Below are 71,669 nucleotides of genomic sequence, written 5' to 3'. Positions count from 1 at the left end.
CATTTTTCCTGGCTTTAGTAGTAAACCACATGCTTGGAGGTTTCCACATCTTGCACTCCCTGTTAGTATTGATGTCTGCGCTAGTCTTAAATGGTTATTTCCTGTTTTGCTTGTTTGTTTGTTGTCTTCTTTACTTTTATATCTTGTGTTAGTTTTGTTTCCTGCTTCCAGCTGATTGTCCTGACTGTCTTCTCCTGTGTGTGGTTGCTGTCTGTTATGTTCCTCATATGCTACCTTTGTGGTTTTTGAGATTATTGTTTGTTTTACTTTACAACAAAGAGAGTTCAGAATACCCAGGGTATCTTTCCATTATCTGGATTCATTTATCCTAATATTGGCAACTGGAATAAATGGTCACACAGAACTGGTTATCAACCATCACCAATGGGCACATGAGTATCAAAACTAGACCATGGAGCAATGGAAGAAGGTGGTATGGTCTGAGGAATCAAGTTTTCTTTAACATCACATGGACGACCCGGTGCGTCACTTACCTGTGCAACACCTGGCATCACAACAGACTGTAGCAAGAAGGCAAGCCAGCGGAAGCAGTGTGATGCTTTGGACAATGTTATGCTGGGAAACTTTGGGTGCTGCCATCCATGTGAATGTTCTATTAAAAAAGGCTACCAAGCATTGTTGCACCCTTTCATTAAAAAAGTATTACTTGATTGCTGTGGTATCTTTCAGCAGGATAACTCACCATGTGACAAAGCAAAACTGGTTCAGAAATGGCATAATGACAAGTTCAAGGTCTTGATTTGACCTCCAGATTCTCCAGATCTTATTCCAATTGAGTATCTGTGCGATGTGCTAGACAAAGAAATCGGATCCCAGGAGGCCCAAACTTGCAACTTCCGGGACTTAAAGGATCTGTTGCTAACATTTTGGCACCTGGTACCACGTGGACTCTAGTGTAGTCCATGCTTCAGTGGTTCAAGGCTGTTTTGGCTGTAAGAGGCAGAACAACACAATATTTAGCAGGTGGCTGTAATGTTAAGCCTAATCAGTGTATATTTATTACTGGTGCTCCTCAGGGAAACACAAAGGAGGGTCCATAACTCTTTAGACCTTCTTCCCTCTGCAGAAGTTCAAGGGATCTTCCAGGAGTGGTGACACTATTATCCAGAGAATTGATTGGTCAGTGCCCACGGTCATTGATTGGTTAGCAGGCGGTGATTTCATACCTGCAAATCTCTAATCTGCAACTTAATCTACTCTGGAGCAGGGTAAGTTCACAGCACAAGTTACCATGGTGATATGTCCCGGTAAGACGTGAATCACCTTCTTAGTAAAAAAAAAAAAATGTATGGGGAGCTGTTATTTACAGAGGACGAAAAAAAAATACAGAAAAATATCAAGTGTGTAAACGCAGCCTGAAAGCAGAACACAGTCGCTCCAAATAAATCCGTTATGTGGGATGAAAATCGCTGTGTGATAGTTGAATATCAACGGCAATGAATAAATGTATACGCACTTCAAGCACTTGGATATTCATCAAATTTAGCCTACTTCTTATTAAACATCAGGCATACACAAAGACTTCAGATTCTGTTAGAAAAATTTAGACCTTCCTTTTTGGAGACTTGATTACTCCTGGGTGATGATTTCATAGCTGATGATCTCATGCATGACCACATGCAAATTGGATGTATGCTAAGCTTGTAAAGCAAATAGGTAATCATTTTGACTGGTGTTATCATTTTCTAGTACTTTGTTAAATCAAGACTAAATAGCTGGAGGTATTCTTAAAGTGCAATGTTTCCAAGTTTTAACATGCTTCTCTAATCTTGTGGAAATCCTAAAGTTTACGTGTTTGTTTCAGTTTGTTTTTAAAATGCTTATCAGATTTGGTTAAAACCCGAGTAAACATTAATAAGATCAGTTACTGTGGCTGAGCCAGTTCCAAGGCAGTGCTGCCGTGTGTGCAGGGCGCATCAGTTTGGTCATTACTGTTACCTGTGCTTCTTCCTGCTCTGACACGTCAAAAGGGCCATTGTAAGAAAGGTCTATTAAACATGAGAACACGTGCAGTATTAAGAGGTACTGACAGAAACAGAGACGGGAAATCCTCCAAGATAATTAAAAGTCACTTCAGAATTTTCGTGCTGAATTATGAGAGGGAAAAATTGATTTGAGTGTCTCATGTGGCTGGCTGACTGTGTACAGCATAATTGATTTCCAATGCCTTTCCTGTATCAGCACGCTGGAGCAGGCTCACTGATATGTTGTATTAGCAACAAATCAATATTAAGCAGCGCATACACCAAAAAGAGGTCCAGGTCAAGGCTTTAAATCCAGATTTAAGTACAGTTTGAATAAATAATCAGTTTAAATAGTGATTCATCAGCATTCGTGTAGCAACAGAGAAATGTGTTTGGGGGCTTTTTGTTTTTTTTAACAAATATGCATCAGTACTACTCAATATAAATCAATGAAAACATTCTCACCTTATATATATTTAAAACTTTAATGGAAAGTAAATTACAGATTTGATCGAGTCCACTTCAACAATTTGCCAAAATGTCTTTCCTCACCTTCTATTTCTGAGGAACTCCACCAGTAACCAAACAAGCAACATTTGGAGCCCTGTGTTCAGTTTCTTCTTGACCCAGCCGTATAAAAACAATAATACTGAAGGCAAAATTTCCCTGCCGCTCATTTTATTTGTGGATTTTGTTTGCTGGGGAAAATAGTAATATTTAGGTCTGCAGAAGCACAAATTGATCCAGTGTGATGTGTAGTTTTTAAAGTATGCTTATGTTTTACCTACCATGGTATAACGTGTAATGCTGGTGCATTTAAATGCCTTGAATTACCACAGCTATCGAAACCAGTTAATTATTTACTCTGTTGTCTGTCTACCAGAAAGTGAGATAAGAGCCTCCTGGCCACAGCCTAGTGTATTAAAGCCCTGATGTTTAATTGACCATCAGGAATCAGGTTTTTAAACTGCGTGTAGTCCCTGTTCAAACAGCCACCCTGATTAAACCTTTGTTTTCTTTGAGACTCTTTTATCTGAGTTTTTTTGTGATGATCAATTTTCTGTAGCGTGCTGATGAATGACCACAGGGCTGTGATTCTGATTTGTAGGAGCTGCAAGACAAAGATTTTCCTGCTTGAGTACCCACTGTCATCATGGAAGACACTCATACCTGAGTACACTTAAGGTACGTCCACGTTACGGAAGAAGAGATAAAAACATTTATATGCAGTAAAAACAAGGAAGGAGAATAGCACGCATATTAAATATGTTCCTTTTTGTAAAGGTGCATAACAGCTGTGTTCTGTTTTTTCATTTATCATTAGGATCATTGGGATGAAAAAAAGAGGCCCAGGTCAGAGCTTTAAATCTATGTTTAAGTCCTTTGAGCTCATCCTTATGAATAATTAAAAAGCCCACAATGGCAAGGTGCCCCAATTCGATCCCAAGCTAATGAATCTATCACTAATGACTCACTTAGCTCCCCAGACTTGACATGAGCAGACCTGACATCTACCCAGCAACACTTTAGCACGACTCTGTTGGATTGAAGTGTTAGTTTTAGGTGTCAAAACTCCTTTTTTTCTTGCCTCGTCTACTGCGACTCGCATTTCTCCAGAGGATGTGACAGGCAAAGCACAGTTATTAGTCTGTTGTTGTAAATGCTTGTGTTATTCAAGGAACTGACTAATAGCAGACCTAGGGTTAGATTGATATGTTTTTACTGCATTTTAATCCCCGCTCTCTTTGGGTGGATTTATCTGATTGTTGTATTTCTCACTCTTAGAGGAGTGTAATTTGACTGGTGGTAATTGCCGGTCTTATCTTAGTGGCTTTTTGTCTGTGTTTTTAAAGTATTTCTTATCAGTGTCTTTGTTTTACCCAGCACGTAATTCATGTGAGTATTGTGAGTCACTGAAATTACTGAAGCAGCAAGTAAGTCTTTTACTTTAAAAATCCCAATAATTTCCAGATTTAAGTGCAGTGTTAGGTCATATGGTTATCTTAGGAACAATAGGTAGTTATGGGAAATATCTGTCTATTTTTAATGAACAAAGACTAATTTGCTTTAAAATGTCAAAGGTGAGGGTGGCACTATAGGGGACCTCATGTCAGACATGGTGGTATTGGAGCTTCGGTAATTGGTCACGCCAGAAGACACTTCCTGTAGTGAAATACAGAGTGAGGTTTCAAGATGGTGTAAAGATGAGTCACACACATGGTTTTTACTTATGTCCAGAAGTGTTTGAGTTTATTCATGCTTGGGGGTTAAAGTGGATACTCCAGAACCTTCATCAAATATGCCTTTAAATCTGATCTGTGGACGATTACATAAAACTGTTGGATGAGTTCATTTTTCATGTGCTGTCACCTAGCGTTGCTTCCAGCTGACAGCATGGAGTAAAAAGGAAATAATGACATCCCACGGTTCTGCTTACACCCTCACCACATATTTCCTTCTTATCCCTGTGATGCACTCATGGTGTAAATAAAACTGTGGTCGTGGAAATTCAGCATCCCGCCAGCGCTTCACAAGAGTAATGAGCAGTTACTCACAAACATCTGCTCAGATCTTGTCAAATTGAGTCGGTGAAATCCACAAAGAGCAGTGAATCTCACAGCAGAAGAAGCACAGATCAACTGATCGCATCCTCACATGAAGAAACATCAAAAACTGGACCTCACAACACAAATTATTCTGACTTATTTCTATGTTTCTCCCCACGCTGCATTGCAGCACTTTATCTCAGGGTTCCCTGACCTGCTAAATCCCAATTTAACCCTAGCTGAAGAAAGACACATTGGCTTCCAAAGTTAGATAAGTTTCAAAGTTCAATCTGTAAACTTATTTTAAGAGTCTACAGAAATTAAAATAACAAAAACAAAGTTAAAAATCTCAAAAAACCAAGGAAAAATGCAAGTTCAGTAAAACCAATGTGTTCACTCCACTCCACATTGAATCGACCGCTCTTACTGAAAATGCCAAGTGTCAGAGGTGTAAGTACCACTAGAGTAAGCTTAAACCATGCACAGAAAATGGGGCATTAATATAAAATCCATTACTATAACATCCTCCTGTCAGATCTGGGATACAATGTTTAAATCAAAATAAAAACATAAAACAACACAGAAATCCAGGCTAGATAATCGGTGCTGATAATTTACTATCAGCACCGATTGTCCTCATTAGATGTGCATGTGATTGTGCTTGTTTGCTCAGATTTAGTATAAATTTCCATGACAAAAAAATAACAGGTGAATCTTAAGGACTTTTATGTTAGAGTACTCTGCTGCCATTGTTTGTGGTCCTCTTGTCCCGTCAGAGGCAGGATTATGCAAATTCATGGATCACATTTATTACTTGATAAAAAAGGCGTCATTATCTCTTCCAACTTTACAATGACCTGAGCCTCTGCGCAAGATCACGTGGAGCAAAATGGCCAAGGCGACCATATCCTAACGCCTTCAGTCAGTAGCTTTTAACCCAATGGAACATCTATGGAGATAGTGCTCTCCACCATCAGCACCAAAACACCAAACTGGGAGGTGGTGGGCCAGTACCTTGGTACCTCGGTTACTTGGAGTTTCTCGTTCTGCTCTTCAATCAGACTGGTTATTGTTTCATTTTCCTTTCTGTTGCACTAATAAACACTAAAATACTACTTTTAACAGAAGAACTTCAAGAATGATAATTTTGTACATTTTCAGTAGTTGAACTTGAACTAATATCATTTTATGTGATTATGAAAATTGCATTTCATAGGAAGTTGCCAGTAATAATGAAATCAGCTGTAAGTATACCGCAGTAATCCAGAAAACCACATTACTTCCTGCTTCAGGCCTACTGAGATTGATTACTATATGTGACAATATTATCAATAATTAACAAAGGCAGAAACCAAATGATACTATTCTAGATCTAGAGACACTCCACCCAGCAAATAACAGTTCTTGTATAAATGTTGGTTTTTAACTGTGGCCTCGAACTCTAGGCCCTCAAGTACATTCAAGATGATTTTCCACTACCTGAGCATAAAGCCGGCATAAATAAATGCTGGGTACAGACATCACAGTGCCGGATCAGGAAAAAACACTCGGATGCTGTTTTTCAGGAGTTGCTCACAAAACTGGAACTACTTGGTCCACAAATACTGACATTACATTTGAAAGAAGAGGTCCATCTCCACTCCTCATTTGAGGCTGCGCAGTTTAAGTTGTTTTGCTCCACCCGCATTGTCTAAGATAATCTGCCATGTAAACATTTCGACGAAGACAATTATATCAGTAATTTGCTTCTAAAGTCTGAAACAGCCTATGTAAGTACAGTTTACACACTTCACCATGTAGATAATTTTATATTCATGGCAATAAGACTCAGGATTTCAGTGTGTGTAACTGTAATTTATGTTACTACATTTATTTGGCATCTTTAGTCACTACTTATTCCTCCATATTATGACTTTGACATGCAAAATGTATTTGGGATATGATGCAATCCTTCTATATTTATATAAAACACATTTTTTTAGAGGAGTGAAACTGTAATGCTTCCAAAAATACCAACGTTATGTAATTTCATTTTGTTTCTTTTAGTATTTTTAATAATTTGTATGTTTGGCCTGTTTGAAAGTTTGTGAAACCATTTGTGCTTTTAATCAAGTCTTGTAAAATCCCATTTCCTGGACTATCTGTGAGCTGCAAAACAGTTACACAAAATGTTAAACAAGCTACTTAGCCAAGGACAGAACTGACCCATTAAGCTGAAGCATGATCTTCCTGAAAGCCCAGAAGGTCACCAGTTGCTTGACAGAGAAATAACCAATCACAGCAGAATAGGGCATCCCTGCAGCTGATCCAATCTAGCACCAACCCTGTAATAAGCTGCTTGGACAAATGACCTATGGGGTCATTCTTTAGCATGGCAACAAAGCTGTCAGTCTACGTTTGCAACACTGGGTGGGTTATGAAAATTGCTTTAATCTTTTCACTGGTATAAAACTATTGCCATTTTGATAATTAATCTCCCTGGCTTTAGAGGGAAAGTCTACGCCTAAACTCACTAATGAATATCTGTCTCTGTTGCCCTCGTTAGGGCTGATCATACACAAGCCTGCAGGGTTTGGACCAAACCTTTAGTAAATATAATTACCTACTCTACAAATATGCAGACACTTGCATCACTGGGAAACTATTGTGGCTTCTATTCTAAAGAATCTGACCATTTAGTTCTTGCACTATCAAAACAGAGCTTAGTTGTCACCCTTTTGTGGCTGGTGGATCGTACGTAGGGTAGCAGATGTTCTTTTTTTTAGCTTATTATCCATTGCTTTCATTTACAAGCTTGTAATAAATCTGCTTTTCAGGGTCAGACTTCTAAGCCAGTCCACCCACTATACCACATAGTCATGCATCACATGTGAAAGAGCTTTGACAAAAAGCTATCAGTTACTACATAAAGGCTCCAGCTGAGAAGACACAAACTGTCACTGTATATTACAGGAAGCTGGCAGCACCCAGGCCATAAGGGAGCTTTCAAGAAAATGAGGCTTTACAGCTAGAGCATACAGTCACTGAACTGATCTCAGCGTTTCCCCTTTTATGGACATCAAACCATAAGGTGAAATGCTGAAAATCTCCTTTTTTCGCCCTTGGTACTCTCAACGGTTTCTTAGAAGGTAATTCTAAAGTGTCACTAATCAACAAAGGTACAAGAGACACGTGCCTCAGACTGTTTTCTGTGTGCTTTTCCAGCCATACGAAAGGACCCCAAGCAGAAACGCTGCGATGATCAAATCCGCCGAGTGCAGCAGCAACAGCAGTGCGGGACATGTGACTAAGAGTCCACCACACAGAGAGCGAGCTATTGATTGATCTGCCCAAACATTGCCTTAATTGAAAACGCTATTCCAGCTAGGCACATTGGCTTGACACAAACATACGCACATGCACAGACTCATATGAATAAAAATAAACACAATACGCGACAAGTCTTACATGCACACAATTTCTTTTTTAATTTCTTTGTTTGTTTCACTGTTGGTCTGCTGTTTTGTTCTTTGGTTGGTTTTTTACATGTTGCCTTCTGAAAAAATCCTTTCTACAGCAACACTAAAAGCCTATCTACAGCATAATCTGACTTTACCATCATATTAATAACATAGGCAGCATAACACGTGGCAAACAGCTGGTACTGCTCCCGGTCCACCCCCGTTCTCCTGGCACCATCCTTCCTCCAGGAGGTCATCCCTGTGCATTTCCCTCGATTCATCTCATTACGCAATTCTGTCTTTTTTATTTATTTTTTTCATTGCTATAAATATACTTTACAGTGATTCTGGGTTTTTACCCAACACAGATGTCACATCTGACGCTTCCGTTTTTTAATGTCTGCCATCAATGCAGCGGGTGCCAAAGAACAAATCTTCTTCAAAAGCCTCTCCATGGATTTTATATGAAGCTGGAATTATATATTAAAATACAAAGGGTTACATTTATTAGTTAAAGATAAAAATATAAACTGATAAACAGACATATATGATGGTTCATGTATGGTCAGAATTATGAATCAGAACACGCACTGCATTCGCAAAGAATCAGAAATCATGTAGCCATTTCATCTTTTATGGAACTTATTGCCTCAGATGTGCAGAACTGTAAATCACTTTAATGATGAATGAGAGATCCTTTGCTGCTACCTATGGGCTCAGCTGTGTCCTCCTTATATGTTAAGGATGTTAATACATGAGGAAACCATTTGTTATAACAGTGCTAACCCATGTCCCGTCAAACCAGCAGAGTGCAGTCTGGGTGTGAAGCGGAGTTGTTCGTGATTCTTCTGGAAAGGTAGTCAGAAGCGCTCGAGTTTACCAGCAACACCTCTTTCTGTCTGCAAACCGGGATGTGTTTACAAGTGCACGCACCGGGCATCTGACACTTTGTGTGTAACACAAGAGCAGTGTGTACAACACTCGCACCAGCACTGTAGGATAAGATTTGATCACAGACACCTCAAGTGCAAAGAGAGGACAATCCACCTGAGCTGAGACTAAATCTCTGGGATTATTTCCACTAACAAACCAGTGCTTTATGCATCATACTTGCATGACTCCCTTATTCACACGTGGTTGGTAATGTGCCTTGAAAAATTTGATTCTCGCACACAGCAAACTAATAAAATCAGTATTTGTTTGTTCTTTATCTCTCTTTATAAAGAAGAATATCTCTGGCACAGAGAGACTTAGTTGTATTTGCAGACTTTAGACTATAGATCAGGCTCAGTTTGTTGCATGATTAATATTGCAGTTTAACCAAGTAGCTGGAGATAAATCACAGGCCCTGCTTAAAATATAATCTTCATGCCTTTGATGTCAGCACAAATGTATACAAAGACTTTTATGTAGGTCAGGTTCATAAACTGTAGCTTCATGAATATGTAACGTACAGTATAAGATCAGAGGAAGGTGGATGATACCTGGAGTGACAACACTGAATTATTTAGCAGCGACTTTTTAAAAAAAAAAAGCTGTCAGCAATCGATCGGAAGGCCACACATGGATGTCATCGGGTCCGTCTAGCAACATCTAGCAATATTCACTGGAGAGCAACAAGTCTCAGCAACCTTCCTCAGCTTGTCATCACGATTAGACTAATAGAGCTTACGCTGGACATTAAGTCACATACGGGACAGTTTTAAAGTTTTATTTAGCTGTTTTCTGGTTAAAGATAGCAGAGATTCATATTTTGGGTGAAATTGGACCTTGCACATCATTGCTTTAGTTACACTTGCATATAAAGGGACAGGACCAACATGTCAAATCAGTGTTTCGTGTGTGTTTTTTGGAGCAGGCAGCATGTTTACAGTGACTGAAGAAGGAAAGCATCTCTGGTGGTGCAGATTTTAAAGGACTATAAATCACAAGAAAGGCTGTCACACAGCTACTTTTGTCTGCGTGATTACCCTGCAGACACTGTCTGGTGGCTGGTGTAGGCTGCCACACAGCCCAGTATATACGCGCACGAATGCATGCCTGTTAGTGTGTGGCATGCTGGCTGTGGGTCTGTGATATATGTGCATTATAGCAGGTGCCACGTTTACACTGTATGATACAGACCTACTTTCTTTGGTATTTTGAGCTCACGGGGAACGTAACTTGGTCCTTTTTGTCCTGTGTCATCATTTTTCTGTCCCAATTCTACAGCATGCAAACATTGTATATACTCCTGTGTGGTTGTGGTGGAGATTTAATGAGGTTATGTTGTCCCAGAAACACATATATATGTGTAATGCCTGGTTTAAAAAATTACAATTGATTTGCAATTAAAACTTCAATTTTGTTAAAGTATCCAGATAACTAAACAAAAGCACAAAAATGGATTACTTGTATTTCATCCCACCGCTTGTACATGTGGAAGTATGTTTACATAAACTTTACAAAAATAGCCCAGCTTAAAGCAGCCTGTACATTTGTATATCTCTTTTTTTTTTTGTCTAATAATCATGGTCAAGCCCTTCCGATAGCAACTTAGCCAGATGGCAAACACCAGATGTTCATGATTACTGAGAATACAAAATGATTCCCGATTTCAACATCATTAGCAAATAAAAGGGAGGGCGAGGGGTTGAAAGAAATTTCTGTTCCTGCAAAGGTCTCTTGCCCAGATGTTGTTGCGTAATAACTCATTGAAAATGAAAGCTCTGTTGTTTAGTATTGGCTTCCAACCTCTGGAAGCAGCCAGCCAGCTTTGGCTGTATGAAGCCAGGCTGATGCCCACAGGAGGTAAAGCCCCAGCCATCGTTGATGAACTGTCTGTGAGCCAAAGGATGGATGGACTCTCCGCTGCGCAATGTTTGTAAGCCAGAGATATTAGACAACTAGCTGCAGCTACACAGACATTTAGCAGAGCTGACGTATCATAACATGGATTTAAATGAAAGAGGATACACTGAGCCTCAGAGGGTATTTTGTGTCAGTTACATGCAGGATCTCCCTTTTGTGATAGGGATGAGGATGTCAAACTGCAGTCACAATGAAATGAGTAAGTTGTGTGGGGGGAGTTTTTTAGGCACCTTTGTGAAAATAAAAAGGTAAATAACTTGATTATTTACACTGCTTAATTCATATAATTCATAGCACTTTATTCAGAAAGACACAACAGGAGGCACTATTCGCAGTTTTATATCCTCTATCCTTTAGTTCTACATCCATAATTGCTCATGTCCTGGTGGTGTTTGGCTTCAGGCAACGCTGTCCTCTAAAATGTTATTTCTATATGAGAAAACTCCATTTTCAATAGGAGGTAAAATTATATTTTAAAAAAGATCAAGTCACTTTTAAAAGCCTGGAGGTAATACTTAATGTATTTGAAATGAGATCTGCTGTCACTGCAGCTGCTGGCCAAAGTGGTGGGGCAGTCTCATTTTCAGATGAGATTATTTGTCTGATGACGCTCATGGGGAAATTAGATTGAAGCCAGCGTAGTGGTACTGAGAAATGTTGAGAGGCTCGCAGTGTAAGAGCAGACGCACTCAAGGTTATTAGGGGAAAAAAATCAAAGGACCGATGGTGGTGAAGATGTGGCGTGCCAGAATCATCGTCTTAGTCGACTATTTCCTCTGTGTCACTAAAGGACGAGATGCAGAAAAGGCTGAAAAAGCCTGAGAACATAAAGTTTCATTGAATTTGCTTTTCAGCATCTGTTAGGCAAGACCAAAGTGCTGGACTGATAGAATGATACTGCTATTCACACCAAACCAGCACTTTAAAAATAGCCATTTAAAATCTACTTAACCCAATGAATTAAACAGCTACACTTGACACCTGTTTTAGAGTCGTATTTTGGTTCATTCCAGAAAGGTTCAGTAGTACGAGGAGATTGTGTTGCCCCTTCAGACACTGTTGAATTATTAATCGGAGCAGTCTCACCAGGTTCCCACCTTGTGTCACTTAAATCCTCCTTAAGTTCCCTGACACACCTTGGCTTGTCACTCCGCAGGCCATTCGAGGGAAACTGCCATAAAAAGGGCGTTTTCATGAGAGCACCAACTCCTCAGTCGACAGCAGTAAATATTAGCTAGTTGATTAGCTGAATTAAGCTAGCAGCCTAGTTGATTCCTACCTGTTAGCCAAAGTGGCTACACCCCAAATAATGTTTCACTCTACTCCTCTATTCCTTAAATTTAAAAGGGTTTTCTATAAAACAAACCCACCACCCTGGATAAATTATCTCTCGAGACCACATATATTTTGCTATCAGACTGTAAAGACTCTAAACCTTTGGTCCACAGTAAATTTGGCAGTTTAGCGTGGATGCTGCCTCAATTGGCTAAATAACTGCAGTTTTTGGGACACAACAAGTTTGAGAAACATTGTTGAGCATGTTATCGCATTTAATGCAAACTTCATAACGTGTCCAATATGTTTACAGACAAATGTTAAAGATGACAAGCTGCAAATTAACCCATGCCGATTCAACGAATGCTACAATTTATCAGGATAAGTGGGTGGGCCCTTAGATCTGGTCTTGTGTCTCCTGCAGGTTCTCAACGGCACTGGGCTTTTGATAAAAGGTCAGCACTTTGGACTGTGTCATGTTGTTGAGTTGTTCTGTTTCTATAAATCAGAGTGTGTATTTGACTGACTTTATATCCCCTAAACTATTTACACACAAGCGCATATCTTTCCATGCTTTTGGTGAAGGTCAGGAACAGCATTATTTGTCTAACTAAGAATGGTCCAGGTAATGGGTGTATTTGCAAAATACACAGCTACTGCACAGATGCAGTATTTATCAAATCATGGGTCTGAAATGACAGATAACACCTTTGTGCATGTGTTCAGTTCCTTCCTGTCACCTATTTCGCACATATCACAACATCCCGACTGTAATTTGGCAACCAGACAAGTACACACACATGACATCACTGATTGAAACCGTACCAGAGTCTTAAGTATCTCAGAGGGACACGGGTCACACCTTGTCTGTCCTGTCCTGTAATGAGAGAAGAGAGGGTGTCAGCCTGTACATTCAAACAAGCCCAGGCACACGTCACATCAGCACATTAACTCAGCGATTCATTGACCCGCACCCAAGTGCCCTTGTTTTCAAAGCAGCCCTCCATTCATTCACTACCGAGATGAAATGGGCTTCTCTGATTTTGGAGGGGAACAGGAGGGGGTGTTAGTGGGTGGAGGATCAGATGACCAGTCACTCCTGTTTTGCTTCAGTGAGACTATATAGGTCACACCAGCCTTTGACTAATTAAAAATTCAGGATGGGTACCTGCTCTGTTCTCCAGAGGCATGATTTTTTTATTATAAATGAAAATAAAATCTATTAAACATCCTTTGCCACCTCAGTCTAACAGAGCAGAAAATATGATGTGTACACATAACTTGGTTAAGCTTCAAAATTACTGTTAACGTGTCTCACACACTTGCACTAAAAACACTGTGAAAAGACACATAAAAAGGTAATGATAAAGTTACCTCCCAGTTTTGGTGGTCCTCTGATGTCTTTTGTACATCAACTATTTTGTAAAAAAGAAAACAAAGAAAAATAATGATTTTAGTATATTAATTTTGTCTTAAGCCACCCACCATGAACGCTGCTAGGCAAGCTTCCTTGTAATTCCTTTGAGTAGACTTCAATAATACTTCTCCAGGCTTCCTGGAGGACATTCAAAGCTCTTCTTTTGATGTTGGCTGCCTCTTGTTCATTCCCTGTAAATATGAACTGCTTCAGTAATGTTGAGGTGCAGACTCTGTCTATCCAAGGTGTGCACACTGGTGAAGTGTTTGGGATCGTGCTGAAAAATGTAGTTGCCAGTTGCCAATCGGGTGCTTTCCAGGTGTTTCACAATGTAATGGTGCTTTTTTGCATTCATAAAATCCACCATATCCCAAACACCACTAGCTAAAATGCAGTCCCAAACCGTGACACAGTCTCTACCGGGTTTTACAGTTGGTTGTAAACACTCACTGTTGTACCTCTCTCTAGATTAGACTGAGAGTGAGTGAAAAAGCAGCCAAAGTCCAAAGAAAAATTCAAAAAGATCTTCAAAAACCCAGGAGAACTATTACTCAAGAACACTTTAAAAATTACAAGGTCTGGTTCCTGGGAAGCAAACAGATAGAAAAACCTCAGTACAGCACTGTAAAATTGCTGAACTGTTTGTTTAAAGTAGTTTAAAGGGTCAAATATCCACACAACAGCTAATCTGTGGTGGTGCACTGGTTTAAGTAAATGGCTTCTATTTTTAAGGCATATGAAGTGCATGGTTGGCGGCAGTGACAGTAAAGGGAGAAATGCAAGACAAATCTCTCTGTTTCCAAATTGCTATTTTCATAATGCAGTTTTTTAAACTGTAGTTTTGCCTCTGTGCACCACCAGTGTGGATTTGAAATCAAACAATCGATTTGTGGATGACAGAGTTGGCAGAGTAAAAGAAAAAAAAAACAGTCTTGGCTTCCCTTTTGTGATTTGCGATGGATGAAAAATGTGGCTAAATTGGGAGATATCCAAGGGTTCCTTTTGAAACTCGGCGTACATGTTTTGTTTGCACCTGGGCGGAAACAAATGTAGGTGACCTAATTAGAGCGGTGACATGCAAGCGGTTCTTTCTTTTTAAATAATTTCATGATGCAGACTAAATCCATCTGCACTTATGGCTAGTAGGGAAAAAAAGGTTTGACCATAACTAGAAGTGCATGAATCCACAGAGCTCTGTGTGCTACTGTTGCTCAGGTTTGAAAAGGTCTGTCACAGGAGTCATTTTAGCTCATCCAGGTTGTCATCTATTTGTACTGATCAAATTAGCAGAAACACAGTGACAGATATTAGCTAACAGTGATAATGCATCATCAGCTATGCAGGATCTGTGTTTGTGTGTGTGTGCATGTGTGTGTGTTAATGATCTCCCCTGATTCTAATTGATTTCTTGAACTTGGTAGATGCAGTGGGAAGTGCAACAATCAGACTGCCCTCCAGTGGTAATAGGCAGTACTGCATGTCTACAATGTTTGATTAAGAACATTTAGAAAAAACACGACAACCACTAAAACCACCTTTCCAATCTTGTGTTGCTCCACCTTATCATACCTAAAAGATATCAGAAGCAGTTTATATGAAGTGGATGGGGGCACACTGTCCTGCATTTGCAAAGTTTAGCCGGGTTATCTAAGCAAAGAACCAGTTTCCAATTATGTCACATCACCTGCCAGTAGTTTTCATGTTTTAGCTTTTTGGTTTATAACATATAGTAAGATAAATTGTTTCTTTCAGCACAGAGTTCAGAGTACCTTTCATATCCAGATAATCCCCTTTTGGCTAAGATTACATTGTTCCAGCTTATAATTCCAGACAGGATATGTTCATTTGTGATTACTTATTGTAGTCTAATGTCCTTTTGGGTTTCCCTAAATGACCCCGGCCTCTACAACCATCTCCAAGAGAATTAAATACAAAATACCTGAAATGACATCTACCTCCACACAGGAATATCCATTAGAGTACTACAACTGCAGCAAATCTGTGAAACAAGTCCTTGGTGCTTTTTTGGTTTTTGGTTTTTTCCTAACCTGCCTTCTCAAATTTGCGGACCTGTTATGTTGATAGATGGCGCTTTTATTTATATCTGGCGAGGCTTCTCATGAGAAACGCTCCCCCTCTCAGCTGCAGGGCTGCTGACTTGAATTGTGCCTTATTGGCCACACAGCACACAGGGAAAACAGATGGGTAATAAGGTCAGAGCAGACGTACCTCACACCAGCACAGACAGATTGCAGACGCACCAGCTGTGCTGACTCAGGACAACATTAGACCCAAGGGAGCCGGATTAAGATCTCTTTTTTTGTACAATCGGGAAGCTGTTGCTTTCTCTGTTATTTTTTTTCTCAAGTAGAGGTTAATGCAAATGAAAATGAAAGAAATGACCATATTTTTTCAATCTGTTTTTTATTCTCGTATGCAGTCCCACATTAACGCATTATTTTCTGCAAAGGTGGAAGAATTCAGATCACGCACATCTGTCAGCTATTTTCTGCTTTTTTACTTTTGAATTCTGAGAGTCATGAAGTCTGCTTCCCCTTGAGTTATTCATCCATCTCCAATCTGACCTATAGTGACTTGTCTCTGTTATGTCTTGCAGTCTAATATCTATCCTGTCTACATCAATCTAATACCTACCTGTCCAAATTTTGGACTTGTTTCAGGGCACTGTGGCCAGTTTGCTTGAAGAAGCAGACTGACTCAGCCTAGTAAACATGCAACAAACAATACCTGGACCTACCATACCTGGGCTGTGGTGTGCTTTGTCCATAAACCTTGCCAACACTTTTAAAAGGTACCATTACACTTTCATTCCCAGCTGTTTGTTTGTTTTTAATTCTTGGACTTTTTAATGAAGCAGCTTTGGTGATGCTGCTCAATCAACCAACTGTCTGTGTTCACAGCCAAGGCTGTGTGCCTGTGATGACCAAATTAGGGATATCTACTCTCACTGACATCATACGGACCAAACATTTAAAAATTGAAAAATAAAGAGGTTCGGGCATGTTGAGCTCAATTGTTTGAAACTGTGGGCGGGTTTAATATGACCATCCGCTAGCGCACCAGTAAATGTGAGAGCAATCAGTAATTTTGTGTTTCTTTTGAGTTACTTGTGTTTTAGCTTGCAATAGAAATGACTGCAGGAAATAGCACACATTTTAGTACTATTCTAGCTCCCCCATTGACATTTATTGTTTACTTCACATCATCTTTACCCCAGAGATTATTCTGTCCTAAGAAAAACTGGTTCATCACGCAGACACAGATGCACCATCCTCTACAGTGGCACTGTTTTTCTCACTATTTATTACAAATGGCCAGAGATCAGCGTGCTTACAGTTAGTATTGTGAGAATCTAGCTGAAAACACAGTTTAAGTCACTAACTTGTCTGGACTCTTGTCTTGTTGTAATGACCGAACCAGTTTGATGCCATTGATATTTGGGCCTTACACAGAAAAAATATTTTCTGTGTGATAAACAGTTAAAGAAGATTTTTATAAAAATATTTTTAGGTGCATCATTTTCAGCAGAAACCCTCACTGGAACTACTTTTTGTTTCTTATTGTACTTTTTTAATGCCCCATAATTCTTCGCAGGATTTGTTTGTTTTAGAGAAAGTTGACTGACTACACTTGAAACTGTGTTTTCAGCTAGATTCTGTTACAAATGTGTAGCTTTATTCAGAGCTTTGGAGTTCTTCTTGTAACGGGCGGTGCAAATTGTTTCTCAATTCTGTTTAAAAAATGAAGTTTGTTATCCTAATCTAATAATCTAATCTGATTAAACACATCGGTCTCAGTGCAGTTTAGCAGAGCTGTCAGTCAGTTACCTTGGAATAGGTTACATAACTCACAATCACAATCATGGATGTATGTATTTGTATCCATTTATTTATTTGTACTTGATTTATATTGCATTGGCATATGTAGATATTTACTGCTACCAAAGAGGTTTGGTTTTTGGTGGCATTCGCGTGCATGCGTAACACTCTGCCTGTAAACAGCTCCAAAGGTTTTGGATGAATTGTGATAAAACGTAAACCTGTAGGGATTTAAAGCTATTAAAATTCGACTTGCATCCACAAACCTTCAACGTCAGTTAAATTATTCATTGATTAAAAATTTACCCAAAAAAGCCTTATAACTTAAAGTTTGGTGGGTATTGTCAACATATAGAAAGTACTGTTTAAAGATTTAAAATATCATCTCACATTTGACCTCTGACCTTTTCTTCAACGTCAATAAATTGATCTGAAGCTCAAAGTGATAATATTCCCATATAGAGCTTTTTACAGGGAATATATGGGGATTCTAAATATCACTTTACTCTGGACCTCTGATTTTCTCTTAAAGATCAAACTTTCAGAAAATGTCTTTTTATCTTTAAAACTATTTTTAAAATTCTATCGCAAATGGTATATGTCAATTCTACACATCACATTATATTTTGCATCTACATTTAACATTTGTACTGATCTCCAAACTTTTTAAAGTGCATTTAAAGACAACAAAGATAAACAAACATAAGACACTAAACCAAACCAGTGGTAACCAGTGTAAACCAGTTTGTTTTCACTTAATTAATACATCATATGTGCATTTCAAAATCTGAATCTGTACATTTGATCTTTTGTTTTTTATTCCTACATTACTTCAACTTGAAAATGTTATTTAGACAACATATTCCTTATTTAAACACTCTTTATTTTACAGTTTTACTGATTACAGTATGTTTCAGAGGTCAATAAATTATTACACATTTTCGAACAACAGGCACCTTAACTCCTTAACTGTGGCTTATTCACGTAGATTTTTAAAAAAATCTTACTGTTTTCCCTGTAGTAGTTTTGATTCAGAATAAGCACTGCAATAATTACAACATCTGTCACAGCTGGAAAAGAAGCTCAAATCTACGCATATCTTTAAATTAACCAACATATAAACATCACAACCGTATAAGTCTGGTGAATAAAAATCTGTGTTCAGTGCATAATGTGCATGGCATCGGAGAAAAACATTCACCACCCCGTTGGAGTCTGGAGCTTTCTGCTTCAGTCCTCGGTGTCAGAGCTGTCTGCTGGGTCGGTGTTGTGAGTCAGCATGTAGTTGTCCATGTCAATGGAGGGGCAGTTGTGAAGGGAGTAACGCAGGCGCTCGGCGAGGATGGCCTGGCTCGTGTAAGGGGGCAGGCGAAGAAGGAAGAAACAGGTCTGAGCGGTTGGAAGTCCGTTGATGGGCTAAATATGAGCAGCAGAGAGAAAAAAAAAGCAAACCTTAATAATCTTACTCTTGGTATTTGTTCATGTAACCAGCTTCGTCACCTGGTTGTGATCTCCTTACCCTATCCACCTTGATGATCTGGAACTTCTGCGGGATATCAGTCAGGTTGGAGGGCAGCCTGGACCTGCCAGAGACGAAGCGTAGGAAAAGCACCCGCTCCTCATTCGTGAACTCCTCCAAGCTCTGCCAGAGCCAGCAAATGAGCTGGTGGCTCTCGGTGATATCGCGGTAACGCACCAGCTTCTTTAGCATCTCGACGGAGACTTCTGGCAGGCCGCAGACCAGCTGCTCGAGCTGCTGTGCCGTCAGCAGGGAGACAAGGGGCAACGGGATGATGGTAGACATGCCCTCTCTCACTGCTGCCACCTGGACATAACAGAACAAGCTCAGCTTTGATACTTCTGAGGGACGAGAACAACAAGAACAACAAACAGGGTGAGCAGCGAGCACTAATGGAAGCTGGCGGGCAGACCGGGGCACAAAAAATGAAGCAGAATTAAACTAAAATGAAACAAGCAAACACAAATAAACTGAACTGAAACAAAAATGTACTAAATAAATGAAATACAAAACTCTACTCAAAAGTTTTTGTAACATGAAACATTTACTCTTAACTATAGGCATAAAATAAGCGACCTGATCAGTATGATTGCAGGCTGCATGCTCAGATACATTTTTTTCATGTTAACACTTGACTACATTTTTGCCAGTCACAGCCAAATCATCCCACAACACTTCAAACCTGGGAATCCATCTCATGCAGTCTGTATTCCAGAGCTCTCTCCACATATTCAGTCCGGTTGCCAAAGGTCAGAGAGATGTTTTGACCTCCGGGAACTACAGGTACCAGCCTTCCATCTGCACTGTGGGCCATGAATGAATCCAGTGGGATCATCTTCAGAGGGAGATAACACAGAGGAATAATAATGGGAATAAGGTGAAGGGTTGAGAAATAAAGGACTTGGAAAAAAAACACAAAGCTCAGGAGGAAGGCGTAAAGGAAACATTAATATTAATTCATTCTGCAATAACCCAGTTCACACAATATCTTACCACATGGAAATTGTCCTCAGTGATTTCACTGTTTTCGAGGTGAAGGATGCCTTGGAGGTTGCGGTAGGTGAGCAGGTCCACCTCCTCCAAGTCAGCTCCCCCGAGTGGCATCGAGCAAAGCTGCTTCCACACCCAAGGAGCCAGATGAAGGTCCAGAGGTTTCTTAGTGCGCATGGCCACTGCCATCAAGATACCCAAGAAGCGAAACTGGACCATGTGATCATCCGAGTGCGCCGCTGGATTAAACAGGAACCTGTGAAGATACTCAGTTAGTACAAGAGGCTGTGTGTTCTGTTACACTTCTAAAACACTCAGAAATGTTTTTATTTTTTTATTTTAAATGTGCACCTGTCAGTGTTACTGCCCACATCTGCAAAGCTATTGGGAGTATGGATCAGAAGATCCACCACACCAGACTCCAGCTCCTGGTGTAAACACATTACCATTTATCAGTTAAAGTAAAGAACGTTCCAGCCTGCATTATTAGCAATCGCTGACGTTAATGTGCGGCTTTCATCCCCACCTGGCACATCTCGGTGATGGTATCATCAAATACTCCGCCAGCATCGTCAGCTCCCTCTCCTACCAGCTTGACCTTCCAGGCTCGTGACGGCAGCCGCAGCTCCAGAGGATTCAGGCTCACCACTTGTTTTGCGATCTGCACGAAGATGGGTTTGCTCGAACGCCCTCTGCAGAGGAGTAAGAGTGAGGGAATATGACGTTTTTAATGGGTACACAGAACAAGTAACAGGTCAAAACAACAAAGGTGCCAAACAAAAGCCCTGAAATTCCATTATTAATCCTGGCCGGCCAATTGGAAACACAGCAAGCTGTTCTGGCCAAGTCCTGTTTTTCCACCAGCTGGCTCCTGAAGACATTCACATGCTGCCAACACGCTGAATGTCATGGTCATTCTTACCTTGTGGAAAGCCGTTTTACAGTGATCTGAGGCCCATATGTTTTGCCCTGGGTCATTGTTCTGCCAATCGAGCGCACAAGAGGCAGAGTGTTGACCTTGGGTGATAGAAGGCCTCTGAGCTCCCCTCGTATAATGGCTGTTGTTCCTGAATTATAGCGTGAAGTGGACACCTGCATATAAGGATGGAAGGGACAATAAAAAGGAACAGATGCACAATTATTGCCAGGAAGTATTTATTACTCTTTTAACACATTAAAAAGAGCAAAAAAGGGGATTACAGGTACCGGATTTTTGGTGTCCAGGTTGAGCAGCCTCCAGGATTTGTACATGAGATCAGAAAAGTGGTAGAGTACCCTGAGGCGCATGCTGAGAACATCAGGGCTACAGTCTTTCAGAGTGGTGTACTGGGGAGGGACTGACTGTGGAAAGCCTAACTGGAAATTTCCAGAGCCACCTGGAGATAAAAGTAAAACATGCAGTACCAGGTGTGTTTCCATTCATCCATCATAGTGTGTGCAATGTAACGCCGTATGTGTCTGTACCTGAGTTCTTCATCGAGGTAGAGGGGGTGGTCCACGCCGAACTGTGGCAGCGGCCAGCAGAGATCTGCCTGATGTTTTTACCCTGGAGGGCTGCGACAAGCGTGGGCTCTTTCACTGAGTTGGTGTGCCCAAGGCCAAGCTGGAACACACGCATTAAAACACAACATGGCAAGATGTTAAAATCTGCAATGTAAGCACAGCCTGTCATTTTCAGAGCACGCTGATTACCTGTCCATTGCTGTTGCAGCCCCAGGCATAGACGTCTCCAGTGGAGGACATGGCGAGCACATGGTCAGAGCCCACAGCAATGTCTTCTATAAACAGTCCTTCCAGGGACGGCACCACCTGGGGGCAGGATTTGTTCTTCAGCATGGAGTCCGGCAGGCCAATCGCACGCTCTGAAAAAAGTAATGCAATTTTTTTTTGTAAGTTTTAGTTTCCTTGGTAGCAGGAAGTTTAAATTTTTTTTGATGTACGCTCAATCATTCAGGTAAGGAAGCATTTTCAGTCTCCCACTGAAAACATCCAGATGCACAGAATCAACTTTTGGGGATTTAGGGAAGCTTGCAAACAATATTTCAACCAATAATGCAAACACTGTTGGGTTTACATAACATGTTTGAATTTGACAGTAAAATGTACCTTGACCAAATGTGTAGACATGTCCATCACAGGCCAAGGCCACAGAGAACTGAGTTCCACAACAGACCTTCTTAATTCTCTTATTGCAAAGTTGCTCAACTTTCTACAAACAGGAAAAAAAATAACACAAACATAAACTTTTTGTCCTTCCAGGATTCCTAAAAGTGAATCTTTGGTAGCGCTGACCTACCTGAGGGTAGTATTTTGCTGTGGAAGAACCAGTTCCCAATTTACCATGATCTCCATCTCCAAATGCCCACACAACCATGCCATCAAGAGACACCACCAAAGTGTGACTGAGACCACATGACACCTGAGAAACGTAACCAAAGTTTGATTTTTTTCAGTATAAAAATTGACATTTAAAGTCTTTTACATTCAAAGCCAATGCTGTCCATGATTTACCTGTCCAACATGATATCCCTCTAGTGCAGCCACCCTTTCAGGTAGCATTTTGTTAGATGTCGACCTTTGACCCAGACGGCCAGATTCACCACTACCGAAGGTGAACAACTTCCCATCTGCTGTAACCACAGCAGAATGCTTGAAGCCACAAGCGAGCTAACAAAGCAAAGCTGTGTTTAATTCATCTATGTCAACAAATATTTGTGTTTAAATTCACTCAGTCAGTGAACTTTGAAAATATTCTTTTTTTTTAAAGCTACAAAGTAAGAAGCACTGCAATCAAACAGTGGCTGCATTTAATAAAATACAATAAACTCATGATTAGTTTTATTGAAAAAAACATTAAAATATCACATGACAAGTTTGGTGCAAAGACTTCCTCGATACCTGAACGACCTCTTCTCCTTGCAGCGCCTCTATCTGTTTGGGTCTCCTCTGTCTTTCACTGCTGCCATGACCCAGTTTTCCAAAATCTCCGTCTCCCCAGCTGAATACCTCCCCAGTCTCAGTCAGGGCCATCGAGTGTCCGTCTGACCCACAAGATGTCGCCAGCTGTGTCACCACGTACCCTGCCCACAGACAAGTGTAAATTAGACTGATACAAATTTACAAATTAGAGGAAATTAACAGTTAAGCCTAATTACAAGCGAATACATCCAACTGCAGTACTACAAGGAAACTAGTTTTCCTTCCAATCTCTTGAGGACAAAAAACCCCCAACAAAAAACCAAAACACAGAGATTCAAAAGCAGACCAGCGCCGACTGGTTCTTACCCCCTTTGGGAATACTTTACCTTGAAAAACAGAGATAATAGTTGGAACATAGAGATCATCAGAATTCCCTTGGCCCAGTCTGCCATATTGTCCTTCTCCTACAGCCAGTACAGTCCCATTGGACTGGAGCAGAAAGGTACAGTTCTGACCACACACAACCTGAAAGACAGTTGAATCGCCCAAAAAAGTGAAGTAGCATTATAAAAGAGCAGCAATCAGGAACAAAGACTGCACCCTGAGTGAAACAGTACCTGCTGTGTCTGTAACAGAGAGGGTGCCAGTGTAGGCATCATAAGATTGATTCCCATTCCAGCCAGCTGCCCGAAACGTCCATTGCCCCACAGATACACCTCAGTCTTTCCCCCATGTTGCCAATCCTTAGAGACACAGGAGGGCACACAGCACTTTCAGTCAATCGAACAGCCTAATGTTTGTCTTTTTTGTTTCCTTCACACCTGAATTGTTTTTAAGAATGGCACAACTATTACCTCTGGTCTACTGGTGGCCCACGACATCAGCTGCTCATCCATCCTGAAACTCCACTTGCTATTGTCCTAAAGGACAAAGGAGAGCATAAAGTTGCAAGAAGTCAATACAAGAGAGACTATAATATAATAGAGACAAAGCAACAGCATCAAACAGAATGTCCCTGCTCACCAGTGCCTTGGCAATTTTATTGTCCTGCACATCCTGAAATGCTGAAACAATGAAGGCTTCAGGGAAGGCAGTGCCACTGGCTATAGCCTCAGCGCTGCGCACTGTGGTGGCATAAGTGACTAGCCAGGTCCACTCTGGAGGGCAGGAGTGAGCATCGGGGTAAGTGTGGTGTGGCGGGTGTGGGTAATAGCACAGGTGTTTCTCCAAGTACAACCCAACTGTCAAGGAGGCCAGGCTCTGCAAGAAGGCACTGTGGACGAGCTGGTCGCCAGCTCCCACATGGGTCTGCAGAGAAGACATTCGAAGTCATGTCTCAGTTGCAGAACATGAAACAGCTCCAATATAGCTTCAACATGCAGTTTAAATAAATTACCCGCTCATAGTTGTACTGCTCCTGCAGCAGCAGGGGCAGCCTCTCCAGGAAGACAGCCAAACAAGGTGCCCGATTTAGACCCGAAACGTTTTGGCTTCTGAGGACCATACGACAGGAAGCTAGCACGTGATTTTGGTTGATCCAGTCAGGGGTGCAGCAGATCAACAAAACATCCTGGGAAATGACAGAACAGATATTTTTACCCAAGCAGCACTGAGGGAATTAAAATGATTATAGATGTTAACATTATTATAAATATAGAAATAAATGAGATATACTAGCCACACATTAGGGCTTTGAGTGATTCATATTACCTTTGACCTTCCAAAACAGGCAGCAACCCCCATGTTTGGTATCCACGTAGTGCTGACAGCTGAACCCAAACCGGTAACAGTTTGTAGCACCGAACCATCCTGTAACAAGCAGAAAGAAACACATGGATTACAATTTTGCAGTGAATCACGGCAAGCAGTTCCTTCGTTACCACACAAAGCAGATGGACTTAATAATTAGGGATGTTGGCACTAATTTAAGGGGCAAACAGAAATAATCTTTTTTTTCTGACCTGTAAGGACCAGATGTTGAGTAGACCCCCTATCCCGCCAGACACTAGAGCTAATCCACTGGAACAAAATGAAAGGGACTTCACGGCCATAATGTGGCCATGAAGTACAAATGCACACTTTGCACTATCCTGCTGTAAAGAGAAGAAGAAAGATGATTTCATAAGATAAAATTGGTTACACAAACAGGTGACTTTATGAAAGCAACGAAATAAAATTAACAGCACCAAAGAGCTTTAGCAGCAGATCCAAACTCACCTTGGTCTCAGTGTCTCTCTCCTGGCTGTTCAACATGTTGGGCAACGATACAACAGTGCCCCCCTGTGGTAGTGTCCAGACATACACAGAGCCATTCTGACAACCTCTGTCGAACCACACAGAAGAAAGACAGAAATCAATGATCAGCATGAAACCTACATGAATTTTTCTTCTTCTTCTTCTCTAAAATGTTACAAAACTGTATTAAACATACGCGGCCAGCATTAGTCTGGGATCAGGTGCTCTTCCAGGGAGTGGACACCATTCGGCAATGTTAACAGTACTGGTGTGGAAGAGATTGTGGAGGGTCACCCAGGAGCTCCCAGAGCGTCCCAGTACCTTTACTACCTCTGACCTCCCCAAACAGAGCAGCAAGTGTCCTGTGGGGTCCCACTTTAAGGAGCACACGCTGTCCTATATCGTAAAGAGCAGGGCAGATGAGCAGTCAGTAAGCATCTCATGTTAGGAAAGTGAATTCATGTGGCACAGCAAAAGAGAAAAAACATGACAGATGACTTTATATTTTTTTTAAAAGAGAACCCCCCATAGAACTGCCACAATATCGAGACCAAATTTTCTGCAGTGCTCACTAATACATTGCAGTTAGAGTGAGTGTGGATGGCAAACCTGGAAGAGAGACAGCACTACGGGCTGCTCGTTCTCATAAGTTTCTGTTGTGGACAACAGGATCTTCCCACTGGGATAGCCCGCTGCAAACGCTTTGTCCTCACTGTGCCAGGCTACACACTGGGGAGCTAGAAGACATATGAGGTTATTGCACGTCTCTGCATGATGAGAGTTTACTAAGAATATTTGATAGATATCACTCTTAAGTCTGTAAGTCTTCATAATTTATATTTGTGAATTTAGAGCAAGCAGGCAGTTAGCATAGCATTAAAGCAGGAACAGGTTAGCTGTGTCTCAGATTCAACACCTGTTAATATATTGATTCAATTTTGGTCACCAGCTTTGTTTTTAAGCAGCAACAGTTGCGTGTAAGACTCTCCTTACCCTCGTTCCTGTGGCAGGCAGTGAGTTCAGTGCTCCTCACAAGCAGGTCTGTTTCCTGCATTGTGACCTGCAGCCAGCACAGTGAGCCATCCAGCCGTCCCACCAACAGGCTCTCAGCGGGTCTATTCTTACAGGCTGCAGACTGGTCAAGCACCCACAAACTGAAGGCCTGAGCCCAGCAAAGAGCAGTGACCCGAGAACCCTGGTTCTCCACGTGACAGAGCGATCCTAAAAAGCAGCAGACACACAGTCACATGGGCTAAAGTCTGTGTTTTTGTTTGACAGGTCACAGAATAATGTGCCTTGATATTGTCAGTCGTGTCATATTCATCTGCAGAAAGTGAGAATTTTCTCTACATTTTCTCTATTAATTTAATTCTTAATTTTTTTTTATTTTTTTTTTATTATTATGATATAGTTATTTTATCCTTTTAATTTTAATATAAAATGCAGAGTACTGAAAGAAAGAGTTCTTCATTAATCTGACATTATTACAGAACATAAATATAAATTTTACGTTTTTATTATTAGCTGCAAGTAACTGTAAAATCTGAAGAACAAAAGACTTGTAGGAACTACCTCTAATGTTCATGATGTTGATGTGTTTGTTCTCGGGGGCAGCCAAAAAGTTCCCCCCTGTACTCCAGTACACAGGAGACATGAGATGACATCTGCCAGCCCTCTCACTGCTTGATCGGTCTGTCTTACTGCAAGTATCAACGGGATAAAGGACACGTTACAGCAACACCAGTCCATTCAGTATAATTAAAACTTTATGAGCAGGTATATTAGACTTTGAAATGTAAATTAAGGCTTTGTTAGATTTGGTAGTTAAAATGAGCAATCTGTGTATAAAATGCAAAACTACAAAAAAGTATAACCTGGTAATACAGGAGAAGGTGGTCTGTAGCTCCACGGTGTTGTGGCTGATGCTCCATAGCTGTACCACTTTGTCCTGAGAACATGTAGCCAACAAACTCTGCTCACTGCTCCAGGAACAGCTGGCCACCTAAACAGAAGAGAAACAGTGTAAACGTACTTTTAATTTACATCCACTCATCCATCCATCTTCTTAACTGCTTATCTAATTCAGGGCCACAAGAGGATCGACTCTATCCCTGCTATCACAGGGCGAGAGGCAGGTTCATCACAGGGTTAACACACAGAGACAGAATTACTAATCAACCACTGAGCATGTCTTTGATGTGGGTACCTGGAAGTGAACCCACACAGGCAGAGGGAGAACATGCAAACTCATTTTACTATATACTTCACATTTACCTGGGAAATGCAAGATCCCAAGCAGTTTAAGGTATTATAAAGTCATAGTTACAGCTGTGAGTGTAATCATTTATATTCTAAGTGGTGGTTGTTGTTTTTTTAGCAACAGGCCTATGGTAATAGAGAAGATTAAAACTCAATCTTTCCAGCAAAACAAACCACAAAACACATCTTACACAACACACAAAAAAAAAACAACAACAAAAAAAGGATGCACATATGACTCACCTTGTTATAATGTCCTTCCAGTCTCTTAAGGGGGCATTTCCGCAGGTCACCAGCCAAGTCGCTGTATGTTTGAGGTCGATGAGAACTGTCCCTTCCTGTGGCAGCCAAAGCCTGCACCAGCTGTTGTGCTGCCCACTGGCGGTGTTTACTGGTTAGCCGAGCAGAGAGGACACATGCTGCCAATGCATTTGCCAGCTCCAGAGGGCCAACTTTGGCACTGAGGTGTGGCAAAGAGGAGGGAGTCAAAGAGGAAGAGCCCCCCTGGTTTCCTGCATCTGAGCCAGAGGAGAGCTATTTTAGTAACAGTGCATTAAATCATTGCATCCAGTACAACAAACAGGCTCTCTCTCACCATTAGTCTCGTGTTCAGCTTTGTCTGGGGTGTAACAGTGATGGCTCTTTTCAGTGAGCAGGGACACCAGACTTTGTGTGACCAGGAACGTTGGCGGTGTCTGGTCATGATAGTCCCTCTGCTGCTGGGCTCCCGGGTTTGCAGCTGTTAAGCTGGCATTCAGGCATGCTCTTTGCTGTGGGTCACTGATGGCTCCAATATTAACCCCTGTAGCTGCTGCCATCAGGTCCTAACAGAAATAACGTTAAACATACGTTCACGTTTTTAGAATTACTTGAAGTTCAGGCAAACCATATTAATAAACAAATATTGTTTTGATGTTTGTGTTCAGTCAAACAAGAGCAAAGTGTTGTAGTTATGAAATAAAAAAATAGGATTAAGTTTATTAGCATTTGTATTTGTTTTCCGTTTTTTGGTGACTCATGCAAAATACTGGGACACTAATTTTTTACTTTTCTCGTATAACTTGAGTTATCTTTATCTATAGACCACACTCAGCTAGATCATCAATAAAGATTTAAAGAGGACATCCTTTACTGGATGTCCATGGAGGCTATAATTACTTAAACCTTCTACACACCAAAATTGCACATAAGACTCAACTGAACCTGATTTTAAACAAGATCACATGACTTTATCAAGCTTTTAGAACTCAGAAACCTGAATTATCTATAATCAGCAGACTGACAGGAGAAAACTAACCTGAGTGCATATCTCCACCAGCTCTCTGTAAGCAGTAGGACTGTGGGACACCACGCTGCCAATGGCTGAGGTAAGAAAAGTGAGGCAGGTGGAGTTGCTGCCATCTGTCGCCAGCCCTCTCATACTGGACCGACCGTCCACCCAGGTGTGAGCCCTGCCACCTGCCGCTAAAGTCATCAAACGCACCAGAATACGGATGTCTGCCAGACCCAAGGACTCAAGTCCATTAGACTGGCTACTCACTGATGCACTGAAGATGACAATAGGAAAGGACTCATGAAACCACTCAGCAAAAGAATAAATTTTAAAAAAGAATACAGAAAATGTTGTTGATTTTATAATCATACTAACCTTGAGGCAGTCTGGGACAGCGCTCTCATCACGATGCTGTAAGCAAGCAGAATCTGGGCTGTGGATGTGACTCTCCTTAATGCTTTCAGTCTATCATGAGAGTCCCTCAGTGATACTGCCTGCTGTCCGAGGCTCAAAGAGGTCTTCTGCTCGACAAGGGCATTCCCTATTGGGAAGAAATACGTAAAAACATTTTAATTAAAAGGAAAAACATGATTTTGAATGGAACGGTAAAACCTAAGAACACTTATGTAGTGTGGGTGTGCAAGATATTCACAATCCTAGATCCAAACAGACAGCTGGAAGTACTGTTTGTGTTTCAGATGTCGCGCTATGATAAGTGAGCGATGAATCACCACCCAGCAGTGAATAAAACTAGGTTTTGATCCTGGGGTCTTGCTGCCAACATGCACAGAAGGAATGTGGGCGTGTGTTACAAGTCGAAAAACTTAGCAAACCATTCACCAAAATATAAAAAAAACAGTGGACAGTAAGCTTCTGAGTCTTTATGGCTTGATTCTTTGTGAATGCCTGGCAGTTTATGTACAAGTCTGCAGACACATTTTTGGTTTTTATCATTTTGTTTTTCAGTTCTGTACCTGTTAAAAGACATCATTTTATGCATCAAGGTTCTGTAATTCTGTTTTAACTTAAAAAACTACAGCACTTGGTTCTTTGTATAACAAAACAAAATGAAATAATACCTTTGGGAACAGGTGCTCTTGAAGGACAAGCTGAACTGTAAACTAGCGCTCCAAGTGGATCTGGCTCTGTAAAGGCAATGGGGTCTGGTACCAACTTCTTCTCAGTCAAACCGAGTGGTCTGAGCAGGAGCCCAAAATCTTCCAGTCCTGTCAGTTTCTCTGTGTCATACTCATCTTGGTGGCTCATCTCCCAGTCATCTACACAAGCAGAAGGACCATTCATATTGTATATTCATTATAAAGTCAAAGATAATTGTTCTGTTGTACCTCACGTTAGATAAAAAATACCTTCCATACCATCAGATGTGCTGTCCATCTGGCCAATTAAATCTGATGTCAGGCCTTTAACCCTAAAGCAAAAAGTAGGACACAACAATGATGAAAAGTGAGAAAAAGAGTAAATCCAAAATACATGTGGAGCATGTTCCATGAGTCTACCATTTCCCATCTGTACATTATCTCCTGTACCTTTCATATTTGGAGTTTGGATTGCTTGCATTTGCAGCCAGGTACTTTTCCCTGCAGGTGCTGCAGAGGAGGTAGAAGGGGAAGTTGGAGCCACATTCCCCTTTGAACCAAACATCCACGTAGGCCCCAGTGCTGTCATAGCCCTTACGTGCAGCACTCTGCCCACAGCCTGGGTGTCGTCGCTTTATGTGATTGTTAAACTGCAAGGTGAGGGTGTTGCACAGCTCACATTTAACCATCTGACTGTGTTCCTCTCCAGCCTAAAAGGGGCATAGTAAAATGCATGTAAGGACAGTAAGAGAAGAGCCTAAAAAGTTATGCATGTGGACTTGGACTGTCAAAAAGCATTAAAGTCAAATCTTTGTTTAACTGGACTAACTTTGCATATCAATTCAGTCACTTATATTTATTAAAGTCTTTAAAGAGACTGAGATAGATTAAAATGATATTTTTTCATGCACATTAAGTGCTTATGTGTCACCTCCACTATCTGCAGTGTGTCTCTCTCCAAGCTGAAGAATGAAGGGGTGAGGAGGTCCTCGTAACTTTCTTCATGGTATGGATCATCCATGTAGCCAAGCTCTGACTCTTCCTCAGCAGAGTAAGGGTGAAACTCTACCTGCTCCGGCCAATCACTGACAGCTGTGTGCTGTTGATACAACTGGGGGAGGGGGCTGGGTGATGGCAAGTCTGAAAATAAAAAGTTTTGTTAGAATTGAAAATACAATAGATTAAAAGGAACTGTTGTCCGCAGCTGATCTTTGAACATAGTTTAAATGTTTTGCATTTCATTTTGATTTTCCTCTGTGTCTGACCTGCCCTTCGGAACGAGGTCCTCTGAGTGGGGCCTGAGCGTCGCCGCCGGGCCGGAGGAGGTCTGTTCCTAGTGAGGTGGACATCCAAGAAGTTCTCCCTTTCAATCCAGTCGAGCCCGGGCAACAGGCTGTAAATGAAATAACTGAGGCTGTCAGTGTACTCATTAAATGTACTGAATGTACTGAGTGTATGTTCATTGGATCCCTCACCTTTCAGTGGTGTGACTGGTGGGGCGCTCGGGGCACTGAACTGTCTCTGGCCCATCTGGGGACGGAGTCTCAGGAGCCCCCTCTGGTCTTGGTGACTCAGCTACTTGCTGCTCCTCAGTCAGAGGGTGCTCTAGCATCCAGCTGGCCAACACCTCAATGGTTTGTGAGTCCAAGTCACCTGCTACATCTGGGGGAACCACAGGGAAGTTGAACTGTCAGTTCAAAAGGAAAAGATGCATCGCAGAGTGCTGCATTGCTAATTCATGTCAGACATCACCATGCGACCACTACTGTTTATAGTCTGAGATCACCAGGCACATCTGACACACGCAGGTGTGACAAGAGAGTGAAATCTGTGATATAAAGGGTGAAGGTCTAAAATTTAGATGAAAAAAAAAGGTGGTGCCAAAAATGTGACAATATTCGCATACTTTAAGTTGCTTACATGCTCATAATGTATGTGTACCATATGAGAACAAAATATTGTGAATTGGTCCATTTTTATGAAAGCAAATCTTCTGTGAAGATGAGATTTTTATGAAATACTGCAAATTAAAGAAAGTGAACTGTGCAAAAACTTTTCCACAAGTGGTGAAGAGAATCTTAAACCGATCAGTAAATTGTAATGCTAAGGTGGGGAGCCACTGAGGTGTGGATTGTTCACAAAAACCCAGTTGAAAAACTGGAAAGTCTCAGTTGATGTCCACCAATGAACAGCAACACGAAAATCCCAAAACTAGAAAACTGAACTTCTTATCAAAGAAAAAAGAATTTTCTCAATCAAAACGACACTTATCCTATTTTAGATACTACAGGAAGGTTGAAACACGCAGTAAAAGGACAGATATTAAGAAGATAAAGCACATGAAGCAAAAATGTTGTGGCATCAGACACACTACACAAAGCAGTACCTGCTGCCTCCATGGCCCAGTAGATATGTCTCATAGAGAATCCCATTTCTAGCAACCGACTGGTGACAAACATTTGTGTCCGTTCTGGTGATTGAGGAGATAAGAAAAAGTGCACAAAAGAACAGAAAACAAAAACAAGCCCACAGCTCCATTTCGGGAAGTATATGTGTAATTTAGCAATTGTTTTTATTTGTTTATGCTGCCTCTTACAATTTTAGATTATGAAAGGCCTCCTCATCTTATGTAAAGAACTCCACTTTCTTGCAGGCTTGTAGATAATAAATGATTAAAGTTGCAAGTCAACTAGCCCTTTAATCCAACTCTATCCCATGATATGAAACACAGAGGAGACCTTTAGTCTAAAGGACCTAGCTCAGAATGCCACCAACATAAATGACAATGAAAAACAAAGGTGCCATTCAAGCATGTGAGTGCATGCATTTGATAGTATTAATATCTGACTAACAGCAGAGCAAAACACATGCTGTTTTGAGCAGCAAGTCTGCTGTGACCAAAGGCTAAACATTTATAACCATGCATAAGACATACGATTCCAACTCAGTTACTACTGATCTACTGTGTTCCTTTGAATAAACCTCTGAGACACTAAGACATTTTCTTTTACACACTCCATTAAAATGTGATCTTTTTCTTAAATTAGATGACTTTTTTTCTCGTGGGTTTTTTCTCCCCACCATTGTCTCTGTGCTCATTCTTACCCAGGCTGCTTCTGGCCTGTGTGCTGCAGGGACCGGGTTCCATGAAGCTAGTCTGCTGTTCTGTGAAGGCATCACAAGAAGCAGAGCTGGCAAGGCTGAAGCAAGGGTGCAACACAGGGGGAGTGCTAACCAGTCCCGTAAGCGTAGGGAACCGAGTTAGCACCATGTGCCTAGAGGAAGTGAGGATACAGCATGTAGAGTAATGACAAAGCAGAAGCAGCGCTGCACCAGTAGGGTTACATTTTCAATAGACATTTAACATATTAAGTAAATGAAAGGATCAGTTGAGCTTTATTCATTCTGATTTACTGCTATATATATGAAAGTCACAGTAAAACTAATTATGTATTCATCTATATTAACCTATATCATTCTGAAGTCTTTGGTCAAAATCTTCTCCTTCTTCTTGTTAAAACAAGCAGAAGTGAAGGCTTTAAATGTTATCTGCAGTTTTAACACATGTGACTAGAGCTGTGTTTCTGTTTGCTTCTTGAAAGCAGACGTAACACTGACACTACGGTCAGCTGGTTGAGTTAGAAGAAGAACAAGCAGGCAGAGCTGCAGCCTTGGTTAAAGAGAGTGCAGGCAGAATCTCTCACTCAGTTTTCCATATACATCCTAACTCACCCATTCCCTGGACTTCAGAATAGCTGTTGCTGCCAAAAGACACAGGTCTGCAGCAATCAGCAACAACATGAGGACTGACAATAAGACTAATTATTGTGATATTTGTCAGAGAAGTTACCAGACCTGGTGTTTCATGTGGATTACACAATCACTTTAAATCAAGTTAAAATTAGGGATGGGTACCGGTATCCGGTGCCATTATGGCACCAGTTCTGACATAAACGATAGTAACCAGACCGAAAAGCAGCGCACATTTCGGTGCATTTTTTTCCTGAATGTCACACACTTTGGATTCTAGCCAATCATTTTACCTTTGCAAGCATAGTAGGCGGGCCCAGGTACGTACGTTCTTTTAGAGCAGAGCTACAGATTAAAAATGCCCAAGGCAAAGCGGTCAAAAGTCTGGCTTTACTTCACAGCAAAAGCCGCAAACTCAGCAGCCTGCAACAAGTGCTTTAAGGTGATACTGTCAAAGGAGGCAACACCTCGAATTTGATGAAAAACCTGGCGACGTATAGCATTTTGTTAAAAGCCGAGAAATGCACCGTATTTGATAGCTTGCTGCGAGACCTCACACCATGCACATCTACTGCGGGTGTGGTGCCTGTTATCGGACCCGGAGCAACATCCCCAAAAACCCGAAGAGGAGAGTCCTGGCCCCTAGCCCTGCCAGTGTAGCAGAAATGATGACGGATGATGATGGCAGCAGCAGCCGTTCTTCTCTGCGTGCGTAGCTTAATGTTGTTCGTGTGTAATTTACGTTGAGTAGGCTAACCACGTTATTAAATTAATGCATGTAAGGTGAACTAGCAAACATCATCATAGCTACAAGCTGTCTTCTTGTTTGATGGCAGATGCTCCCTTCACCCTGGCCAAAAAGGCTAAAATGACCAAAGAAAAAGTGGAAAACAGCTAAACATGAGAGGTTTTTGGACAAAGTTTGTGTTCTCCATTCTTTAAGCACCGGTTCGAGCACCGTTTAAGCACCGGCACCGTTTCAAAAGTACCGGTTTGGTACTGGTATCGGATAAAACCTAAACGATACCCATCCCTAGTTAAAATAACATATTTGTCACAATTTATACTCACTGGAGGAGGCTGATGGGAAGGAAAGGGTTAAAATTATCAAGGCTGTCAGCCTGAAGATTTATTGGGAGAGAGGATGCCAAATCTGTGTTAGAGGATGAGGCAGAGGCTCTGTTTGACTGGCCAAAGACAGCAGTGCCTTCGGAGCCCACGCTGTACAAGGACACAGAGCTCGAGGACTTGGAGATGGGCTGAGAAGACAAGTGGTGGCCTGATTCTGCAGGAAAAGAAACCGTGAAGGTTTTTATGACTCCAAGTTTCTTACTATACAAATGTTTCTATTTATTTATTTTTTCAAATTAGTGGCGACAAGCACGGGTAAACTTCAAGTCTAACAGTAGAACCGGGTCAAGTTCATCATAAGAAAAATTCAAAGTTAAGATACAAATATATATTAGGTCTGAACAGTGATCATTAACATACTACAATAGTTTTTTACCTTGTAGCTATAGTCTGTTTAACATAGTAACTATGGTCTTTTATTAAGGCTTAATGATTAAATATTTATAGCATGTAGGTTTTGCATTATATATTTTCTATGTCTGGTGAATATAAACATTGACATACCCTTGTTCTCTTTGTCCTCCTGCAGTCCTTTAACAGCTCCCTTGTATATCATGACTTGAACTCTCTCCAAATCAGCAAGAGACACAGTCTGTTTGATGGGGCAGTGTCTGACTGCCCACTTCACCATGCTCTGCACCACATACTGCAGCACCGATCTCAGCTCAGCACTTTCATCCCACTGTTTACTGCCGGCTTTAGCTTGGTCACAGTTTGGACTGGACAGGGAACTCCCCGAGGAGTTGGGGGGCTCATGTTTTGGCACTAGAAGCAGATCTGACAGTTTCTCACAGCTAAAAATGACAGTCAGGGATTTCAAACCTCCAGTGAGAAGGTATGACACTCTGAGTGCCCTAAGTTCAAGTGCAAAGGCATCCATTCTGGAAGTCTGGAATGTCTGCAGAGGCTGAGCTTGAGAGGTCAACTCCTGCAGGTCAGTGATCTTTGCTGCATCTTTGGTTGAGGATGGTGACGAGACACTCTCATCTTTCTGCTCCTTTTTCCTTTCATTTTCTGTCAGCCACGTGACATCATCTTGTATGTCTTTATCCAGGTATTCTTTGATGTTCTCCCCAGAGTACTTCCTTCTCGGGGGCACGTGAGCACCTAGCCAACCCTGTTCCTCCAGCAGCCCCATCAAATAAATCAGATCTAACAACACTGTTGGTTTGAGGCCTCCCAGGCGGGTGACATCACAGCAGGATATGTCACAGGGATCCAGTGAGATGATCGGCGTGTCGCTGGGTGACCAAGAATTCATGGAGCTTAGTTATTGGGAAGGATGGGAAGAACCCACAGATACAGCATGGAGTGATACCAGGACGGATTCAACAGGGATTAATGGATTTAAGAATGAAGAGGAAGAAGCAAGAAAAAAAAAAGTAAGATCAGCGGGCTAAATGATGAAAATAAAGTAAAAATGTTAGACAGACTGTAGAGAGAGTGAAAAACAAACTAACAGAAAGGGAAAGAGTAGAATCATACACATGCTGAAAGGACCAAGACAAGAAAATATAAGAATCATTTCATGGAGGTTAATGAGAATCGTCATTTACGAAAAAGAGAAATAAATTCATCAGAAGTAAGTGGGAATATGATCTCATTTTGTAATACCTGACAGAGAGGTCTGCTTCTTCCCACTGTAGCTTGGCGAGAGAGCTTCCTTCCTTTAGAATGCCGAGAAGAATAGCTCGACGCCCGCTGGGTTTGTGCAGGCAGAGGCCTCCAGCACGGAGACCGCCATCGACTCCTCCAATCAGAGCAAATACCGGCCACACTTCAGTGCAAAGAGCAGCCAGCTTGGCCTCAGACAGACACCGACAGTGTGACAGCACGTCCTTTGTGTGATCACCAGTCAGGTCCTTGTCGTTCTCTTCCTTCTCATTGTGTGACGCACTGAGGCCTGCAGAGGAACATAAGACACTGACAGTAAAACAAAGCGTAACATCCATTTGGCAAACAAGTGCCACACACTCCTGGTATCCCACTGCAAGTTGATCATGAATCCTTAAACCTAAATAAAATCCTAAACAAGTGAAATGGACTTCAAGTGAGTATTGATAATAAGGACAAAAAAGTTACAAATAAAGCATAAACATAAGGGGTTAGTATTATTTTGGAATAAATAAATAGACCAGTGTGGGGAAAGCAGCTTGTTTAAAGATTAATTAATACTGCAGTTGGTGTACATCACTACATTTGTATACAGATTCAGTGGTCCCTTGCTATAATGCTGTTCACCTTTTGCGGCCTCGCTGTTTCTCGGATTTTTTTGCATGGACTTTTCCATGGTTATTTTTTTATTTTTTGGGGTTTTTCCAGCGCACTGTGTTCTGCGTCTTGATTGATTGACAATGGTCTACAGCCAATCTCGTGCTGTGTCTCTTGTACAGTACAGAATGCGTTCAACTTGTCAAATTTACACTCTTCGATTGCTAGCAGTGTGACTCTGAAGTGCTGTACTGTATGTTTGTAAGTTTTCTACCCAACAAACACAACAATGTCCACGAAATGTTTTGTCCCTGCGGGTTCCTTTGGTTTCATTCTATAATACTGGACTTATTTTTCTACGGTTTGAACTTTGAGAGAGTTTAAACAAGAGAGAAAAGTGTGAACATATTCATGCCTGTCTGAGAAAAGTGTATAAAGTGTGTAGTGAGGGGTTTTACAGCCTTAAAACATCTATAATAATTGTAAAAAAAAAAAGTTGGCTACTTCGTGGATTTCACCTATCGCGCATTATTTTTGGAACGTTACTCCCGCGATAAGGGACCACTGTAATATCTGAATTAATGCCCATCAGTCTTTCTCCTTACAGATAAATACAGACAGATAAATAGAGTTTTCTATACTAGCAAAGTGTTACTTAACTTTTTAAAGAAAACCTAAGTTAGGTGTGTTTAAAAGCGAGCAAGTTAAACATGTGACCGCTGGGCACGCTGTCTTCTCCCCACTGTCCTATCATAATAAAAGATTAAAAACCTAAAAGAAAACAGAGGCAGAATCACTATTTAAGGGGGTAAATGACCTGTACTGAAGTTTCCTGAGTTATCCTCTCTCAGCAGGGGACCAATGAGCTCCAGGTGGGTATGAATATACTGGTTTATGTGCGGGGACCACTGGTCACACTGGTGGAGCCGACGCAGCAGATGCACTGTTGACTCGAGTAGCACAGTAGCCTGGGGGCTGCAGAGAGGGTCTCCAGGAAGCAGACTGCTGGGCATGCCTCTCATCTGGAGATCACTCAGAGCCACCTGTGACGAGTACAGAATTTCACGTGTTTGGGGGGGTTTTGCAGTACAAAATATTTTTGAAACATATTGTGCAGTATGTGAAACAACACAAGTTTTTTCCATGTATAGCCCAGTGCAGTAATTATCCAGTAATATGATGTTAGGGCAAAGCCTGTATGCGTAGCTGCTTGTGTATCCAGATATTTAACGTTGCCCATGCTTATTATAAATCTGATTCAAATAAATAATAAATCTAATAAATCTGTGCAGTACACCGAGTACCTTCTCTCCAGGGTTACTGCTGTAGAATAACACACAAGGATATAGTTCATTAGCGACCACACTTTCAAATGCCAACTTTGGCTCCTAAAAGAAAAAGAAAACAGGCAGACAAAGATTAAACAAGAGCGCAGGACTCAATCTGAGGAATACTGACAGTAAATATTTGAGCAAACCTTGTCATTCTTAGCAAATGATACAGTATGAGCCTCCATGTCCAGGATGCAGGTGATGGTGTCACCCTGTGTAAAGGAAGGAAGTGTGCGCACCAGTTCCCCTCCATGGTAAAGGTTGCCACTATAAGCACGATACAGCCACATATCTGTAGTTGTATGGTGGTTGTGATCTCTAACTGGCCAGCGAGAAACACCAACGCACGTTCCCTCGTTGCCTCTATTCTCTTTGGTAATGTAGAACTGTGGAGAGAAGCGGCATAGTGTGGTAAATTCTAATTTATAAACTACAATTAATATAACAAACTTTGAACTGTGTAATTGTGGTCCATGTACAGAGTAAACTAGTACTCACCTTCCATATAAAACAGCCAGAGTTAATGGCAGTGGTTGCCAAACCGTAGCCTTTCCCTCCAGAACCATGTGAGAGGATGTTCCCGCTCTCCAGAGAACAGCACATTAGTTTGTGTGGGTCAAAGGAAAAATCTCCAATGGGAATACATTCATCATTGCTGCCAGGATTCTACGAAACAATGGATTTGATACATAATTAAACATTTGATAAAATATTAAACATGTATGTTATGTATTAAACACTTAATTTATATATTAATGTTGTTTTCTTTGTTCTTTTTAATTGCACTTACAGAAGTTTGTTGTGGAGAAAAAAAAATCATTTTGGGATCAACTTGAAATACAGGCAGATGTGAAATGTAAAAGTAAGATCAGAGGTCAAATCTTTTTGTTGTGGTGCAAACTACAATGTGGTATTTGGAAACCACATACTCCAGTATCATTTCCTAAACATTGCCAGTACAAAGAGAGGCAGTAAAATCTGACGGATAGTCTTAAAGATCCACAGACTTTAAAGACAGACCTTGAAGAAGAGGTCAGAGGTCCAAATTAATGTTTATATATAACGTTACATAGCATTATTATAACTTTGACCTTCGGATTAAGCCACTGACCTCAACAAGGAGAGCGCAGAAGTCAAATGTGACATGATATTTTAAATCTTTAAACAGTACTTTCTGTATGTTGACAATACACATCACACTTGGAAGAATGGAAGTTTTAAGGCTTTTTAAAAAACTTCTCTACCAAGAGGTGAAGTTTCAATGGACTGTTAACATGACCCCTCTACACCCCTGCAGCTTTATCAGAATGAATTCCAAAGTTTTCGAGCTATTGTGTTCACAGAGTGACACGCACAGGCGCAAACTCTACTAAAAACATAACCTCCTCTGCAAAAGTAATCTTAAGCAAATATTGCAAAATAATGTGTGTCAATGAAAAGATGTTAATGATGAAGTGTTTCTGCATACAGAGGGTGGTAACTGCTGTGGACAACACACTAAGACAAATCAGAAATCTCACATTAATTCTAAAAAAAATAAAATAAAATAGAATTTTGAAAAAAAAAAAAAAAAACTAGAAGTACATGACTGAAAGTTAAACTGAAAATAAACAAAGACAGGAAAATCCCATTTTCATGAAATAATAAATATAATAATAAAACATTATAGAGTTTAGTTTTATTTGAATTATTAAAATTCATTTCACAATCCTGATGTAATAATTTTGATAATTAATCCTACTTGTACATTTCTATCCTCTGACACTTTTCATCTCAGCCTACCACAGAGAACAGGCCCATCTGTTCCATCGAGTGGCCCCACTGTTTTCAGTTTCATTGCTGCCAGGAAAGCATTTCATTTTGCCGTAAACAGCATTTCCTCTTGGATTACTGCTATCCTTGGCTATTTTCAACAGAGAAAAAGTGAAGGCACTTTTTGACATTTTTATGTGGCTTTTGTTTGGCTGGATGAAAAGTTTAATAGACTGCAAAAATACTCAAATGTGATCTAATGTTTTAAATACAAAGATGAGGATTGTTTGTGCAACAGACATGATTTCTTTTCTGCAAATCAAGACAGTATAAAACACGAGCAAATAAAAACACACAAGTTTAAGGGTGTGTAGTATTATTTTGTGTAACCGTTTCTCTCAAAAGGTTATCAGTCTACAGTGCAGGGAAAGGACAGTTAAAAAAACAAAAAATGACTCCTATCACTTCAGATCACAGTAAAAACACAAATAATAAAACATAAGTGAGACATACAGAGAAGTGCACATGCTTAAGATGAGCCGATAAGAAGCTGCTGCTTTATTAATATGTAATGCAGTACATGGTGTTCATAATGTCTTACCCCTTTGTCTTTTTCAGGCATTTCTTCATGGTTGCTCTGACTTAGAGGCTCCTCCCACATATAAACAGACAAGAGCTGAAAGAGTTGTTTAACAATCTACAAGAAAACAGGAAAAAATACAAGTGGGTAATCCTGCATTCATCACCTTTAACATGTCATGCCAACCTGGTACTGTTCAGAACACTCAAGTATTCTTGACTTATTTTGTTCAATTGTTGCATTTACTATATTTACATGTTTACATCATACCTGTTCAATGTGAACGGGCTCAGAACAAGCAGGTAACAGTCGTTCTAAAACGTGGAAGGTCAGAAGCTTAGTGCGGAGGTTCTGGAAGCGTGGAGATCCTGAAGAGTAGAGTTTTGTGATATTAATTTTAAAAGCAGTGTACAGTCTTAACACAGATTTTTTTGGTTTGTTTTTTTAAATTTGCCTTACCTAAAGAGCACTTGTGTGAAATAATGGCCATGAGTGGATCGATCCATCTTATAAATGTAGAAAGTCTTTTCATTACTCTTAATGACAGTACACGCCTCAGAAACACCAAGAAATCTGCAAGCTGGGATTCAACTACTTTGCTGTTTTCTGCTCCTAAAACAACATAAAGAGAAGGAAGAACATGCTCAGAGGGGTGACTTGATTTAATGGTTTTACAAATGCCATATCCGCCCTTTATTATTTCTAAATTTGCCCCACCGACTAGATTTGTGTAGGAGTCCACATCGGTTTTCTCAGCTGTTCCCATCTCTGCTATCTGTTGCTGGTGGAAATTGTACAAGATGTTCTGGAGCTGCTCACACATCACCTCCATAAGGGCCTGGGATACATCGATAGGCAGCAAATCCTCACACGAGCTATAAGCACAGGTTAAATTTTTATGAAAATTTTAGACAAGGGTAAAGAAAAGAAAATACTTAGTAATTTATATATACTTTGTTTATTTATTTATTTATGTTTTTATAACCTCTTCATTCTCACCTTGCAGCTACAGTCAATATCTGAAGCAGGCGGGCACAAGCGAGCCTCACGGCTCCACCCAATAGCATAGATCCAGACGCTGTAGCTGCAAACCAGCCCTGGTTGATCAGCACACAGCTGTTGTTGGTCAGCGTGGAAAGAATTTCCAGGATGCCACATTTGATGACTAGCACCAGATCCACAGGCTGGTAACGGAAATTCAGTGCAAACATTGTGGCAAGAAGAAGGTGCTGGCAAGAACCTAAGTGTGACAGAGACAATATGTTAGATATAAATACCAAATATATATTAAAACCTAAACACTGCAACACTGTGTAAGAAAAAACCTACCTGGATGTTTTCTTTCAAACAGGACTCTCTGTTTAAGAACACGCACCACCTGCTGGTAGAAGGTGTGGGCTGCAGACTGTAAGTCTCTCTGTGTATCCACAGAAGCTGAATGTGTGCCACACTGCATTGAGAAAAGAAGGGGGAAAAAAAACACTAAAATGGAGCATGGCTACAATTTTCAGTGCCTTTCTCTTCTCCATCCAGATTACAAAGCATATTCATTACTTCTAAACCTCTTTCCATGTAACTATAAGATGTACCATGTAGTGCTGAGTCTCATAATTAGCAGAGTGGGAGCCAATGATTTGTGTTCCTAAGGCAAAGCATCCAGACAGGAACTGCAGCTGCACAGACTGCAACAAAGCAGGAAACTGGTTGGATGCTGTGGATTCACAGCTCTTTTCTTCCATCTTAGACAGAAAGGCTGACATCTGACACAAGGCCTCCAGCCGCATCTGATCAAAACAGACAGAGTTTGTAGATCATAAGAGACTTTCAAGTTCCTTACAGAACACCATTTCGGGCCCACAACAAACAGCATCAATTAATAATTTGTCATATAAAAGAAAGATTTGAATTACCTCAGCCCGCTGTTGCTGCTGCATAATGGCAAAAGTAATAGACTTTGGATCTGCCTGACTACAACTCTGACCAGGGGAAAACACCGTTGAGGAGGGCGATAAATGGGGCAGGCTTCCATAGACAAAATGAAACATCTGGTTAAGAATAGGCAAAGTGTTGTTGCTGTAGTGGGACATAGTGCTGGATGGGCTGATGCACTGTCGCAGGCGATCCCAAGCATCTTTCATTATCCCCAAAGAACACAGAGGTAAACCTAGAGCAAAGAGAGGCTCTTGTATGAAGGACTATAAAACATCTCATTCATTCTCTTAACATCTTTTTCTGGATATTATCTTGACTTGACAGGCAACAAGCTATTAAATTATTCAATATTATTAGATTATGCAGAACAGTTAAAACAGTCAGGCTGTCATATTGATCAAAATGTTTTGCCTAATGTGATCAGTCTTTATTTATTCTGCCTGCTACAAATTCTTATGTTATTTTTAAAGAAAATGATAAAATACAAATCCCCAAGTCCCATTTTGTGCAAAAGAGCACTTGGGTCTTGTTTCCCAAGGGTTACCTGACAATAATTTACCTGACAAACCCAGACTTGAGCTGTCTGGGTTTGTGTTTTTAGTAGAACAATCAGTGTCTATACAATCTCTTAACGACAGCGTACAAAAGAACTGCCTGAAAATGTAGGTTATAACATAATCAGTAGATGATCTGAACTTTCCACCTACCCATTTTATTCCTTGCAGATCCAGAGGTGTTTTTGGACTGATCAGACTAAATGAGACATAAGAGCAGTACATTAATACTGATGAAGAGCTGTAAAGCCAAATTCTGTTAGAAGATTTTGATAGTACAATATTGACCTGTTTTCTTCCACTGACAGTGACTGTAAGGGATTCTGCCGACAATTTCCTGAAAGATGTTGTGGACAGTTAGTGCAAAAACTGCTAACACAGAACACAAATACACTAAAACAAACACACACAGCATACCACAGTCTTTACCTCCCTCCAGTGTTCACAGCCTGAACGTTCTCCCTTTCGCTGGGTTCCACCCAAGCAGGCCTGACCCCCAGCAGAAGGAAGAGGCATCGGGACACCACCAGATGGCAGACAGCAGGCAAAGACAAGCTTTCCTCAGATTCCCCATTCTTCTCCCACTGCTGCTTGGAATCAGGCTCTCCCTCAGGGCTGGCTGGGCTCTCCACGCTGCTCTGAAGGGTGGAAGTGCCGAATGACTCGTAGACTGTCACATTCTGCTGCACTTGCATGGCTTCCCGAGTGGCCATGAATGATTCTAGGACTTCTGCAGGGACATCGAAAGATGTGTGAAAATAAGATGTGTCATATGTCTTTCTGTGTGTGTGGCTGTGCTGTTTATTAGAATAAGAACAAATACAGTTTGCATTTCTAACCTGACAGGTAAACACGACTGCCAAATCTGTCATCGTCTGCAACCTCTTCCTGGTTGTGGTTTGCTGCGGGTGACGGGGGCACCTGCACCTCCCGGCTACAGTGTCCTACTGATTGCTGCTCATTATCCTTCCCCACCTGCTCCACTGAGGTACATAGCTCTTGCCTTTCCACATCAGGACTTTGAGGAGACTGAGAGATCTGCAGTTTAAGTAAATGCTTTAAATACATATCTGTAATTTTACCTGATAAAAATGATCAGATTACTATAAGTTAAAAATCAATTAATGGACAGAAATGAAGCTAATCACAATCATGCAGCAGTATTTACAAAAACATACATTTTAGATAAACTGTTTACAAATTTGTTAAATGAAATCAGGATTACATATATTTAATTATACTGTAATGGTACCTGTTTAGTAGATGCTTCTACTTGTGTCATCCTTGAACTGCTTTTGAGGGTCATCAGAGCACTTCTGATTTTATAAACTGTTTCATAGATATACAACAGCATCTCACAGGGCTCATGGCTGTCTCAGCAGAGTAGATAAACACAGTGGAACAGGTTATACAATAATATACACTGAGGCAGGAAGAAAAAGTTTGACATACTAGAAACCCCTTCAGTGTTGTCCAATAGATCTTTGACTGCTTCAGTAAACTGACCTGTCCTGCCAACAGGCCTCACTCTGCAGGCCCGTGTGTTTCAGGAGAGCAGCCAGACAGCAGCGGCACACAATTTGCAGCAAACAATCACCTGAAGAGCCTCCATTCTCCCATTCTGCTATCAAAGCAATCAATACAGATCAATTTTAAAAAGACACAAAGAAAAACTTTCCACATTTTAACCAAAATTTAAAAACATCCATACAAGATTCTCAAAATAGGAAGTTAGTTCAATATAAGCTGTATTATTAACAATATACACTTTCAAAATTATACACATAAACAAGCACAAGTACCTTTGCCGTGAGCATAATCCTCCATCTTCTGCCATATGCCACCTGCAAGTCCTCTGGATGAGCCCAGTGCCAGTTCCAGTAAAGTCCGGGTTTCTTCAGTCAAGCTCAGCTCAGTGAGTCTGGCATCAGTACTGCCCAGCAGCACTACCTCGGTCAGCCATGTCATGCTTGAGTCTACAGATTAAAGCAACATGTAGAATGTTAATGAAAACTGCTCAGGATTAACTCAGACTATTTTCTTTGTTCTTTAAGAATAACGATAATGATACCTTTCATTTAAAAAGGTCAGGCTTCTGTGTGGCACAGTATCTTAAATGTATATATTTTTATCGTGACTAAGGCTACGTTCACACTGCAGGCGGAAGTGCATCAAATCCGATTTTTTTGACCCTATGCGACCTATATCCGATCATGGTATGACAGTGTGAACGGCACAAATCAGATATTTTCAAATCCGATCTGGGTCACTTTCGTATGTGGTACTGAATCCGATACATATCCAATGTTTTAGAAAGCGACTGCTGTTTGAACGGTCATGTCGCATTAAATCCGTCTTTTGCGTCACTGACACAAGACAGACGCCAATTATCAGCGCCGGAGAAGCGCCCGAGAAGACATCGCGAACGCTTCCTGGCCATCCAGTGTAGATGTTAGTGAAACTGTTGGGAAGACAATGTGAACATTTTATTTGTACTGTGTAATCTGCAGATTCTGACAGAAATCTGCAACTATTCTTTGAAGCACTGCTCCTCTCTAAAACAGCAATAAGGATAATTATTAGGTTATTTATATTATTATGTAAATAACAAAATAACTTAAAGCAAAAATTGGGAAACATAAAATCCGAAGTCTTTATATTAAGGGCTGTCAGTCAAACAATACTGTTTGCTCTGGGTCTAAACAGAGCGCGTTGTGTGTGACGTCTTCTTTTGCGCATGCGGGCTGCTTTGAGCGTTCACACTGGAGCGCGTTTGCTGTCGCATTTTATTTGTGGTGTGAACAAGCACACAAAAAAAATCGGATTTGATCAAAAAATCGGAATTGAGCATTAAGACCTGCAGTGTGAATGTAGCCTAAAACTAAAACAACTGCCGTGACTGTAATATCCTCTTGGCCTGGAGCTATTAAAAATAACTAATGCCATTTGGCACAGCTAAATGAAGGCTTTTATTATTACCAAACCGATCATGGTAATATGGTGCAAAATAAATCTTGCATTAAGGATTTACGAAGCATTTGCACATGTGAAAACCTGAAGAGCCAGCAGCATGTTTTCCTACCCAGCTGTTCAAAGTCCATCTCCAGGCCATTCCTGAAGAGGACATTTGATAGCCAGACCTCTGACACTTTCTCCTGGAGGGACAGCGGCGAGCCTTGCAGCATACCACCGAGGCAGCGGCCAACTGCCAGCGCTACAGACCTTTCCAGGTCCAACAGCCAGGCCCATCTGCACTCCTCCTCCTCCTGCGGCCCAATGCTTGTGTTTTCTTCACTTTTATCTATAAGAAATATCACTTGAGATTGTTAGATTGGTCTAGTGTAACAATGCAGCAAACAATGCTAAAGAAATAAATGTCCAGCATAAATCTAAGGGGCATTGAGCTTACCTGAGCAGGTTTTCTGATCTTTCACTCCTAGTTCTTGTTCCTCCAGCAAGACAGTCTCTGGCAGCAACCTGTTGAAGTCATTGAGCTGCTCCAGCAAGCCCAGTAGATGGCTCAGCAAAGGTTGAACTGTGCCCAGGGGCAGCAGGAGCAAGGAGTACATTACTTGGCACAGCAGGCTGCCAGACACTGAATTGTATAACACCACTGGGACAAGAGGTGAGAGGAGTAAAGGGATTAAACTAACTGAAGTGATGATAAATATAAACAATAAATATAGCAGTCAAGTAGAGATTAAAAATTACTTTTCAGATATATAAATGATTAGAAGGGAAGTGATTTTGTGTTTTTTGTAAATAAAAGAGCAGCAGAAAATCCCTTTTTAAGTGGTGTAGCTAGGTGAAAATAGCGCACACTTGCCAAACACTAAAGCCATTTTTCTTACCTTGCAGCTTTTTGATGATTTGTTTGTCTGGGGCAATCTCCTTTAACAATTTGGTTGATCTCCTGAGGGTCTCAGTAGCGCAGGGAAGCAGCAGGTAAAGATGCTCACGAAGCAGTGCTACACTGCTGTCATCCTACAGAGCCAAAAATGCAAACTTAAATGCAACTGCAATACTAAGGTTTGGTATGCCAGCACATTGTACCCTGAAACATTTAGAAATGTGTCATTCGCTTTCTATTGAAGTGCTCATTTCTGATGAGGTACCACTCATTTTCCTTCACATTTGGCAGAGTTCCTTGTTTACCTCGGGGCTGGAACTGATGTAGCAATGAGCAAGCAGGTGTTTGTGAAGTCCAGAAAGCAGCTGGTGAAAGTGAGAAGGAGGATCCATTTGTCCCTGACTATCGCCAACAAGCTGCTTGTCGCTGTTTTTTTCCAGTTCCCCAAATTGCTGCTCCTGTATGAAGATAAAGACCAACAGAAAGCATTAGGAAGAACGGGAACAAAGGATCAGTGTGTGAGATAGCTAAATACAAAAATAGATGATTTGAAATGAAATGTAAACATAGAAAAATATATATGCGAGTCGGGCGGCGGCCAGGAGCGGAGGTCCTGGCGGACCAATTCCTGGCTACAAAGACTGGCAATTGGGACATGGAATGTCACCTCTCTGGTGGGGAAGGAGCCTGAGCTAGTGTGTGAGGTTGAGAGGTACCGGCTAGATATAGTCGGGCTCACCTCAACGCATGGCCTGGGCTCTGGAACCAGTCTCCTGGAGAGGGGCTGGACTCTGTCTCAGTCTGGAGTTGCCCCCGTGAGATCTTCAACGCACACCTCTGGCAGAGCTTCAATAGCATTCCAAGAGAGACTGGGGACATTGAGTCCGAATGGACCATGTTCAGCACCTCCATTGCCGAAGCCGCTGCACTGAGCTGCGGCCGCAAGGTAGTTGGTGCCTGTCGTGGTGGTAATCCCCGAACCAAATTGTGGACACCAGAGGTGAGGGGAGCCACCAAGCTGAAGAAAGAGTCCTACCGGGCTTGGTTAGCCTGTGGGACTCCGGAGGCAGCTGATAGGTACCGACAGGCCAAGCGGTCCGCCCCGAGTTCCTGAAGGCTCTGGATGTTGTAGGGCTATCTGGGTTGACATGTCTCTCCAATGGTGCGTGGAGATCAGAGTATGGGAGTATGAGGTGACTGGCCCATTGCTACGGGCCATTCAGTCCTTATACAACCGTTGCAAGAGTTTGGTCTGCATAGCCGGCAATAAGTCGGACTTGTTCCTGGTGGGTGATGGGCTCCGCCAGGGCTGCCCTTTGTCACCGATTCTGTTCATAATTTTTATGGACAGAATTTCTAGGCGTAGCCAAGTGGCGGAAGGCTTTCACTTCAGTGGTCTCAGGATCTCATCTCTGCTTCTTGCAGATGATGTGGTCCTGTTGGCTTCATCAGGTGATGGCCTCCAGCTCACCTTGGAACGGTTTGCAGCCGAGTGTGAAGTCGACTAGTCACGATTACGTCGACTATTAAAATCGTCAACGACTAATTTAATAGTCGGCGCGTCGTTTGAAGCTTTGTTAGATCCCAAAAGACGCAGGAATAAGTAGCAGGATTTAAGAGTGTAATAACGGACTGAAACAGAAGATGGCAGCACTGCATGTACAAGGATGCCAGCTGCCGTTAAACCCCGAAGAAGAAGAAGCTGTGTCCCAGAATTCATAGCGCAGCCCAGCTCAGTTTCCAACTGCAGCTACTTCGTTTTAATATTACTCTTATTATTCTTTCTGGGTCACAAAATAAACGTTTGACATATTTTCAGGTGAGAATGTAGCTGTGTAAACCTCAAATATCTGCTCAGTTTATCAAGACACCACATATTTTCAAAGCGCTCCGACGTTTTCGGAGACGTCTGTTACCCACTAGCTCGATAGTTAGCCGAGGTTCAAGGCTCACTGGAGCCCGTGAGAACACCGGACTCCCAGCAAATCGTTTTCAAACCCACCGCCGTCTTTCGCTACTCAGGTTAAACATACATAAGTCACTTAGATAACTTAAAAATGATATTATTTGGCTTTTTTTTAGTATTTTATTTGTTCCTGAGTAAATCGGTTTGGCTGAGATCAAAGTTATAGTTTTTACACAGCTGAATAAACGTCAAGCAGACAGCTGATTATCAGAAGTGTGAGATGCTGGAGAATATACTCCGGTGTCCCGTTATATTTTAGATAGCAAGGAGTTTATTAAACTTCACCGAAACAATCTGCAAATTTCATTAAAATTTAATAAACTATCATCTTGTCTTTATTTTTAGTTACCACATACCTTAAACACTTAAAGCTGTAAGCTAATGATAGTTATATAAGAGCAGATGTTGCTGGTGCAATAAGCTGTACGTTTTATGTCCAATGGATGCATGATCTGATTAGTCGACTAATTGCAAAAATAATCAGTGACTAGTCGGCTATCAAAATAATCATTTGTGGCAGCCCTAGTGTGAAGCGGTGGGAATGAGAATCAGCACCTCCAAATCTGAGGCGATGGTCCTCAGCCGGAAAAGGGTGGAGTGCCCACTCCGAGTCAGGGATGAGACCCTGCCCCAAGTGGAGGAGTTTAAGTATCTCGGGGTCTTGTTCACAAGTGATGGGAGAAGGGAGCAGGAGATCGACAGACGGATTGGTGAAGAGAGAGCTGAGTATAAAAGCGAAGCTCTCAATTTACCGGTCGATCTACACCCCTACCCTCACCTATGGTCACGAGCTGTGGGTAGTGACCTAAAGAACGAGATCACGAATACAAGCGCCAGAAAATGGGGTTCCTCAGAAGGGTGGCTGGTGTCTCTTTTATAGATAGGGTGAGAAGTTTGGCCATTCGGAAGGGGCTTAGAGTAGAGCCGCTGCTCCTCCACATCGAAAGGAGCCAGTTGAGGTGGTTCGGGCATCTGACAAGGATGCCCCTGGGCGCCTCCTGGGCGAGGTTTTCCGGGCATGTCCCACCAGGAGGAGGCCCCGGGGCAGATCCAGGACACGCTGGAGAGATTATATCTCTCGGCTGGCCTGGGAACGCCTTGGTGTTCCCCCGGATAAGCTGGAGGAGGTGGCTGGGGAGAGGGAGGTCTGGGCTTCTCTGCTTGGGCTGCTGCCCCCTAAACCCAGCCCCGGAAAAGCGGAAGAAAATGGATGGATGGAACAGTCTGACTGAACAGTAAAAATGTGGACAATATTCAGAAAACCTGCTAAAACTTTAAACAAAACTACTTATCAAACCCCACTGACACACTATTGATTAAAGTCTTTATTTATTAAAACATCCATCCATAATCTGGGTCTACCCAGGGGTCTCTTCCTGATTGAGTGTGCCTGGAACACCTCCAAAGGGAGGCACCCAGGACTAATCCTAAACCTAAGATTCTTAAACCATCTGTGTCCTTTTGACATACGGGAGCAGGGGCAGTACTCCAAGATCTCTGTGGATGCTTCTTACAGTACCTTCCTCTCTATGGCTGAGCCCAGCCACCTTACAGAGGGCACTCATTTCAAACGCTTGTATTTGTGATCCTACTCTTTTGATCTTTACCCAGATTTCATGACCATAGGTGAGGGTTGGGATGTAGGTGGCCTTGTAAATTCAAAGCTTTCAGCTATGCTCCCTTTACCTCAACAGTTCAGTACAAACATCCGTAACAGAGTTAAAAAACATAAATACAAAATTTAGGAAAACAAAATTTGACATGGGAAAGAAAAGTTCAAAATTAACCCTGAAAGCACTAATTCAACCTAAAGTGAAATCTTTCCCCATTTAACTCACAGACAAGTCACACACACACACACAAATGCCTCTATTTCCTACCGTGTAAAATCCTATGCTAAGCAGCAGGGTTCTCAGCAGCACCTCTGCTAAGTGCAGAGGGTCACAGGTGTCAACAGAGCTGGATGAAGAGGGTTGTCGGACTGACAAAGGAGTCACTGGAGGCCCCAGGGCTGTCACTTCTCCAAAATTGCTGTAACCTAGAAGAGAGGCTACGTGGCTCTGGTCCTGAAGGCTGCTGAGGACCATGTCTAACTGAAGACGCTTTAAAAGACACAGAGTGAAGAAGAACAGATGGTCTAGCTCTTCATAATTTAAATGTGAATTTATCAGAAACATTGCTGCAGAGAAGTCTTAACAATTTCACTATCACTTGTTTTCACAGCGTTCCAGCAGTCTTCAACACATTGCCAAGCAACACTCCAACTAAGCACATCAATTTAGCAGACACTGTTATCTGGCTCCAAATATCCATCCATTTGTTAGCTATCCAGTTCACTGTCATTACTAAAACCAGGAAAAACTAGCAGTGAAGGATGAATTCTTATTTAAAACAGTTTAAATACACAAGATAAACAGTGGTTAAAAATTCAAAGCAGACTATTTCTAATGAGCTAAGACACAAATGTGGAAAATACACATCCTGTCACTGCAGCGCTGCTAAAACAGAACCTTCATACCTGTCCTTTGGAAAGAACATTCAAACTCTGAGGGCCCTGAGGAAGGAGTGAGAGGAGCAGCTCCGTTCTCTCCCGAAGTGGAGGCAACAGCAGGGCCGCACCAATAGACAGCGTGTTCAAAACTGCCTGAGGATTGATAGGAAGGGTAACAATCATCATCATCATCAAAATACATGAGATCAACAGTTAGTGCTTCTTTCAGTAAATAAACAGGTTGGCCACATGTCTGATTACACAGAATGGAAGCTTGTAAAACTTTTTCTCCAATGAAGTTTATATACATGTATACTGGAATTTATATAGTGCCCTAACCACTGATGTCAATTTAACAGCCATATACAATCATCTGCAAACCTGCAATAACACATATAACACAGACACACAGAACAAGACAAAATATATAATAAGGTCCTTAATACCCCTTGAAGAGTTAGAAAAAAAAGTAATGGTAACAGAGTTTTCTCTCTATGTTTTAGGTCTTTACCTTACAATATAAAGCACTATGAATGGACTGTTGCTGTGATTTGGTGCTAGAGAAATAAAACTGAAAGGAATTGTTTAGTAAAAGTACTTGACTGAATGGAAATATGTACCGGTGTGTTTCTTTTTTTAATGCAGGTTAACAAAAATAAAGTAAAATATATATAAGAACTGAATTACTTGAAAAAGGAACTGGTAAGAATATAAGCCTGGTCTTGGAGTGCAGCCCCTGCTCCTGGCACAGAATAAATATCCATGCCAAAATATTTCATGAAACGGACTTGTGGTTAAATTCAACCAAGAAGCTTGAAAATCTCAGATTAATAGGGTTCTTGGTGAGCTCCATAATGTTTTGGTTTATAAGCCAGCACCAGCACAACCCTACTGCTGTATTAAACCTGCTGTCACTGTAGGAATACTTCAAAAAATAGTCCGCTTACTTGTTGTATGGAGTCTGGCATGTCAGTGTCTATTAGCCTGAAGAGTAGGTTTCTCAGGGGCCTGCCCTGAGCACCCAGAACCATAGCACCAGTGCCTCCAGCGTGGGCCAGGGACAAGTGGATGGACAGCAGCTTCATGCACAGCAAAATAAAATGATGGTGGTCCCTGAGGCACAGAGAAATTCATATAATTTTAGTTTGAATGAAAATTCCTTGAGGCAGATGAGTACGTTTTTGCTAACTGAATGGAAATATCACACCTTTTACAAACGAAGGGGGCTGGTGGGGTGTCGTCACTAATTCCATCACAATAGCTTTCCAGGAAGTTGCGTAAATAAGTGAACGTACTCTCCTCCAAGTCCACACAGAAGGGCCTGTGCCACGCCACAAGCTGCCTGAAAGCAGAAGCACAAATATTTAATAACTAATATGAAACACAGTTCTGTTTAAAAGTGTTGGTTCTCCACCAATTTCTTTACATTCTGCTTCAAACTGTATTAAAGTCATACGGGTGGACAGCACAGAGCAACAGAGGTACACTGTACTTTGGTTTAATGATTAGCTAAGGGATTACCTGTCAGTTGGAACTGCGGTCCAAGCCAGACTGTGAGAAGTGCCAGCTGTAATTTGCTGTATCGAAATGCCCTCTAAACCAAGCACTTTCTTGGGTTTGGAAATAGGTGTAGAAGTGTGACCCTGCCCACACTGGCCCATGGTGTTATTTCCCCATGCATACACTTCGTTCTCTGACGAAAAGAAAACCAGGTACGTTGCAGCTGGAGCACATTTCTTTTATTGTAAGTGTAATAATCATCTGTTAAGGGAATGTGAGCTGCTGACGATGTCTTACCGTGGGACAGAGCCAAACAGTGGCTGTCTCCACATGAGATATCAATAATCTTGGTGATGCTCAGGTCTTCTATCAACCGGGGCCTCAGAGCTGTTGTTTCAGAGGAGCCGCATCCTAAACATGAGCCACAGCCCCACGCAAACACCTAAAGAAAGAAAATGTTTTGTTTTTAAATCTATGAATTACTGACGGATTCATCTACAGAATAGTAGTAATCTGTAGTAATTATGTGGTAAACACTAATGAATTAATGGTCAGAACTACAACTTTATACTAAAGAAGTGCTAATAGAGAATGAAAGCAACATTTGTTAATAAGACTTTGGTATATCCCTTTAAAATAAAAGCCTTCACCAAATAGTTTTTTTCTTTTTTGTCTACAAATTAGTTTTAGATCATGTGTTTTTTCAAAGACTTCACACACAATAGCAGTTTAATTAATTTAAATCTAACCAAAAACACTTCATCTCACCTGTCCTGCAGAGGTTAGGGCCAGAGATGACTGGCTACCAGCACACACTTTCCTGATGATGAATCCATGCAGGGATTCTACGACCTTGGGCCGATACACACGATTGGTGTCTCCGTGACCCAGTTTACCTGCAAGGATGAGTCATATCTGAGCATGATAGGGCACAACATATACTGCTGTGGCACTGTCACACACATGAAATCTTGCTTTGAAAGTACTTAAATTACACTAACTGTGTTAAAATCGAACAGTATACCATCCACTCACCATTATCTCCTCCTCCAAAGGACCACACAGTACGCCCATCCTGAGCCACAGCGATGGTGTGGGAGCTGCCACAGGCCACCTGCCCGACACCACTGATATCCTTCACTAGTGTGGGCATGTTCCGACTTTGGCTGTCACTTTGACCTGGACACAGGACATCAGAGGTTGTTGCTATGCTACCAGAGGAATGACATCACTTTGAAGTGGCTGAGACAAGATCGAGCAATTTGAGAAATAAGCTGTGTACCAAGTCTGCCAAAGTCCCCTTCGCCCCATGTATAAAGCTCTCCATCATTAGTCACAGCAGCACTGTGTCTGTAGCCAGCAGACACACAAACAACAACCTGTAAAAAAAAAAAAAAACAACAACAACAACAACAAAAAAACACCACTATTTATTTATAATTATGCTAAAATCAATTGACTTATAACATTTTTTTTCCCTACAAGCTGCCATTTCCTGCTTACTTTGCCCAGCAGCGGTCCTTGTATGATTTTGGGATACTTTTGTGTAGCACTGTTGCCATGGCCCAGTTTCCCATATTCTCCATCACCCCAGCTGAAGACCTGAAAGAAATATTTGACAATTTACACTGTATTAATCGGTTTAATTAAAATGTAGTGGTAATGGAAGACAGTGAATTACAACAAGTATAAATCATCACCCACACATGCGCATGTTTGAGTGGGTGTGAAATGTGTGAAGTTTAAAATATTACAGAACTGGCCTTTGAAAAGCAGGAAAGCTCCATCACTTTTTCACAATGTTATCAGGTATACCTGTTCAACTGCTCATTAATGCATGTGTGATGCTATCATGGTAATATGGACAATATTTCTGATAAATGTTTCCAGCACCATGCTGAATCTGTGCCATGAAGTTTCTAGACAAAAGTCCAACCTGGTACCAGAAAGATGTACCTAATAAAATCTCCGGTGAGTGTATACATATTATATCGCAGTTGTAGTGTCACAAATCCCGCATGCAAACCTTTAAAATATTTACTAATAGTCGTTCTAACTTCTTACCTCTCCCTCGACAGTGATGGCCAAAGTGTGACCATCGGAGCCCTTGGAGGAGGACACTTTCTTAATGTTCCTGTGTGGTTCAAGTACAAGCTTCTTGGGCATAGACTGGTTGTTGGAGTCCCCCAAGCCCAGACGGCCATAGCTGCCCTTCCCACATGCTTTCACTGAGCCATCCGCAGACACAGAGAAGGTGCAGTACTGGCCTGCTTCAATCTAACAGAAGATTAAAGTGGACAGCATAGGAAATGTAAACTGGCACGCTAAGATAATTCTAATGATTTATTAATGTAGTTCTGGTGTGCTTTCAATTTTATAAACTCACAACAACACATTCAATACAGCACTCAAATCAAAGGCAGCATTTTCACCTGTTTTATTTGGAATTTTTGTTTTGTTAGCACAGTTGGGATTTTTAGCATCTGTAACCATTTTTTAAAAAGACAAAACCCACCTCAAGTGTGAGGCATGTGGAAAATCTATTAATACCACCACAAAATTAGAGATTATCAAGTGTAAAAACCTCAATAAATAATAGGAACATTAATCATTTCATTGAATTAGTTTAAGCCCTACCCTTGTGGCTTGTCATACCATTTGGGCATCACTGAAGCCCTGCGTCAGTTTTGGCAGCAGGATTTTCTCCAGTGTCCCCTCTGCCAGCTGATGGCTGCTGTTGCTGCCCCACACATACACCATGACTGTATTGCTCTCAGTGCCGGGAGCAGCTGCATCCGTGCTACACGAGCACAGGCAGTAGGACGCTAGGTTACAAATCTGTCGGCGTAGAGAGAAGCCTTTCAGGTCAGTTACTGTAAACGGCCATGAATTCTTAATAGTGTCGATATGCATGTCAATAAGACTTCACTCACCTCTTCAAATAAGCAGAGAGCTGCCTGGGAGAGTCGACAATGTCCATCTGCATCCTTCTTAAGCACCTGAGTATTGACGGGATCGCCACGAAAACCCTGGAAATAAATAGTTGTTGTTGATCCTTCAGCATAGTACGTTTTCACTTTGACCTGACATTCAGTGTATGTAAATGTTGCATGCAGATTTGGATTTATAACAAAATGAACTTGTATTTGCAGTCCGTTGTTTTCGGTACCAAATATTTCAAAACCTGATGTATCGGAAGGAAAAACATTTCTCTCCTTAAGAACAGCGACATGCCACAGCATGATCAAACAGAGACTGAAGACAAGCAGGCAACAACATAGCTCTTTGTAGGCACACTAGTGAGTGGAGAAAGCAGCAGGCTGTATTCAACTTGTATTTGTCTCACTAGAAACAAATGAGCAATCTTCATCTTTTACACTCACCAGCCACTTTGTTAGATAAGGCTAGTTAAATGTAATTCAACCTAGCAGCACCAGCTATGACTCCAATACTTAGACTGAATTTGACCACCTCTACATGATAAATAATGTGCAATATAATGAAGTCGTTGGCAACGGCCATCTCTGGTTGCCATTTGTACAGAAATATTACAAAGCTGATTAACCTGCTAAAGGATGACTCAATGTGCATATCTATAGAGGACAGCAAGGCTGACTCAATCCTAATCCTTATCTGCACATTAACCCATCTACAAGCTTCAATGACACACTTCATTTCTGAAAAGGACAGCCTACAGAAGCATGAACGTGAAAAGCCATTTTCCTACTTTAGAGACAATGGGGCTTTTATCAGTATGTTCATGAAAGGCTGTGAAAGTTACCAAAAATAAACGCATGAAGCAACCGTGGCTCTAATTCAAATCACTCTGAAAGTGGAACAGAGCCACAGCATGTGAACTGATTGTACTTAAACTTCTGTAAACTAATATGTCCAATATATCACATGATTGCAGGACAAATCTATCTCAGGCAATTAAAGAAATACCATCAGTGACCGAGTGTAACATTAAAAAAAGTACGATTACTCCAAAGACTGATATGAAAACAAGTCGCATACCGAATATTGCCTCATTTGGAGAAGAGTTTGATGGATGACATCAAAGCCCACACCGGCTGACTGCTGGGAGCTCAGTGAGGAGGAGGAGGAGGAGGAGGAGGAGGAGGAGGAGGAGGAGGAGGAGGAGGAGGAAGACAGTGTAGGGGTGGAAGAGGACATGGAAGCAGCCAAGGCTACCTCCACCCCCTCTAGCAGAAACTTCAGGGAGCCTCTCTGCATGGCCAGGCCGAGCAGCAGCTCCAGCGCCAGCCTCCGACCAATCGGGTCTGCGCCACCGTTCCCGCTGCTCACCGATGTCTTCTTCAGGAAGTCAGCCACCTGTGCCAGACAGTCCAGACCCACTGACGGGATCTTATTCTCATTAGCCAGAGAGAGTGGTGGCAGCGAAGTCAGGACAGAGGACGCTGTGTTGAGCACATCGTTGCAAAGCACAGACTCTGGATGAATAGAAGCTGCGTATTTCCAGTTCTGCTGCAGCAGCGAGAAGAGCAGACTCAAGCCAGTCCTGACACCCATTTCTATTAGAACATCGGTACCCGACTTGATTTTGGATGCTCCCCCTGGTAGGAAAGGCTCTGAGGCCGGCTCAATTTGCCCACATTCAGTTCCGCTGTCTTTGGAGTGGGAGGGCAGCTGCACACGGAATTTGTCATGGTATTTGCTGTGAAGTGCATAGTAGATCCTCTGTAGAACTACCAGCCTGTGGTGGAGATCCACGGTGTAGGAGGTTTGCGTCAGCACGCGGTGAGCCAGCCATCGCTGGCTACGAAGCAGGGAGGACAGGTACTCTTCCTTCTCCGCAGATGCACTGGACTCACATTCGAAGTCCGGAAGGCGTGGGCCTGCGAGTTCTTGAACAGGTTGGGCGAGGGTCACCACTTCCTTGTTGTGAAGGAGCTTATCGTAGAGCGCGGCAGCACCATGCCTCCTGGCTGTCTGCAGGCTGTCCTCTGCCGCCCAGGAGCTATTGAAGTGCTCCTGCCACTTCAGCAACACATGGGTCTGACAAGGCACCATGTCTGAGCATTATCTATACTCTGATGTATACCTAAAAAAAAAAAACATATCAAAAGAGAGGATGAGGCTTAAAGAAAGTCTAATATAGAAAATTCACACATATCCACTCCAGTACAGATTAACACAAAGAATTGCACATCTCTCTTCATCACAAATTTACAGGCAACATTTGCTGCAGAAAGCCAGTGTTCTGATGCGTTTTCCTGCCAAGTGCATTCAGTGTGAAGGTGTCGGGTTTCTCCTTAGCGTCGGCACTTGTCCAACATACACTACATCCAGGATATTGCCATAGGCCCGGTGGGTATCACTGAAATAGGTCAGCGCACCCTATGATGGCAGCTAACTAGCACACCCACACTAATGAGGAGGGTGTGTTTGTCTTACAAGTTATTACGCCACAAAGCACAAAGGGATGCAATACAAAATAGCACATGTCAAATTTAAATTCATAATTCATTCATTTAAAGTTGGTTCCCTAACCCCACATCCTCACCTAGTGATCTGCTGCATTTTTGTTGGCTTTCCAACCAAAATAAGAGCGTGTCTGTTTCTGTCGCCTGGAAATGATGCATCTCCAGCCAAGCAGCTTTCCAGCTAGTGGGGAAAATAATGATTTTACTCATAATATTTTGCAGATAATCAGACACCAGCTGGTTAACTGCATCCACCCCCTTGAAAGTCATTACATTCATAACAGAAGCTAAGCCACAACAGTCCTTGTAACGGTCACAATACGAAGGTCATATTCATAGCACTAGTAGGCACGACATTCCCCTGAAACACTGCTTACGCACACTCATCTTAAATATTCTAAAGCAGGTTAACCTGATACCCACTCGTACATTTACTGTATTATTTTTTAATCATTTTAAACATACATGAACTAATACTTCTAGTTAATGGTGAACAAAACAGTGATATTAGCCATCTTGATTACCATTATGTTGATTATCGGATGACCCTACAGGTTCTAACTGTACCAAACTAACGGTTGCTCAACATGTGAGCCCACAAATTTATCCATAGTCCTGTCACAGACTCTCATTTCTCTTGCTGTCCCTGAGGCCCATGGGGCTATATAGTTTCCACTTTGGCCAAAAATAACAGCAGGCATTGATATAGTAGTGAGCTCCATGGTCAGACGACAACAAGAAACTGCCAGCAGTGTAAGACGCAACCATCACACACTGCAGACCGTCTGGTATTTAAGGATATCAACATCCAGGACACGTTGTGAATTTAGTTCTCTGTTCTCATTTCAAGCAGCTCATTTCAGACTTCAGTCAGCAAATGTCAATCTACATTACAATTTACAATTACAATCTACATGGGGCGATCGTGGCTCAAGAGTTGGGAGTTCGCCTTGTAATCGGAAGGTTGCCGGTTCGAGCCCCGGCTTGGACAGTCTCGGTCGTTGTGTCCTTGGGCAAGACACTTCATAGTTTGTTGGTTTTGTTTTTTCTGATTTTTTCTGCATTAAATGCAATGAATTTAAGTATATAGAAATGTGCTATACAAATAAAATTGCCAATGCCATAGGTGGGATCAAGCAATTGGGGGGGGGGGGGGGCACGTCAATCAGTAACTCCATGCATGGCAGTGATATTTTCCAAAAAAAAACAAAATCTTTGGACCAAGACGATAAAAATCTGACAATTTCAATTTCACTAAATGTGTTTTCTATGGAACAAACAAATGCTTTTCACATAAAACAATACAACTTTCCCGACATAAAAATCTTTTTTAATGTAATCTGTACATTTTTCTTAATTATTATTATTATTATTTTATTCTTTAATTTTTACTTGAAGACTACATTTTTGTGCACGGTAGCTGAGCATAAATCCACAAGAAAATAATCAAGACTTTAAACGCAACCTCCTTCATACTGACTGCTGGATGAGGTGAGCTGACACTAGGACGCCCTTTCGGCACGATGGGGTTTGGAAGTTTTCGAGAATGAGCTGGAGGAAGTTGCCGACCCAATTAAGGGACGTTTGGGCTGCTGTTGCCAGGACAACCCCATCACTAAAAGCATAATGAATACTTGAATGACAGTTAACCAAAACCAGGACCGGATAACAAAGAGAATTTGTTCACCATAATACAAGCTACCGGTTAAAAATACATTAAATTTATTAACAACAACAACAACAACAATAATAATAATAATAATAATAATAATAATAATAATAATAATAATAATAATGATGATGATGATGATGATGAAGAATACAATTTAATAATAATAATTCTAGCATAAATGACTTGGGCACCCACGCTTATGACAACCCGGTAGGACATTTAGTATTTAAATTAACAGCATGACACAGTCCTGCGGGCTGGCTTCTCACTTTAAAGCTTATATCAACATTTAGTACCGTTACTGCTACGTGGCTCACGTCTCTCTGGTTTATTGTTACATAGTAGCTACCGACCTGCACCAATAAAAACACCGGCAAACGTGAAGCGCAGATTCCGCCGTGTCATTCACAAACACCGGTAACATTATTCTGCGTCTGCGGTGACAGCTGAGCTAACGCTGGCTGCAGTGCAGTTGCTAGTCTGCTCCATGGCTGTCAAAACCCGACCAAGCCCCTCCACTTAGTGCCTGTCAGCTCCCGGTAAAATAAACCCCCGCGTGGGTCGCTAACGTCGTAAAGGTAATTTTAAAATGAAAAGACATATAAGACACATTGACAGTAAAAACACCGCCAGTGAATGTTTTGCGTTACCTGCTGTGTCCCAGTGAGGTCTCCCTTGGACGCAAATATCATCATCAACCTTCTCCTCGCTCCCCCTCTTCTTCTTCGGACGACTTTTAATCCCCGATGGCAGTCGGTGTTTGGTCGACGCGTTACCGCCACCGTGTGTCTCGGAGCGAAGCTCGTTAACGTCACTAACACCTTTGAGTTTTTGTTAAAAAAAAAAAAAAAAAAAAAAAATCTGCATGGCCAGAGAAAAAGTCAAAGTGGATAAACAAGAGACAGGCTGTAGCCACATTGAATTCCCCAAACCACAGTTGTAGAAAAAATGATTATACCCCATTAAACCGCTCTTAAAATAATCTTATTATAAATTATAGAAGTTTTATAAAGATACAATACTGACGGGAAATATGCACTTAATAGTATTAATTAGGCAAAATGAAAATTAACAAGAAACACAGACGAATGATCCTCTGAAACTTTGTTGCATTATGGGAAATGTAGGATCTGTATAGACCCTGGGGCTAGGAACCAGGTTAATTCCTTCTCATGTTTCATTTCTGTTCTCCTGAGTCGCTTATGTCTAGTATCTTGTAATGATTGCTACTCTTGATGTCCAATAATAGTATTTTTCCAGCCTTACTTTTTAGGTTAAACAAAAATAGAAACGTAAGGAGCTCTTTTTAACTTAAAAAAATAACAAGGGAGCAAAGATTTGTCATCAGAATCGTTTCAATTTCCCCTTTTCTTACTATAAAGCTCAACAATATTAATGCAGTAAATTTAACAAGGAGCTAAACATTATAGTAAATTTATATGAATTTATTTTTGAAAGCATTTCCTCTGTGATTTCAGGTGCACATAAAATTCATTGCAATCTGAATTCAAGGAACTAATTTGCGTGTGTTGTGGGGGCTAAAAAGACGTATCTCCAATTGTGTAACATGTTAACGAATGAGAGTTCTCACACAGCTACAGGCCCAGTAACTAGCACAAAACTAAAGTTGAATCAGTGGCGACAAACCTAATGCAATCGGACCTCTGGGGGTTCCCACTCAGACAAAAACAAACCAAACTAAACTTGTGACATCAGTTCACACGAATTTCAATTCCTGGATGGCGGTCCAGAGTTAATCCCACTTCCAAGCCGGATTTCTAAAAAAAGGGACTGACAAAACTGACTGACAAAAAAGGGGGGGACAACAACACCGGAATGAGGAAATTGACGAGAGCAAGCCATGTGCAAAACAAAGTTGTTCATTGCAGATAACCATGCAACCTGATGAACCACAGGTCACTCCGCTTAAGTCTCGCAGAGGTGCTCAGCTTCTCTAGTCTCACCAGGACACTCATCCAAAAGACAGCATCACCCCTTTCAAGCTTTCTGCTCATTCCGCTTCTTCCCGTGCAGTGATGTTTTTTCTGCTTATCACAGTGTCGTGTTCACTTGTGGTGCATGATGCTGAGGCATGGAGCGCCAGTGTGAAGTACGCGGTGAACTGCCCCGACAGATGCACGGCGGAGCGGTGTGGCGGGACGCAGCGGTGCTCTCGGACGGTCCTGGATGACTGCGGCTGTTGCCAGGTCTGTGCAGCCGGCAGAGGGGAGCACTGCTACCGCACAGTGTCGGGGATGCACGGAGTGAAGTGCGGACCGGGATTATTCTGCGAGTTCTACAAGGATGAAGACGACTATGGAGACGAATATGGAATTTGCAAAGGTATTTTCTCATTAAATAACCTTAAAAAATCTGGGAGCTGCTTGTGCATGCTGCAGTTTGGTAACACTGATGTTACTGCACCAAACCCAGTATCCATTTATGTTATTACAGCCTTTACCCAAGGTTTTAGAAATTCTCCCAAATAACGGCACACATCTGTGAGCATGTGCAGATGCGGACATCCTTGCTGAATATTTAACTTGATGATCATACCTTGTATAATCTGAGACTTGCAGTTTATGCTGTAGCAATATCCACTAAATAATAAATGTTTTCTTTCTTTACAGAATGTCTCTATGGAACCTATGGGGTTGAGTGCCGTAAGACCTGCAACTGCAAGGGAGGCATATGTGACAGAGAAACCGGAGCTTGTCTCACCCTCACCTTCTTTGCCAAAATCGCCAGCAAGCTTAAGAATGAACCACAAGCAGGTAAAGGAGAAATATTATTTTCATTTAAAGTTGAAGGTTTGAAGCCTTTGTGTAATTAGTAATAACTTCTCTATGGGCTAGTAGAAGCTGAATGTCTTGCCAAGTGGACTAAATTAAAATTCTGAATATGATGTATCATTTGCATGAACTGAAAGGCTAATGGTCTCCTTTACTTGTATTCTCAGGGACTGAGGTGGGCTCGGGAGAAGTGAACGCTGTGCAGAACACAGATCAGAACACAAACAGATCCACTGCTCCAAAGCGGCTCAACCCTCGCTGACAAGTGCTGACAAGACTGAATCTATTCAGTATAAATGTAGCATTAACTTATAAATTAACTGAAAGATATATTTTATTAGAATACGCCAGATAACAAATTTAAAAAAAAAGAAAGAAAGAAAGAAAAAACACTTTGTTACAGCTTTTGGAGTTTTTAGTTGGTTTGCTTGGTTTTTGTTTGACACCATTATCTTTTGTAATGAAATATGCAGACTATGTTATTCTTTCCAGATCTTTCTTTGTTCCTCAATAAATTAATGAAAATGACCCTGCAGTCTCTTCCCATTAGCTTCAGTGTCATTTAGAGTGCCTTTGTTTGTCAAAGTTGACCTGTACAATGATCCAAAATGGGCATTATCATATACAACACTGGGTGTGGTAGAGAATGCATTTGCAATTAAACCAAAGTTATCACTTAAGGTTATCATTTAATTGCCTAATTTAGCAATACATATTTTGCCTTGGTTGTTAAATCGAGCCAGACATGAAATACCGAGTGGGTATGTTGTAAAAGCATTAATTATTGCATGGTAATTAACATATTGTGCAGTTGTAGATTAAACTAATTAAATATAAAGGACAAATAAGCCCATAAATAAGTGGAATCCATTCATGTTGTTAACTGTAAGTACATTGTGCAAGGCGACAGAGTTGTTTGGACACAGCAGATTAATCACTGTAAGCCAGGAGCCTCTCCAGGCTTTGCTTGGCTGTGTGCTTTATCGCCACGTTACTGCAGCAGGGAGCTCTGCCATTTCTTCATATACCTTTGGGTTTTTCTCTTTTTGCAGTAGGCTGGGTTCCACCAGAAAAAAAAAACTCCACAAACCAAGACATCATTTTTTTTAATCTCAGATGAGTATTCTCCTTATTCCCAGAGTATGTTTGTGTGTAGAAAATTTACTGTCCAGATATAGTTGTAAATTTGGACCAAAGTGTCACGCAGATAGAAAACCTTGGCATTTATTTAAGAGAGGGAAAGGGGTCTTTTGAGCAGTGCAAAAATATCAAGAAGTCTGATGAGAAGTGCATATTTTGAGCAGAAGGAATTCCTGCCAGTGTGGTTTCCCATGATGATGTGACATGATGTATCCAAACACAGGAGCAAAAATGGATTTTTATTGCTGAGACTTTTTACAGACATCTTTGACTTCACATTTTTTGGGTGCCCTAGTTACTTAGCTTTCAAAAATGGGAAAATATGCTTTTTTTTCCCATGCAGAACACAACTCTCAATCAGTGAAAAATGTTTTAATCCAAAAACGCAAAAGAAAAACTGGAGGAAGAAAGAGAGAGGATTCAAAGAAGGAAGGTTTCTCAGTCTATGTAATGAAGGACACAGACTTTTAGTTTTGTAACAAAAACAAGAAAAGCAAACATTATAATATTGTTTATTTACTGGATTTTCTTCTCCACTTCACCCATCGGTTTCTTTAAACACCAGAGAAGATAGACACAAATTTTAAGTCAGCGAGCGTCATTAATAATACACCCTTTTCAGAAAATGGTATCTATCTTTAGATTTAACAATTTTATTTAAATCCTAAAATTCTACAGAAAAACAGTGGAACAAATTCTGTGCAGATTATACAAAGCACTTCAAACAGTGTTGTGTAAAAGTACTAGCCACCCCTCATTTCTTTATTTTTTGCTCCCAAGTGGAGACAGGCTGCTTTTATTAGCAGCCTATCACAAAACATTTCATTTGTTTCCATTTTTTAGCTGAATCCATAATAAATGTTAAAAATAACCCAATTTGACAGGCATAAAATAGTGATGTTTGCATAAATAATATGATTCCCACTGAGGTATTAGCAACAAACGTAGCATATGTCTGCAGTGTGGGCAGTCTGTCCTTAAAAAAAGAAAAGAAAAAAAGAAGAAAGAACCTGAGAGATGCATTTAGCCCTTTATTTGATCATCTACTGTTCATTAGAAATAGTCTCAGTGGAAGGGTGGATGTCAAGAAAACAAAGGAAAAAGCTGTGGTATGCCAAATTATACTGACAAATCACTGGCAACAAGTCTGAAATTTTGAATTCAAATCATTATCATTATGTACAGAGGGGATCAGGACAGAGGGACAAAATTTGTGAAACCAACACGGTGGAGGCCCTGTCACGGTTTGGGGCTGTATTTCAGCCAGAAGTTTAGCGATCTCATCAGAATTCATGGAACTAAGAACAGAAAAATGGATTTTGATCCATCATACAATACCATCTGGAAAGCATCAGATTGGCAACATCTTCTTTTTCCACCACAATAATGTTTCCAAACACGCTGCCAGTGCAGTACAAACTTACCTGGATAGAAAAACATACAACTGAACACTATGAGGTGTGGATTGTCCTCCCCAGAGCCCCGACCTCAACATTACTGAAGCGGTGGTCATACCAAATATTGATTTTCAAGACTTGTTCAAACCCTGTTTTAGCCTTATATACTGTCTTCCTGTGCATGTTTACATGTGTTCTATTATATTGCTGCACCTTTGTCTGTAGCAAAATATTTAGAAATGAGGGGTGGCTCAACATTTGTGTACATTTTTTAACTATATGAGTTCACGATAGCATTTGAAAACAATAATGTAATACTCGGAGATAAATGTCAAAGTAGTCATATACATATATATTTTATGTGTATATATATTTTATGTGTGTGTATATATATATATATATATATATAAATTTTTTTTTTTTTTTAATAACACTTGTGACAGTTCAATGAAAATTTAAATTAAGTCTCTTTAAAATCGTAAGGAATCCTCATGGCATTAATGATCATTCATTATATGTGGCACTTGATTAGATACTTATCATATGTAATCCTTCATAAAGCAGCATTAACTCTGCTGGAGATTAAAAAAAAATAACTACACGACATCCAGGACAATAAAAAGATTTCAAGAAAATACTGGCCGAGCTAAAAATAACTCTTATTAGCCTCACCTCTGACTCTTACTGGTACAAAAATGTTTTCCAGTATTCAGCTTGTTTATTTCCTGTGCTTCCTGACACCTGTGAAAATGGTCCTTCTTCCTGTTGTTGTTGTGTCTGCCCAAGACAGGAATTTAAAAGCATGGGGTTTTTCAAGTGACACTCCGAAAGCTCTGGAATTTATACGTGACACACAACTGCACATGCCCTGTCCTTGTTTTGGGAGCTAGTTAGAGAATGCTTCGTATCGTTTCAATCAACGCTTCACCTCTAAACACTACGACAGAATTAAAATGTGGCCAGTCTGAATTTGTTTCTAAATCATAAATATGATGAACAGGGGTGTATCAGCATATCTGTATTATTATTATTTACAGGAACATTCATGATTTCCCAATCCTCACATTTCCTTGACCAATAGCCATAAAAAGCAGAAAGGATGAAGTTTCCTGAAAAAGACACAAATTACACTGCATGTGTGTTGGTTGTCAGTCCAAGGACAAGGTGACACACACAAACACACATATACATACAGGTATGGGACAGTCTGTGTGTGAAGGCAGTGAGCATTCACACATTCAAGTGCTTAGGCTCAAATGTTCCTCTCATTCCCCTGAGAACCGACCGGCCGAGGTCCCGCAACCAAACAAAGGACCCTGGAAAATAACAGGAAAGAGTTGGTGAGAAATACCCTTTATCTGACTCCCTGAACACGTCACTGCCGCCTCTGCAGAAACAAAGGTGCGTGAATGGAGTAGTAAATAACACTGATTTACTGCAAATAGATGTTCTGGTATTTATACTTTGGCTCTGCCTCAACAGGTTGTTTATTGTAGCAGTGGACTGACAAACACCGCAAACAAGGAAATTAAGTGATGAGTTTGATTACACTGATTGCAGGTAATCAAAACTAAGCAACAACAAGCGCGTCGTGACCATCCTGGTCTGTTCAAATGACGTAAATTCGGTCGGATTAATCAACTCTTTTGGTTCTTTTAATCAATGGTTTCACTCACTTTTTCTTTTTTTAACGGTTCTCAGAAAGCTCACGTAGTAAACTGATAGCAGCAAAACAACAGGTCAGATCCTTGACCTTAGTGACCTGACAGATTTCTGACCCCTGGAGGGATTGTCTTTTCCATCATGACGTGACGTGAGGAGGAACATTCCCAAGCAGCGTTATCATCACACCTCCAGAATATGGAGACTTACTTTTAGTAGCCAACAAACAACACAAAGAAATAAATGACCTTTTTTTCATAATTGCCTGAGATATTTATTCATGTAACTCTTTGCTTTAAGGACCTATTCTGTTACCTAATGAATGGGGATACATTTTTTATTATTATTATTAATTTGGAAACAGTAAGGAATTTTCTGGCATTAGAAAAATGTTCTCCTGGCGAACGTCCTTTTTTTTTTGCAGAAGTCAGAAATATTTACCATCAGTACATTTTGGTTCTTTTAATCAAAGTTTAATTCTATTGTATTCTATTGTATTCTATTCTATTTCCTTTACTCCCAGTTATGTGCACTAAACACTATCAGAACAAATGAGTCGCAAATGTATCTTTCACAAGAAATGTTGACCACTAAAGTTGACAAGATACATTTTCCGTTAACTGGTTTTTAACAGCATGGCTGTAAATCGGGACCTCCCCGCCTTTGCATGTGCTTTTGTAAAGGATGTAGTGAGAGCAGCAGCAAGACACTGAGCAAAAGACGTATCAGGGACACTGATTAGGGTTAGGGGTTTGTAAACATAAAAGGAAGTGGGTTGCTAAGCGGCTCGCAGATATTTAATGGTTGCAGGCAGAATAGAAGTTGAATTTGACTTAATCGCCTTTCTAATCTACTGCTAAGTTATTTACTTTATATCAAGGATTTTAAACTCATTTTACATTGTGGGCCACATGCAGTCCAGTTTGAGCTTAAATGGACTGGACAAGTGAAACTCCCCTTTTTTCAGTGAAAATAAGTTGAATGACACATTTAATCCTTGACATACTGTAGCTTGATATAAGACAAAGAAGTGCAATTTCAACAGTACGCCTCAGTTATTTTCTTCATAACGAAGAAATGTTGCTGTAGTAAATGAAAGAAATTTGTGAGCACCACTCTTTGGGCCGAAATTGTAAGGCCAATGTGTTAAATCACAGACACAAGTTCTTGTAACTCATTGCCAAGACTGTCCTTTAATTATAAAACATAAGGTTTTTCTTAATTCAAAGCAAATATCCTATGTATTTATTTTTTACAGTGGATCCAAAAACAGACAAAGTTCACTTTGAGAGTTCACTTGTTCTCCCTGTTTTTATGTGGGTTCTCACCAGGTACTCCCACTTCTTCCCACAGTCCCCATTATGATAAAAAAAAAATGTAATTAAAAATTTTAAAAAAGCTACAAATGAGAATTTTTTAAAATGCCCATTAAAAAGCTTTTAATTTTAGTGAACGTGAACAGAGTTTTGAAATACATAGATTTGTGATTATCCATTTTTGGAGAGACACATGGACCTCTGGTGGCTTCTTTTTGCACTGTCGGACCAAAATAAAAAGAGAAACATAAACACGCTTGCTGAAGTTCCTATTTCAAATGTTTTAGAGACCGCCAGCAGAGAGCACCATTGTGTACAAAGAGAATGGTAACCTTACACCACTGATTTCGGATACATAATCATTACTTTTACCCAGGTGCTATTAGATATTTCAGGTACCTTAGCATATGTAGACATGTGCACTTCATGGAACTTAAGGTCAACTGGATTTTTGTAGTTCAAGAGAAAGAAGGAAAAGAAATGTTTCCTGTAGTTAGATAAATACGCTGCAAGAAGCGTGTGAGCAAACTCTTGCAGTGGAATGAACATGTCTTTTTGTGAGTGGGTGTGTTTGTGTGTCCGTTTTTGTTTTTTTTAAACTTCCTTTCAAAACACCAGCACTCAGTATATTACAGAATGTGCCAAATGACTTTATAAGGAATGAATGCACCTCGAATTAGGGCTTCTGAATGGCACCACTTGTTTACTGTGCATGTTTAACTGGGAGGTTTAATATTAGCTGGCAATAGAGGAAGGTTGGAGGAAGATGAATTTTATTTTAACTGAAGGTGGTATCTGTATGAAGGTGATGTAAATTTAAAACACAAGTGTGTGGGGGAAAAATGAGTGAAAATGTCAAAATTCAGATCAAAATTTTTATACACATTTTAACATCTTATCTGTCCACCCATCTGCTTGTTAAGTTAAACGGACACATTTCTGACATCTCAATGACATCACTGAATAGTAGCATCACATGCAATCTCACATATTCACAGTAAAATAAACAAAATATGGACCAAAAACTGCTGAGTGAAGGAGATGAAGTGAAAGGAAGCAGCAGCAATCCCAAGCTTATGTCATAACCAACAACACCCAAATAATCACTGGCACAAACATAAAAAATGCAGTTACCTAAATATTAGAATATTATTTCTAATACTTGAATTTAAACACTTTCACTTTATTTTTGTCCAAAGCTCAACCCTGCCAGCACAAGCATGTGTGCATTCTTTTGTAGCCAGTCATACCTGCGGGCTAAAATGTGTTTTTGTTTTTGCAAAATTCATTGGTAAGTTTGTTGCACTCAGATCTTCACATCGTGTTCCATTTTCATTTTCTTCTATAAATATGTCTCCTTCTCAAATGTTTTTGTCCTTGATAGAGCTTTGTGCATTCAGCTCCCTGTCATCAGAGACAGTGCTCAGGCACAGCTGTGCAGATACAGCATGTAAACTCAGCTATTTTTTCTCATACATTTAAGTTAACTAGGCAAAAAACAAGATAGTAAACTGAAAAAACAGTTAATTTGGCTTGTTTGAACATAACCTCAGCAATGGCATCAGTCAGATATGTAGCCATTAACCTGGTTTCACAAGGATGAATGAGTGACACAGATCAAACAGACTAACAGATGAGCAGATATAATTTATCATGTCATACTTTGGTTTCTATATGCCATACAAATACAAACAGGGAGGTAACTTTGCTATGGTTTAATACTATGCTATACAGCTGTTCTGACAAAGAGATCACATTATAGTATTTTTCCCTTCTTGTTCTAATCGACACTGTCATTGATTGTGTGATTTTTGGATAGAAATCAAGCAATAACTGATCTTTACCATTGGGGGGCAGTGTGAACAAGCTGTAAACAGACATCCTTTAAAAGTGGCTCAAAGAGTTTCACTCAGAGTCAAAAAAGCACCAACATTATTCAACATTCGCCATTTATTTAAGTCATTTTTGCATCTGCCTTGTGTATTTTTGTTTTTCCCTCTCTGTCAGGACCGTTTGCCAACCAGTTACAACCTCTGTGTGTCTGCTTTGTGGCTTTGTGGGGTACTGATTACAGCCACTGAAGCTATATGGAGCATCTTGCATCCTTAGTTAGTGAGCTGGCATTTATTTCTGTAAAATGAGACCGTTTACTGGCTGCTTATCTGCTTTTGAGTCTAACACGTAAGCCTTTCTACCTTTCTGTAGAGGCTCTCTAGATTTTGCCAAACTAAACCTCATTATGATGCTAAAAGGGAAGTGCTCCCAGACACCTGCCCACTGTGGTCATCTACCCACTTACTGTCGCGACACACTGACTGGCAGAAGTTGAAGATCACTCAGCTACTGCTTTCATTCTTTGGGAATTTACACAAGGGGACATAAGTGAATAAGAAACTTGCAAATGGAGAAATGAAGCTGAAAAGCTGAAAAACAAATTACAAAAGCATTATTCCCATTCACAGCGAGCAGGTTCTTCTCAACAGAGATTCCTGCTGTCTGTCCAGAAGCCACCAGTCCAAAACCTCTGACTGCAAGGCCATGAGAACACACTGAGAAAAACTCATTCCCAGAGGCTTCCTCTGTGAAGATTCATCCATACTAATCTCATAAGTTGTCTATCAGATGAGGTCTCCCAGAATATCTCATGGGAGTAGATGCAGCTCCAGCTTGTTTACAGATGGCCACTTCCTACGTCACAAGGTCACACTGTTTCATGTTCAGCATTCCTCGTCCTGCAAATATAATTAAACACGCCGAGGGATGGCCGAGGACAGATGGCTCCGAGACTGCTGTTGTTTGTTCCATTTTATTTAGTGAGATTTCTCATAAGGATGCTTAATTTTTGTAAAGTGATTAGATTTTATTACAAAGCAGGAATTCTGTTTATTTTTGATTGCCAGATATTAAAAAGCTTTGTTTTTTTATTATTACTGAATTAGATGGACAAGAGCTTTAAAAATAAAGCTAAACGATTGCTGTGCCAACAGTCTTTAGTCATCTGATTAGCAATTTGTGAGAAAATGCTTCTTAAAAATGGTGCTCTAGTGTCAACACTGATGTCAGCATTTTAACACCTGCTGTTTATCAGTAAGAGTGGGTGCCCCCAACCTTGGTGTGTGCAGAAGCCCCACCCACCTGCTGTTCACACCTTGTGTTTTGTGAGGGATGGCCACTTAAAAGAAAGAGAGGGTGAGGGTAGTTAAAAGGGCTTCTTTCTGATAGCAACTGATAAATAGGACTTATTTTCACAACTGTGAGCCATGCAAAGCTACTCTAGCAGAATACAAAACTATAGATGTGAAGTTTAAAATGAGCAAAGTCGCCTTGACTTAGAAGTTTGACTAAAACCATCAGTAACAGTGATGATCACAACATGAACATCTGTAGAAAAAAAATCACAGCGATGCAATTTACTTGACTTTAACTGGCTCTAAAAGTGTCAACTTCATTACAACCCAGAAAGGAAATATAAGTGAATTTCAACCTCTGGGGACTGAAATTTTATTACAAAGCATTTGCAGTTCTGTTGAGATATTTCACTCCAAAGTGAA

The 71,669-nt window shown here is 40.9% G+C and overlaps 2 protein-coding genes across 9 annotated transcripts; one reads left to right on the top strand and one right to left on the bottom strand.

Annotated features, from left to right (window-relative positions):
- Positions 1-17,400: 17,400 nt before the first annotated feature.
- On the bottom strand, positions 17,401-60,555 carry LOC102313550 (probable E3 ubiquitin-protein ligase HERC1). 8 transcript variants are annotated; one of them, XM_005948913.3, is made up of 80 exons: positions 60,462-60,555; positions 56,710-57,757; positions 55,626-55,721; positions 55,348-55,530; positions 54,757-54,969; positions 54,196-54,294; positions 53,975-54,071; positions 53,728-53,871; positions 53,461-53,588; positions 52,990-53,134; positions 52,714-52,885; positions 52,400-52,534; positions 52,140-52,305; positions 51,220-51,345; positions 50,582-50,803; positions 47,041-47,193; positions 46,737-46,869; positions 46,295-46,498; positions 45,968-46,186; positions 44,688-44,861; positions 44,392-44,509; positions 44,138-44,255; positions 43,725-43,923; positions 43,315-43,615; positions 43,174-43,222; positions 43,039-43,084; positions 42,310-42,563; positions 41,989-42,183; positions 41,729-41,849; positions 41,399-41,639; positions 41,117-41,274; positions 40,859-41,011; positions 40,670-40,767; positions 40,421-40,516; positions 38,566-38,733; positions 38,214-38,453; positions 38,041-38,124; positions 37,554-37,779; positions 36,140-36,428; positions 35,030-35,790; positions 34,466-34,679; positions 33,377-33,405; positions 32,031-32,114; positions 31,120-31,306; positions 30,910-31,037; positions 30,576-30,784; positions 30,095-30,354; positions 29,924-29,976; positions 29,627-29,824; positions 28,923-29,088; positions 28,572-28,821; positions 27,870-28,098; positions 27,518-27,792; positions 26,890-27,017; positions 26,588-26,715; positions 26,009-26,236; positions 25,625-25,752; positions 25,212-25,411; positions 24,998-25,103; positions 24,742-24,873; positions 24,491-24,589; positions 24,177-24,350; positions 23,804-24,088; positions 23,635-23,700; positions 23,398-23,523; positions 23,167-23,305; positions 22,760-22,941; positions 22,373-22,528; positions 22,158-22,280; positions 21,968-22,070; positions 21,554-21,723; positions 21,326-21,464; positions 21,068-21,237; positions 20,784-20,953; positions 20,388-20,553; positions 20,213-20,289; positions 19,865-20,117; positions 19,554-19,706; positions 18,872-19,177; positions 17,401-18,768 (listed from the first exon to the last, which is right to left on the bottom strand). In XM_005948913.3, the coding sequence occupies exons 2-80, from the start codon at positions 57,724-57,726 to the stop codon at positions 18,583-18,585; spliced, it is 14,316 nt and encodes a 4,771-aa protein (XP_005948975.1). In that variant the 5' UTR covers positions 57,727-57,757; positions 60,462-60,555; the 3' UTR covers positions 17,401-18,582. The 8 variants fall into 8 exon arrangements, with proteins under 8 accessions (XP_005948975.1, XP_042070841.1, XP_005948972.1 ...); XM_042214907.1 differs by having other exon boundaries at positions 33,377-33,399; XM_005948910.3 differs by lacking the exon at positions 33,377-33,405 and adding an exon at positions 32,750-32,919.
- A 1,097-nt stretch (positions 60,556-61,652) lies between these two features.
- esm1 (endothelial cell-specific molecule 1) lies at positions 61,653-63,131 on the top strand. The gene is made up of 3 exons (XM_005948915.3): positions 61,653-62,154; positions 62,442-62,585; positions 62,771-63,131. Exons 1-3 carry the CDS (start codon positions 61,848-61,850, stop codon positions 62,863-62,865), a joined length of 546 nt encoding a protein of 181 aa, XP_005948977.1. The 5' UTR covers positions 61,653-61,847; the 3' UTR covers positions 62,866-63,131.
- The last annotated feature ends 8,538 nt before the right edge of the window (positions 63,132-71,669 follow it).

The sequence above is a fragment of the Haplochromis burtoni genome, unplaced genomic scaffold (genome assembly GCF_018398535.1).
Source record: "Haplochromis burtoni strain Fernald_Lab_line unplaced genomic scaffold, NCSU_Asbu1 Contig_626, whole genome shotgun sequence".
NCBI classification, from domain to species: domain Eukaryota; kingdom Metazoa; phylum Chordata; class Actinopteri; order Cichliformes; family Cichlidae; genus Haplochromis; species Haplochromis burtoni.
Note: the sequence above shows the minus strand (reverse complement) of the source record. Positions and strands in the feature narration are given on the sequence as shown.

Bases quoted from the DNA above. Each gene is read 5' to 3' on its own strand.
- esm1 (XM_005948915.3), top strand. From the start codon at position 61,848: ATGTTTTTTCTGCTTATCACAGTGTCGTGTTCACTTGTGGTGCATGAT. The intron at 62,155-62,441 runs GTATTTTCTCAT...CTTTCTTTACAG, and splicing joins CGAATATGGAATTTGCAAAG to AATGTCTCTATGGAACCTAT. The intron at 62,586-62,770 runs GTAAAGGAGAAA...TTGTATTCTCAG, and splicing joins TAAGAATGAACCACAAGCAG to GGACTGAGGTGGGCTCGGGA.
- LOC102313550 (XM_005948910.3), bottom strand. From the start codon at position 57,726: ATGGTGCCTTGTCAGACCCATGTGTTGCTGAAGTGGCAGGAGCACTTC. The intron at 24,590-24,741 runs GTCAGAAAAAAA...TGCTTGTTACAG, and splicing joins TCAACATCTGGTCCTTACAG to GATGGTTCGGTGCTACAAAC. The intron at 22,529-22,759 runs GTATCGAGGAAG...TTGCTTTGTTAG, and splicing joins AAGGAGAAGAGGTCGTTCAG to CTCGCTTGTGGCTTCAAGCA.